The sequence below is a fragment of the Pleurodeles waltl genome, chromosome 3_1 (assembly GCF_031143425.1).
Source record: "Pleurodeles waltl isolate 20211129_DDA chromosome 3_1, aPleWal1.hap1.20221129, whole genome shotgun sequence".
NCBI lineage: Eukaryota > Metazoa > Chordata > Amphibia > Caudata > Salamandridae > Pleurodeles > Pleurodeles waltl.
The window spans coordinates 379850241-379922329 of record NC_090440.1 but is presented as its reverse complement, the minus strand read 5'-3'; positions in this window follow the sequence as shown (position 1 = coordinate 379922329).

Genomic DNA, 72089 nt, shown 5'->3' with positions numbered 1-72089 from the left:
CTGGGGTGGGAGCGGCAAGGTTATCAGGCTCTGTCACTGCAGGAGGTGGGGTGGATTCAGGTGTTCATGGCGGGGACCCTTGAGAATGATAAAATAATCTGCTGAAATGTTATAGGCCTCAAAAGCATGTCTAAATGTTATAGAATATAAGCATATTTAAATGTGGGGGAGTTCAGATAGACCTGTTGCAGGAGACACATCTGACTGCTGAAGAGGGGATGGCTCTACATAAGAGATGGCGGGGCAAACCTTCCATACTGCCTTCTCCGCTTTTGCACAAGGGATTCTTGTGTGGGTATGCTCCTAGTTCCCATTCCAGGTCACATAACAGCTTATAGATACAACAGGGGGCTATGTCTTCATTAGAGGGCGATTGAGCGGCAAGCACCTCATTTTGGTTAATACCTATGCCCCCAGTATGGATCAGGTCCAGTATTTAGACGAGCTTGCATGATTGATGGCCCCTTATATGCCTGGGGTGGTACTGGCTGGGGGAGATTTCAATGGGTGGCAGATCCACTACTGGACCGACCACATCCCCCACTTCTGGGTACCCCAGCGGTCCAGCTTGTAAAAAGATTTCACAACTCGTATCGACAATACAGGTTTATTATTGTATTTATTCCAGAAACAAATTCTGTATATCGATTTGACACTTTGGCCCTCATTTTAACCCTGGTGGTCTTTTGGCCCACATGCACCAGTCATACACGCATTCACTTAGACATACACACATTCATTCACACACTGACATACATGCATTCATTCATTCATGCATACCTCCAGACATACTCACACACATTCTAACACACAATCACACTGACATGCAGACATGCACTCTCTTCACCATTCTTACACACATTCACTCACACACATAAACCCACGCAAACAACACACACAGACGCATTCACACACATACTCAGACATTCATGCACACACTCAGACACACACACACAAAACACCCTCCACCCTGCCACCCCCTCCCTTGTCGGAACCCGACTTTCCTTGGTCGAGGAGGTCTTCCGACAGGGAACAAGAAGGGGCGCTACTACCACCAGCAGTGCTCCACCACCAGAACACTGCAAGGCCATATTACTGGACATAATACGCCTGGCGGCGTTCAACTGGCGTGGGCGGTGCTGGTGGTAGCAGTGTCAGATTACCACCGTCCACCACCATGAGCACTGCCGGATTGCCGCCCTTAATGTGACGGACGTCTTTTAGTGTTCATGATATGGCGGGCGGATGGTTGCCGCAGTGGCGGTATGTTGGCGCCCGTCACCACGGCGGTAGGCGGTAAGTACTGCCAATGTAATAATTAAGGCCTTTATTTTTCTCTTAAGCGAGTTTTCATTTAATTTAATATGTAGGTCAGAAAACACTCAATTTAAAGTGGGGCATACGATGTATCAGACTTTCTACATATTGTATGTGTAAAGCAAATATAAACATTGTCTTTTTGACTCTGTTTCCTGGGAAGAAATCCCAAACATTATTTGTGAGGGAATTTTTATAAATTTTAAATTTGTACGGTCATTAACAATTTTGTATATGCAAAATTCATGCGCCTCTTTTCTTTAAAAATATTTCTCCAGGAACACCTAAGCCAAAACATTTATCATTTATTTGAAGCAATCTTAAATGTGTACCTGTTGAGCATTTTTACTAGTATTATCTTATATACATGTTCTGTTCTTAAACAGTTGGTGGCAGTGTTCCTCTAGTTTTAAAGAAGCTTAGGTTTGTAATAGTATTTGACATGACTGTGCAAATCACCTATTCCATTCTTCTCCCGGAATCTGAGGCAGGCCGTGCAAAAGTATAAACTGGGCTACTGGGTTTATGCCGCAGGAAAGGATCAAATTATGCGACAGGGTTGACTCATTTTTGTGTCAAAAAGAAGCAAAAATGCGGAGTAATGCGACATATTTCGTAACAGTATTATTTTCTTATTTTGCACACAGTTTAACACGGTCTAGGTAAGGTTTCACCTCACATGTACCAGTTGAACACCCAAATACTCAACAAGCAACAGAAAAAGTTTGTCAACTTTGTCAATACCCGCTCCACTGTGTGAGTGCACATGTCGCAGTGTTTTTAGTAAATGTTGATCCATTTGAATGGGATTTTTTTTGTTAATAACTGCAGTTTATGTAGCAGATAGTGGATTATGTGGCAAATTCATAGCTACAGGGAAAACACAGCAGCCGCAAAATTACATAATTCCAGGGGTCCTTAGTATACGTTATCACACAAAATCAGACACAGAATAGAGCAATCAGCATATAAAAGGCAAACATGTTCTAGTAGCTGGTACAGAAGTTTGACATTTTAGGAAGTAACAAACCCACTGCCCATTACTAGATCCCCAGATTCCCTTTTTAATCAAAATCTGGAGTATGCTTCCAAAAAAACAGAAATATACATGGTGCGGTATTAGTGAACTTTGCATTCCGGGGTGTGGCAATGTCTCACTATTTACAGATGACAAATTCTTCTGATCATACTGTTGAAGCAGATATGTTAATTAGAGATTATTAATGAACGTTTATGCGTTTTGATTAACAAGAAAATGGTAGAAAAATAACATAGAGAAATAATGTGCACATTTGAAAAATGTGCCCACGAAGAGAGATTACCAGAATTCATGAATTATACTAAAATTACTAAAAATGCGTGAAATATTGAAAATGTGCAATAACAATGTAGTAATATGTCATATTAAGATGTATAACGTGTGTTTTGCATTATATTGTAGAGCTGACTTAGCCGAAGTTGTGGCCTAGTTTGCCAGGCCTCACGCAGCAGCGGAATAACCATTCACTGCAGAGAAGCAAATGTCTTGAACTGACCCTGAACCACTTGATGTTAATAAAGTCTGCTTAGCTAGAATTTTCTGCAATGTACAACAAATGTTGCAACAAAGACTATGAAGAGCAGGCTAGATGTACTTTCACAGGACTTTAACAATAGAGACACTGACTGGAGAAGAAGATGCAACATTTTTGACACCTGATGAGCTGGATGATGAGGACATTGTACAGTGAACCAATCAACGAATTGAGAACGGCGTAATCTTAGAACTTATAGATTTGTAAAATAAGAATTGTTGGTTAGGGTAATAACTGGTAATTAACTGACCAATTAGGAATTAGGGGGATGGACTGGGCAACCTTAATAAAATGTCATGACAAAGGGCAAATGTGAGAGGCGAGATGTTAGGGGAGAACTGATGCGGATGTTAGATAATCGAGGTTAGGCGTGGACTTTCGAAGAGATTCAAGATTCTGTCATTGGGCTCATGCTCTTGAGAGCCTGATGCATTGCTGATCGATTGATGACCTGAAGACGAAGACTGTCTTTGTTGCTGATCCATTCCGTGGACAGGTAGATATGGCAATGTGACTGATTAACTTTGTGCCTTTCTTTCTAGGTTCCAACTGCGCTGTTTAAATAGTTTTTCCCTTAGCTAGATGTTTTCTAAATTCAATGTTCCAAATTGTTTTCGCATAAAGTCCCACATGCTGATGCTAATCTGGGTTAGGTAGGGTTCCTTTGGGTGACGTTGACAGTGACAAATGATTGACGAACTGATTGATGAACTCTGCTATTAATGTTTGATATATTCATCTTTGTTGGCTTACACTGAAGAATTAGAGTATATGTTTTCTCAAGTCCTGATTACATTATGTTATTGGTGGTCATTAATGAATTAATTTTGAGCTGATTGAATAAAATTTGAATTAACCATATGGATTAGTATTGTAACTAATAGGGTAATAAAAATTGTTAAAACGTATATTGAGTTGTGGTTATTCATGAAATGTTGAAAAACTGACTAATGAAATTTTAGTGGTTATATTGACTATTGATAACATTAGTCACTACATGACTAGGATACTCCATGCAAATCAAAAGGTTAATCGGCCTATACGCGTCCCTTTGTAAGTTTACTTACTAAGGACCAGGCACGCTAGCAATACCTGGGGGAATTTTCTAAGTGCTCTGCAATTACCAGTTCACATGTCGAAATTGGTGCCTTATCACCAATGTTTGCATGCTTTTGTTAAATTCCACAGGGACCTAAATTTGATCAACTTTTGATCACCCAATACTGGCATCAGGTATTAACTATACCCCTGGTATCAGCAACCGAGAGTGCTGTTTCGCCACCTAGAAATAGGACATCCCATATCGGTGGATGTATATCTGTTATCCTCGTCATCATAACAACTTGGCTTTCCTTTACAATTAAAATGTTGTGCAGATTTCTCCATAACACTATTCTAGAGATCATGGGCATAGGAAGACACGAGGTGATAAATGTCTAGCATAATAGTTTCTGCTTAATCTGCACGATGTAGTCATCCATCTTTCACGTAGCAGTTCTTTCTCTGAGATAGGTATCTTATATAAATATTCAATATATAAATATTCATAATGGTGGGCCATTAAACCCCTTAAGTATCTACTTCTGCCCGGCAGCAAGTGGCAAAGAACTCTGCTGTGCCTTCCATATAAAAAATATCACCCAATTCTTCCCCAACTGCCTCACAGTAATAGGACACCCTATGACTGCCATTTTGAGTTTGGTGGAAATTACATTGTTCTTCATTTTGACATGTGGATAATTTGATGTTTCTTGAGATGGTATTCACCCCATGCTCCCCACAACCCCGTGCCAGACAATATGCAGGGGAACACCTCCAATTTGTGCGGCTGTTACGTTGCAGGAGACATTACTGAGCAGAGAGTGGAAGAAACTTGGACTACACTCATGTAAGCCTGCGTCAGTATCTTGAGTTACTTCAAAGGACAAGGATGCAAAATATTGTTCAGTGTATACATACTAATACAATTGATAATATACATTTTAATGGATTTATCCTGAAACCACGACTGAATACGAATTTGTGTTGCAGAGCGATTCTTTAGTGTTGGCTGAGTATAAGGCAGTTTGACTGATGCTATTGCTATGATAACATATAAAGGTTAAAACTCCAATAATCAGGATTCAGAGTGTACCGGAAGAGTCTTTCTTCAATATTTAATTCATAACATATATCCCATATGATTGTGCAATGTGAAAATGCATTTCTTCAAGACCTAATAGTACTTAGCATTACTAATATGGTATGCTTGCAATGAAACGTTTCTCCTTTTGCAAAAATCTGTACTTTGAATCCTTGCACTGATCAGTCGCTCAAATACTGAATCTGCCTTGCAAGAGGGCAGCCACATTTGTTGTGACAACACTGGATATCTGCATTACTGTTTGAAGTCACAACAAAAATCCCTACTAGGCTCAACATTATTTCAATTGAAGCCTCGGTTTAGCATAGGTTTCTGTTCATGGGTGCCATAGCCTCGTTCAAAACAATGCATTTTTTCTAAAGGGCAAACGAAAGTTGCATCATAGCCTTTAACAGTATTTAACTTTCTTTCTACCTACAAGACTCGTTCTTGGGTAGGGTTTGGTGCATTTTGGCTCCCAAAAAATCAGCTCAGTATCCGTACGAATCATGTAATGTGCTTCATCATTTCATAGATTGGTGTCTCCTTTGAATTCTTGGGAATTAATCATCATCTGGCATATTCTTCTGTTTTGGCTGTCATTAAGTGTTGCTGGCCATAAAAGCTAAAGTTTAGAAAGTAGGCATTTCTCTGCTCTATCTGCTCTATGTGCTTTTTAGCCTGACTCCAAACCATATCTGGTCTGTGCTGGTTGACAGCTCCCCTTGTGCATTCCATCCAGATAGCCATAAATGCTGGACACTCAACTACATCTGTATACTGATAGGTACTCCTGGGCAAGAAAAGTGGAGGTGCTCTCATTTACACTTAAAAGGGTAGTGGCCTCAGCCCACACAAAGGACTTATAACCCCCCACAGATCCCCTGGCAGACAAGACTGGCCTAAGAGGGGAACTGGTGCACTTCAAAACCTCTCTCAAAGGTACATTTGGTTTTAAGTACTGGGTCTTTCACCCCATCAGATTAGACAATTCTGAACCTACTATTGTACTCTGTCAGAAGGACTGCTGTGCTATTCATAGGACTTAATTGGACTGCTTTTTTCAAAGGACTGCTTTTCTCCTTGTTGCCCTGCTGCCTGCTGCTTCCTGTCTCTGCTGAAAGGATTCTGCTTTACCACCACAAGTGAACTCCAAAGGCTTGTTAGCTTGCCTCCTGTTCCCAAATCTCAGGGACATCAAAGACTTGAACCAACTGCACCTGGATTATACAAGCTGTGAGTCTGCCCTGCCTTGGAAGTGGGTATAAGGTACTCTTCCTTTGGTGGTGTTCATCGGAACTTCCAGGAAGCAGCACAAATCCTCGCAAATCCTTGCTGCGCAGCTGTCAGCCTCACCAAACTCTACACCTTTCTGGGCAAAGCCCTGCAAATCCTTGCTACACAGTGGCCAGCCCATTGGAACCGATGCACTGCAATGCCAAGCCCTGCAAAGCTTTGCCACACAGCTCCCTAGGAATGACACAAAACAATTACAAACCCTGCAAAACCTCGCTGCACAGCTCCCCGAGATCAACACAAAGTGACACCAAGTCCAGCAAAGCCTAACCGCACAGCTTCTCTGAACTGATGCAGGATGACTTGAAGCCTCCCAAGGCAACACCGTGTAGACCATGCACCAGGATTTAACATACTGTGATCAGCTGGCCCATGTGGGTCCCTGTAGCGGGCTTGTGCTCCATCGTGGTCGGCCTGTACTTGGGACTTAGCCCCAGCCCAGCATGACTAAATAACCACGGTTGTTGCACTGCGCCTCTATGCACTATTTTCACCTAAACCATCAAAATTGCATATATTAGGATCTACGTAATGGACTTTTTTCATTTTCATCTTGTTTTATATATAAAATCATAATCTATTTTTCTAATCTGGTGTGGAGCATTTTTGTGGCGTTTTCACTGTGTTACTGTGTTACTGTATGAGTTATTGCAAAAATACTTTACACTTGGGCTTCTAAGTTAAGCCTGCCTGCTCTGTGCCAAGCTACCGGAGTGTGCATATGGGATAATTAAGGTTCTGTTGTGACTTACCCTGACTAGGACTGTGGTCCCTACTTGGACAGGATGCATACCTCTGCCAAATAGAGACCTAATTTCGAACATTCCTGAACTGGAACATAAGCAACCCAGGACCAGTTCCACACTCATTAAGCCTCATTAGCTGGGCATAGCTCGGTTCGAGTGACACAGTGTGTATAGGACACTTGCCTGTTTGGGCATACCTGTGCCACTTTGGGCATCACACTGAAGTATACAAAAAAGTGATGGGTAAATTGCTTGAGTTAATATCAGCCACTGGCAATTACTCAGGAGTGCATCCCAGTCCAGTATTTTGATGCCTTTCTATCTTGGCGCCATAGCATAAGTCCTACTCTAAAACTACTAACGGTAAACTCCTTCAAACAACTACACTTACCAAACAAATACACCTGCTCCCTATTGTTTTTATTATTTACTGAATATTTGATCTTCTGCTTAACTCAATAAGTAACACAAAACCACAGTGCTTCTAAAGAAAACAATAAATAAAAGAGTAACCTTTGACAAACCACAGAACTGTTACTTCTTATTATTATTAATATAAAACACATAATAAGCAAACTCAAATACATTTTACAAAATGTTACATACTAGAATACAAACAAAATGAATGTATTATTTATTTAATTTATTATTTCACTTAAATCATATCTCAACCTCAAACACAATGTTGTATTAAATATATGTGGTGGACACCACTGTGTAGTTATAGTTAAAACATAGTTACCTTAAGAAATGTGATTTCTAGTTTGGTAACAACGTAGGTGCCATTTGCTGAATTTTTACAAAACTTTCTCACAAAAAGGTTCTGCTCCTTCTTAAAAAAATTCAGGATGATCCATCACGTGGGAGCAGAGAAAAAGGGGTTTCACAAAACTCTTCATTCCCTGTGCCATTTCCAAAGGGAAATATGGACAATGATACAAGAACAACTGAATAGTATTACACCAGATTTGCCAGAAAACTAGCTGTTTACCCCAAAAGAGTGCTTTTGTGATTTGGTGTAAATCAATTCAGCCATTTTAGAGAAACTAAGGTTTAAAAGGTATCTAGGGGCATATTTATACTTTTTGGTGCAAAACTGCACTAACGCAGTTTTGCACCAAAAAGTTTAGTACTGGCTTGCACTATTCCTGAGCACCAGCCGGGCACCATATTTATGGAATGGCGCAAACTGGTGCAAAGGGAAGGCTAGGGTAAAAAATAATGATGTTAGCCACGTGGGGCTGGCGGAATTGAAGAATGGGGGTTTTGCACCAAAAAAATGATATTGTGCTGGTTAGAGTACAAAAAGATGACTCTACCCAGCCTAGCGTCATTTTCTGATGCAAAACAACCCATAACACATGATTCCTGTCTTAGAGAAGACAGGAGTCATGCCCACCACCCCAATGGCCAGCACCGGACACCAGCATCCCCTGGGCATGGCCATTGCACCCTGTGCCATGCATGGGGCCGACCCCAAGTTGGGCACCCGATCGCACTTTAATTTAAACAAAAATTACTTATCTATATTTACCCTACTTACCTGGGATGCCCCCCCCCCATCCTCCAGTGTGCCTCTGGTGTGGGTGGGGGTGTTGTGGGGGCTTGAGGAGGGCGCCTTTGGACCCATTCCATGGTGTTTAACCATGGAAATAGGTCAACAGGTCTCCTAAAGCCTGGTCTGACCCAGGCATTAAATAATGGTGCGAAGTAAGTTTTGCACCATTATTTAGCCCCTCCTCTCACCTGTGCATCATTTTAGCACAGGAAGATAAATGTGGGGCTGTGGGATTAGCACCATTTTTTAGAATGGAACGCCTACCTTGCATCTCATTGAGGCAAGGTAGGTTCACACATCTAAAAAATGGTGGAAACTCCAATATTTTGACGTTAGAAGTGTCTAACATCAAAATATAAATATGGAGTTAGTTTTGCGCCAAATTTGCGTAAAAAAATGATGCAAATTCAGCGCAAATTGACTATAAATATGCCCCTTAGTGCTGTAAGTCTCCCACTTGTGTCCTATGGTGTAAAATGGCCAAAATGAGCATTCTGATTGCTTTGAAATGTGGCTGTCATTACAGGACTTGGGAACTTGTTCCCCAAGTCCTGAAAAATAAGGGAGGATGACCTATAGCCCCTGTAGACAATCCTAGAGAGACCCTTCCTTGTAATAAAAATCCCCCAACATTTTTGGGTCAGTGCGGTCCCTCAGTACTCCCCATTTTGAAAAGAGGCTAATATAGGGTAAGGATGCATGGCTGAGGGCTGGCCAGGCCATTGTTCAGTTACATATAACTGGTGAATTTCAGTGTTTTCACTGGTTTTTAAACTGCCTTTTTTATTATTAGGAGACTTACATATAACTCCACTTTAAGCTTTGTTTTTTTCTGTGATTTTTCTATATATATATATATATATATATATATATATATATATATATATATTCAGGCATTACAATTCGTCCTCTTTTTTGCAGTAGTTCCTCCTCCCATCCTAGAAAGAGATTTGCCAGAACTGAAACAAAACATGCACCTACAGCCGTGTCCACCTTTTCCTTAAACAAGGTATCATTTAAGAGAAAGATATTGTTACACAGACAATAATAAATCAAACACTGGGATATCCTTAAAAGTGACCCTCTTACTAGTGACAAAGTGGGGGAGAGACCACGCATAACATTCAGAAAGGGGCGGAGGTTAAGAGACTCTCCGGTACATAGCGATATTACTCCCACACAGATTCTCAGGGACCACATTTTACAAGGCTTCGTTCCATTCGGGCATTGTAAAGCCTTCAAAAATAGTAAAATGGTACAGAGAGTTTGCCTGCCCCTAAAGAGGGTAAAGAGTGCACAATCAGGCAATTCCTGGTGCGTAGCTCGCAATATGTTCTATATGTACTGCAGTGTCTGTGTAATCTGAGATATGTAGGAAGTTCTACACATGTGGTGAAGAAAAGAGTGATGGAGCACATGACAGCCATCACACAATGATTCCTATTATCCAGTGGCAAGAGATTTTGAGGACAAGCAAGACATGAATAGCTTATTACTCTCCTTCCATGCAGTAGATCAAATACCGCACAGTGTGAGAGGAGGGGATAGAACACTGAAACTAAGAAAGCAGGAATCAGAGTTTATATTGGAGCTAGAAACAAATGGTCCAGGAGGCCTTAGCTCTGAAGAGGAGTTATGTGAACGTTATTATGATGATTGAATTATTCGTTTGCCGTATTGGTCTGTGCAATGGTTCAGGTGCTTGACTTTAGTTTTTTTTCTTAAAGTGTTGCAAAATGTCCTAACATAATGCTCACTATGTTAGAAAGAAAGGAAGGGGGCGTGAGAATGAATAAGGAAGTTTGCAGGATTACCCCTTACCCTTTTTTTTCATCTTCACCAGATAATTGCTTCAATTTGGGGGTCATTGCCATTGCGCCTGTGTATGGATGGAAGAAATAGTGGGAAACTTAATGTACTCAACCCAATGAGAAGCAAGCTCGTTGAGTGGTTCAGAGATATATACATTTGTCTAGCTAGTATCTACTTGTGTTTGGATACCCCCTGGTGCATAGTACACTTGTTGCATACTTATGAATTTTCAATCTAAGGCACATATATTCACATGTGATTATGCAATGGATCTGTAACATTGTGTATAATGGAAAGGAGTATGGTATTCAGCATTAGAACTACATAGACATGATCATTAAGTTTCAGTGAACATGTTCAATGCAATATTTATGAGAATTATCTATGATTTCATATGATGCTGTATAAGTACACCTACGTAGACCATGATGCAATATAAAGGATGCATTTAGTAACAACTGAATGTATTTAGGGCCAAATTATGAGTGTGACAGTTACTAGACAGCCAGACTCACAGTGGTTGTCTGGACCACCGCTCTTGTGGCGGTCTGACTGCCACATTACAACCCTGGTGGTCCGACTGCCAGGGTACCGCCATCTCCGCCGGAATCAGTGATCCAGATGGGCTGACAGCGGGTCCAAGTTGCAATTAGCCAGGGCAGCATTGCACGCAGCGCCGCCCTGCTGATTACAACCTGGTTCTCCGCCAACCTTTTAATGGCAGTTTCACCACCATGAAAAGGCTGATGGAGAACAGGTGCAGGGGCCACAGGCATGGGCAGTGCAGGGGTCCCCCGGCCCAGCACCCTCGTAATGCACACTGTCTGCTGTGCAGACAGTGAGCATTACAAGAGTGTTGAAGTCCCCCGCGGGCAGCAGCATTGCCGCCGGCACGATCAAAATCTGGCAACAATTCTGCCGCCACTTTCCCACTAGGCTGATGGGAGGAAACTTTGGTTTCCACCCGTCAGCCCAGCAGGAAAGTCATAATGGTTCTGGCGGGGAGGTTGCCACTGTAGTGGTGGCCACCCTTTTGGGAGTTTGGCAGACAGGTGTTCCTGTCCACCAAACTCGTAATGAGGGCCTTAGTCTTTTGAGTAATATTAGCACATTATGAGATTAGAATCACACTGGAAATAAATATGCTATAAAAGCGAAGCTCCAAAATGGCAGTTTCTTTAGAGTAATAATCGAAGTAGATGGTTTGTCCATACTTTTATTACTATTTTGATTCTTTCTTGTATTTGGACCATTGCTTATTAAGAAAAAGCTATAATTGTGGTTTCGAATAGGACATTACAAATGGCCGCTGTATTCTTCCTCTATTGTTTACTCACAATAGTCCTTTGTTTATGGCACTGTGTTTGTACTGTTTTAAATGCACTCTGTACCGCAACTTGGTTTGTGGGACTGAGCCCGTTTGGCAGGTGAAAAGAGTAATGAATGAAGTGCAGTAAAGAATGAATTCTTCACCGTATGACCCTGAGTGAGCGTGTTACTTTTATTCTGTTACGAGATATATATATATATATATATAGTGCTATCCACACTGAGCAAAATCTTTAAGCATAGGATTGGCACAGTACCATCCTTGCCGAGCTGTAAAAATGACAAAAGCCAAATACCATCCTAGCCAACCTGGAATAAGTAAAAGCAACCCTTGACACAAGTTTTGCCATCATTATAGCTCTTCTCAGAGGGATAGCTTTGCCCAGACTGAAGGGAGCACCTATTATCAGACAAAACATTCCAGCCTTAGAGTGACACATACATTATGTGCGTAATTGCACTTTTATTTGTAGGGTCCTTGACCCGATCAGCACCTTCGGCCATGTTTAGTGTAAGTGCTATCTTTTGATGCTATCTTGGATAGCGTTCTAGATGCCCTCCCTGGCTCTGTCTTTAGGAAGCCTGGGGACACATGTACGCGAGTCTGCATACTGACTTGTTTGACTGTTGCTGGCTTCTGCGATTGGATGGGCAGCGGTTCTTAAATATGGACTCTGCCTTTTTTTTGGTGTTATCGCTGGATACTGGTTTTTACTTTGCCTGTGTGTCTTAATATTTTTAACCTTTCCCCCTGATCCCAATACCCCTGCTACGGAGCATGTGCACTGCAATAGACTTAGTTCAGATATATTAGTTTCCCCTAAGAGAGATTATGAGATTTTTCATCCAGCACCTTCTATGGACAGGAGGTTTAAATGTGTGCTGATAAATACCTGTTCACTTCCTAAGAACAGGCTGAAGTTTTTCAATTATATGGAAGAACATATGCCAGAGATGGCATTTTTGACAGAAACGTGGGCTGACACCAGTCCATACCCTGTTTTGATCGAGGCTCTGTCAGCTGGATATTTAATTAAGAGACTTGATTGGCCTGGCAAACGGGGAGGTGGACTTGCTGTTGTTTTTTGTAATTATCTGGAGGCATTCTCTGAACCACTTTCGGTGATCAGTTGTAAAGCCATGTTTTTGATGTGCAAATTATTCCACCACTTTTTCTTTCATGGGCTATTGATGTATGGACCACCACTTTCTAAAATAAGGGGCATATTTATACTCCGTTTGCGCCGGAATTGCGTCGTTTTTTTTTACGCAATTTCGACGCAAAACTAACTCCATATTTATACTTTGGCGTTAGACGCGTCTAGCGCCAAAGTCCATGGAGTTTGTGTCATTTTTTAGCGTGGACACCTACTTTGCGTTAATGAGATGCAAGGTAGGCGTTCACGTCTAAAAAATCGACTCCGAGGCATGTGCGTCGGATTTATACTCCCGGGCAAAATTCACGCCCGGGAGTGGGCGGGTCAAAAAAAATGACGTATGGCCGCTTTTGCGCCGTTTTTTAGCGCCTGCAAAAGGCAGGCGTTAAGGGACCTGTGGGCTCTAAAGGAGCCCAGAGGTGCCCTCCCATGCCCCCAGGGACACCCCCTGTCACCCTTGCCCACCCCAGGAGGACACCCAAGGCTGGAGGGACCCATCCCAGGGACATTAAGGTAAGTTCAGGTAAGTGTTTTTTTTTTTTTTTTGTGGCATAGGGGGGCCTGATTTGTGCCCCCCTACATGCCACTATGCTCAATGACCATGCCAATGACAGAAGTCCCCTGGGCATGGCCATTGGGCAAGGGGGCATGACTCCTGTCTTTGCTAAGACAGGAGTCATTTCTATGGGGGTTGGGAGTGAAAAAAAATGGCGCAAATCGGGTTGAGGCAAAAAAATTGCCTCAACCTGACTTGCCCCATTTCTTGACGCCCAAGCCCCATATCCCCCTACGCCGGCGCTGCCTGGTGTACGTCGTTTTTTTCCACGCACACCAGGCAGCGCCGGCGGCTAACGTCGGCTAACGTCATTGATTAAATACGGCGCCCGCATGGTGCTTCAGAATGGCGTTAGCCGGCGCTAATTTTTTTGACGCAAAACTGCGTTAGCGCAGTTTTGCGTCAAAAAGTATAAATATGGCCCTAAGTATTTTAGACAATCTAGTGGCTACACTTGAACCGTTTATGCAAGATGCCTATTTCACCATTTTAGGTGACTTTCATTTTCATTTTGAGAATTTGAATATTAAAGAAACTGAAGCAGTTTTTGATATCTTAAGCTGTTTTAATCTCACTCAATTGGTTAATTCATCCACTCACAAAGGAGGCCATACGTTGGACACTATGGGGGTGATTCCAAGCTTGGCAGGCGGCGGGAGCCGCCTGCCAAGCGGGAACCGCCAGAAGACCGTACCGCGGTCAAAAGACCGCAGCGGTCATTCTGGGTTTCCCACTGGGCTGGCGGGCGACCGCCAAAAGGCCGCCCGCCAGCCCAGCGGGAAACACCCTTCCACGAGGAAGCCGGCTCCGAATGGAGCCGGCGGAGTGGAAGGGGTGCGACGGGTGCAGTAGCACCCGTCGCGAATTTCAGTGTCTGCTAAGCAGACACTGAAATTCTAAGTGGGGCCCTCTTACAGGGGCCCCTGCAGTGCCCATGGAGTGGAAGGGGTGCGGCGGGTGCAGTAGCACCCGTCGCGAATTTCAGTGTCTGCTAAGCAGACACTGAAATTCTAAGTGGGGCCCCCAGGGGCCCCCGACACCCCATACCGCCATCCTGTTCCTGGCGGCCGAAACCGCCAGGAACAGGATGGCGGTATGGGGGTCGGAATCCCCATGGCGGCGCAGCAAGCTGCGCCGCCATGGAGGATTCCCCTGGGCAGCGGAAAGCCGGCGGTACACCGCCGACTTTCCGTTTCTGGCCGCGGCTGTACCGCTGCGGTCAGAATGCCCAAAGGAGCACCGCCAGCCTGTTGGCGGTGCTCCCGCGGACCACGGCCCTGGCGGTTTTTACCGCCAGGGTCGTAATCAGGCCCTATATTTTCTAATATACCAGATTTAAACGTTGATGACATTGTTCCAGTGACTTGGTCAGATCACAAACTGGTTAGCTTTAGTCTTGAAATGTCACATTTTAATAATCAGTTAAACAGGCCCAAACTATTAAAAAAGATTTAATTATGGAACAAAATTTGTATTCCAGATTTGGCAAACACGCTTAAACAGTCCTATTTGTATGTTAAAAAGTATTCTTCTCCTATGGCCAGGATTTATTTTGAATGGCTAGAAGCTGCAGTTGTTAAGCATACCCCAGTAAAACTGGTTAGGAATGGCAGAAGAAGAACCTTTGCCCCTTGTTTTCTCAGGAGTTGGAAGAGTTCAAAAATAAATGTAGAAGACAAGAAAAAGTGTGGAGAAAGGAATACAGAACGGAAGACAAAGTGAAGTATAGAAAGATGTTTCAGGAATACAAAATTTTGTGACCTACTTGCAGCCTACTTTAAAAGCAAACTTGAGGAGATTTTTTGTAAGCTGAAGGTTAAAAACATGAAGGATGGTTCCCCTTTAGATACAAAGTATTGCTCTGAGGTATGCTCCTTAGTCAACCTTCCATTACTCACAGAAGACAGGGTGGAGGAATTAATTGACCAAACCAAATCTGGAGCTCTTTTTGATCCATATCTCTTAACACCCCCGGGGGGGTGGTGATCTCCAGGGCAGCAGGGGGTGCTCATCCCCCATCGCATTGTATTTATTGATGGCCCCAGAGAGGTGGTGATCCCCAGGGCAGCAGGGGATCCCCCACACATTAAAATATTTATAGCCCCCGGGGAGGTGGTGTTCGCAGGGCACTGGGGGGGCTTGCGGCCCCCGCATATTAATTATAAGCCCCAGGGAAGTTGAGGTCCCCGGGGAAGCGGGAGGGGCCATGAAGCCCCCCCCATGCATTTTTCAGCAAATGCCCCTGGGACTTGGCCCACCTGGGGGCTTTATAACATCAAAGCGCAGGAGCCCGCAATTCGTTTTTTTGTTTTTTTCTCAATGGATGCGTGAATAGACTGCGAGCCCGGACATAAAATTAAAGAAAAAATGCTTTTAGCCCTGAGGAGGTACCTTTGGGACCCCACCACCAGAGCTAAGGGGTCAGGGTGTTCGTACACTGGTCCTTTTCTTTATTTTTTACCTTTTTTCTAGGACCTGGCTTCAGCCGAGTCCCAAGATGGCTGACAACACTTCAACAGCTTCCATGTTGAAGTGTTGTCAGCCAATCAGATCTCAGCACAAAATCGCGAGTGGTCACAAATCCTTCGCGTCCTTAAACATACAAATTAGTTTTCCCCTTAATTTCTCAAAAACTACTGTACAGATTTACCCCAAAACTAAAAAGGATTTCCCTCTGGACCAGGAACTACCTTTCTGCCAAATTTGGTGTATTTCCGTCTATTGGTTTGGTGCTATCTCTGTTTAAAATCCCTATGGAAAAATTAATTGGAAAACATGTTTTGGGACTCAATTTTTTTTTACATCTCCCCCTGTGGATGGATCACCCCAAAACTTTTCAGACACCAGCTGACCTGACTGGCAAATTCTTTTGGAAAGTTTTGTGAAGATTCATCAAGTACTGCCAAAGATATTGGAAAGTAAAAAACGTGTTTTATATAAAACCTAGGTCCTAACTATAAGGATAGATAGATAGATAGATAGATAGATAGATAGATAGATAGATAGATAGATAGATAGATAGATAGATAGATAGATAGATAGATAGATAGATAGATAGATAGATCCGCTGCCAATTACCTGGCAGTACCATTGTTGGTGTTTCCATTTCACACCTGAAAATTTACAGCAAACCCCAGATAAACGGAGAATGGCACTCAAGGACATATAAGGTGCATTTATTCTAACAGCATTGGAAACATGGCGCGTTTCGGGTGAGAACCAGCCTTTGTCACAGCATGTATATATATGAAACAAACACATTGCAAGTACACTCACTCAGGGTTAAAATTGGAGTGAAAAAGTGTTTATTGAAAATGCAACTCTGACACGTTTCTGTCTGGCCTTGTTTCTATCACAGATTTAACAGTGAAACACCATAGCAACTGGCTTTAAAAATCCTAAATACTTTATGATCACTTTACTTCTTGATACATATCTTGTTTACATTATAGGGTTCAATACTTTTTCATTTATATTTAATTAATGTAAAAAATATAAGGTTTGAAATATACATAGTTTCTTATGTTGATTGTTTCAATTTTTTTAAACATACACTACATTTTCTGTCTATACTTTTAAACTTGTTTTATATATGTACTGTAGTAACTCCTATTGCACAATTTTCGGTTTAGCTACATAATCTGATTTACGATTTTAACTCCAAGGCCTTTAAATAATAAATTTGGGTAGTGCAGCTTAGTTTATCTAACTTCAAGGCGTACAAACCTTGGGGGAAAACACTCGCAACTGGAGGAGAGCAATTCTAACTAAAAGGCATGTGAGAGCAAATTTAGGCAAGTACAGGTGCACAGTTCTAACGCCAAGATCAACACACATTGGGGCAACAAAGTGAAATGGAAAAAAAGCATATTTTCTTTCTTTCCTTCGTTCTTTCTTTCATTCCACTGTTCTTTCTTTTCTTCTTTTGTGTCACCTTTCCTTCCTTTCTTTCATTCTTTTTTGCTTTCCTTCCATTCCTTCTTACTTTCTTTTCTTCTTCCCAGCATTCTTTTCATATTGCATTGTTTCTTCCCTTCTTGCTTTTTTTCATAAAAGCATGAGGCTGGCTGTCAGTATCAGAACAACTGGCATTTCACTTTTGTATTGGTCAAAAACTTTTGATTTTATTAAAATTATTTGTATGATAGAGCTACTTATGGGGATGTCCAGCCACACTTTATCCATTTGTCTGTGGTTGTGTCATTCACATTTTTATGCAACCCACTCAAGCGTGCATCAAGGGGCAATGGATCAGCCCACTTCACTGTGAGTTATAGCATGCTGCCCTTTCACAGTTATCACATCCACACACAAAGAGGTTCCCTTCAGTGCCAGGGAGTACTATGGTAAAGTGTGCTTTTTGAGACCAAAAAACATTGTTGGCTTTAGTCAATGTCTTTTTAGATCAACACACGCCTGGCAGCTCCCCAAACAATAACTTTTTGTTGTTTAAAACATGAAAAAACAAGAGCTGCCAGAAGGCTGACGGACAATGCCAGATTTATTGGTTTTGCCAATGCCTGTTTTCTCTATTCCAACTACTTCTGTACATTCATATTGTGACCCCAGAGAATGACATTAAACCATCTCAAAGGTTGTTTATGGTGAGCTTAAACATCTATCCAAACAGCTATGTGTATGAATCACAAATAGCAGTCATAACAAAAGATCTAGTAAGCATGGACTTCATAGATAAAGGGAACAAATGAGCTGGCCATTTAAGGACAACCTTTTCTCAGTTGTTAGTCAAGCATTTGGAAGACTGTGTGATTACAAAACACTCTCATATGAACTTATACTAATACCTGGCCCCCATCCGTCACGAGTCCACACGACCATGGGCACCTGCAAATAATTTATTTATTTTATTTTAATTAGACATAAAATATTATTAGTATACAATGTACATTTATGTGAACATTCACATATATTATTAGGAAATGGATGTACATTTATAAAAAATCTTGCAAAGTCAAACAAAAAGTCACATACAAACTGACATTAATCAAGTCTGGCTCCTGAAAGTGTCAGACTTCAGATACAATAGCAAACTCCTTTAACGCTTATCTAAAAATTGCAAGGAAAGGAAAAAGAAAACAAAAGGTAGTTCTAGGTTGACCGATCATTTAAGGAAAACTACCAATAACAAGGATCGACAAAGGTCGCAGTATCTTGCTTGCATTCTGGTTGTATTCCTGTGATATACACAGTAGGGAACAGGGTGATGCAATAACTCCATCTATGCCATTGTAGGAGTTTCTTATGCCATAAAAATATATAGTGCCTGATTATGAGCTTGGCGGATGGGATGACCCGTTCGCCGAACTTCCGATGAGGAGGTTGCCGACATGCTGGCTACCTCCCCATCTGGCCAGTTACAACTTTCCCACTGGGCTGACAGGTGTAAAACAAGGTTTCCGCCTGTCATCCCAGCAGGAAAGTGGCCGCAGCATTTTCACCAGATCGTAATAGAGCCAGCAGCAATGCTTCCGTCTGCAGCCTGCACAGCAGACAGTGAGCATTGCGAGGGTGCTAGCAGAGAGACCCCTGCACTGCGCATGCCAAGTGCGACTTGCATCCACTGTCAACCCGTCGGGATCACTGATCCCGGCAGAGACAGCAGTACTCTGGCCGTCTGTCTACCAGAGTAGTAATGTGGCAGTCGGACTGCCACAGCAGCGGCAGTCCTGACCACCACCACGAGTCTGGCAGTGTAGTGACCGCCAGAATTGTAATCAGGCCCATACTCTTGATGTAAAGCCCTAAGGTCCAATGCTATTGGTAACTAGACCCCAAATATATTTGAGGTCATCGAAGTCACCATCTTCTCATAGGTAGTCATAGGTAATGAGATCTGCCATACATTTTAGGTAATGGAAGTCATCATCTTCTCATAGGTAATCATACGTAATGGGAGACATATAACCAAAATAGTGTAGTCTGAATTGACTTCCTTTCACTGTTTATGATCATAAGAAAACGTCTGGGATGCACACCTTCTTGCACATAATCAATGCCAGACATTCCTAGACTTGTGTCAGGAATTCCAATCTCTGATATGATTAGTATGTAAGTAGTGCCACTTGGCCACTTATTAGGAGAGGTGCTTCACGCATATTATTGCACAAGATTCTCCATAGATTGTCTCACTGCCAAACCACTTTGAAGATGCTACATCTCAACTGCTGCCACTAAAGCTGAGTCCTGGAGGAAGAATGCTACCGCTTCTGTCGATAAAAGCAGCTCTTGCTGTCAACGAGGTATGCAGTGCGTCTCTTCTCCCTATGAAACTCTAGACTGGAGGTTGCTCTACTTTCTATGCTCTATTGGTATAGCTCATAGAAGTAGGCTTTAGGGTCTAAGGTTTTAAATAACATTTTCTTGTTGCTCATAAAGTGCCCTCTTGCTCTTTTTTATGATATCCTATGTAGTTGTTTTAAATGTGCTGAGAAACAGGTTTGCCCTGCTGTAATTATTGCTTTAAGTCAAATATGTCTATTCTTCTTAGTTCATTGTGTGTGCGATATTGTCAATACCAAAACAGGTTTGTTTCTGTTACCACAGTGCTCCTGATCCCCTTACAAAGATAGTGAGTAATTCAAAAGCAATAACCTTACTCCAACAAGATATTGGGTGGAATTCTGCGGTGCTACAGTATCATGCCTTTCACATTCACTGCTAGTGCATTGAACTGAGTTCTACCATGTCATCCATGAATGGTAAAGCAAACGTTTTAGATCTACACCAGAGTGATAGTTTACACCACAATCTGTAGCCAATAGCACAGTGGGTAACCAGGTAATATTTGCGCACCCCCAAAAAGATGGGAGAAATTAGGGTTTGGGAAGAGACATATTGAGCTGTCTGTAGCCAGATTTTAAAACTGTGAGCAGTCCAAGAAAGTAGTCATTTTTTTAACAAAATATGTTTTATGTTTAGACTCACAAAGGCGGGTAAATAAGCCTAGGGAACATCTGAAATGGATATAAAATTGTGTTACTCCAGTCTTCATTCAATCTTGAGACTGAATGATTTTACACCTCTGCAACAATCTTATTTTTCAATAATTCAAAAGAAGGAATTAAAGCTAGTTGAAGATTCATTAAAAAATGGAGTTAGTTAGACCTTTCTATCAATATGGACTCTTACAGAGGAACATGTGCCACTTTTACTATCACCTCAACAAAATTGTGACAGGTAACTCTATGGACATTTTGGCAGGCTCAATCACAAATTTTGTCAGGTAGTCCAGAAATAAAGAATAGTGACAAAGTACAAGTTACCATGCCTCCACTACAAATATAAGAATTGTTTTTGTTTTGTGAAACTAGTGTGATCAAGGTTCTTAAGTATTTTGTGCAGGGGGAATGTTTACTTGGTCTTCTATAGTAACAGTTTTGACTAAAACATGTAGGTGATTGTCTACTGCCAGTTCATGATGAGCAGAATGGCTTTGTTTGTACTTCTCAGCTTGCCACTAGCCTTCAACAGTGTGGAACATGATAATCAGGTGACGTTTGTTGCAGTTGTATAGAAGGCCAAGCCATATACATGTACATGCAATACTGTCTCTTTGAATGTGCAATTCTAGTTGTGTTAATGTATACTTGTGGCTGTGTGGGTACGTGATGGTGCCTGTGTCATTTCTGTTATTACTTAAGTAAGCTTGCAACGTGCCATTTGTGTACCAATTGTTTAATGTGTTTGTAGGTCTTTAACAGAGTGTATGATTTCTTGACCATGTTCTTTCAGTCCCTTTGCACAGTGTTGCGAAATGTCGGCTGTGTAGATATGTGACAGTTGTATGTGTTGCTATTTTATGGTTTTTGTTATTGTTTACTATTGTATGTGTTTGGATGTATGAAGGTAGGTGCATTGACGCATAGGGCCTCATTACGAGTTTGGTGTTACCAGAGCTGCCATTTTGGCAGTGACAGTCACACCACCAACAGGTTGGTGGAGAAGACCGCCATATTATGACCATGGCAGTATTCACAACAGAACATAGCCAAAGCACCGCCAGCACCACTACTGTGTTGTGGCAGCCACAGACAACAGTAGCCAACTGCAAGCTGACGGAGACCATGTTTCCGCTGGGCAGTTTAAAAGGTTGTACACCTCCAAGGTTTCCACCGCGGTTGCTCCACAACGGAAATGGAGGTGGAAACCAACTGACTAAAAGGAGACACTCACCTACAGGAAGCCATACTTGTCCGGACGGGCCATGGAGCTACACGTCTTCCTGCTACTCCTACTCACCCAAGAACACCAGAATCAACACCGAAGACGACGACAGCAAACGTGAGTACACACACTTGCATGTCACTGTTGGAAATTGACAAAGTTTGCACGCTCACACAACATACCAATCGGGAACGGGGGGAAAGGGCAACAAACACACGTAACCTGACATGCACACAGACAGCCACATACGCACATGCATATATACTGTACACACACACTACAGCCATCACACACACGTCAAAAACAAACACTCCCAAAAACACAGCACTGGCACAACACAACAACACACAACACCACAAAACGTCACTACAACACCACAAACGCAATGCCATTAATGCATTTGTAAGCACCCACAATAGACACTACCTATTGACAAATCCTACATAAAACACAACGTACCACCAACAGGGAACAAACACACACAATCACACAACCATACAACGCAGCATTCGACATACCCAGCAAACACACATGACAAGGTATCTGATATACCGTTCACCAAACACACACATACACACAATCAAAGCACACAAAGCCACACAATACTGCAACAAACAAATGTCAACACACACACTACTCATTCCCATACCAACATCATATCCCCAATACACATGGCCATCACACAACACACACCCATCACTGGCAGAAAAATGCACTGCACACAACCACACATGCTGACATGCAAACCAAACAGCACAAGTACCACTTACACACAAATATTCACACACAGACAGTGTCAGCCATTCCCAAATATGCCCTAAGAAAAATGCTGGACAAATAGGTAATGTCAAAACCAACAAATGGTTGGTCCAATGACATCTTAAAAGGGATATAATATAGGAAAATGTCCAAGGCCATAGGCCAGTCCAAATAGAAATAGTTCAACTTGCACCTGATGCACATCTGTGTGCCCAGAACTTGACTCCTGACTACCATGTAACCTCCACAGGTAGGGACTTCAAGGGTGAGGCAGGCACCTCAGGGATTATTGAGGGGAATAAGGGCGGGTCAGGCTTGGGCTTGGGAGGGAGTCCTTTGAGATTGGACTTGGGAGGGGGGTTAGGTCTAGGATTAGGGGAGGGTTGGGTTCTCTTGGGAGGGTAGACTTCTTAGTGGGGGAGGGCCATGGGTACTTGCAGGGAGTAGGGGAGGCCTTAAAGGTGGAAGGGACTCCCCCTTGGTACTCCTCTCACCCTCCGGGCTACTGGGTCCCTTGGTGTTGGTGGTCTCAGCACTCTGGGTCCCATGACCAGCATCTTCCCCACTCGGCTGTGCCCCATCTCCTTCGCCTGCCAATGCTAGTGCACAGAAACAGAGAGAGAGAGAAGGTCATCACATTCTTAACATACACATACATTGCAACATACATAATAGTAACAACACATCTATGTCAAATAAAGCCCCAGGTAAAAACCATTCAGAGCCAACATCATGCCACACCTAGATACTTCCAACATTACCATATGACCACAGTCTCACTCACAACGTAAGCCAACCATTTGACCACTACATCACTGTCCCATCAATTCACCAGTGACTGTAAAGCTTCATGCACAAGATGAGTAGGCTACATCTAAAATCTCTCCCCATACAGATCATCACTATCTATCAACAAATCATTTTAAGGAAATGCAGTTTACTGATATCACAATATCATAACTCCCCCTACTTCACACCTTCTCAGTCCATAACCAGTAGCCATCTTCCATGAAAGTAAACACATCTAACTTCAAATACAACACAGCATGTTGCTTTCCAAACACATGCCTAACTTATCATCCTGCACACGACTTACACAATGTCCAACACCTCAGATGAAGACGCTACACATGGCATACCCAAACAGTGTGCCTCACAAAATGACATAGCATGTAATTGAAACATCTATCTGAAAACTATGAAAAGATTCATAAAGAGTATCTGGACCCACTTATTTAACTAATTGACACATAGACAACTATGGCAATAGGGGCCTACTTAGCACACAGGATACATCCACAGACAACCACAGGGAGAATAGTAAAACCATCAAATATAATGGAAACTAAACAATGTGCATGAAGAGCGCATTGCATTCCACCATACATGCTGATTAGAAACATCTACATGACATCATCTAAACACCTACATCACTAACAACTGCCCAGACATGTGATTCCTTTTACCTTAGTCTAGAACTAACACTTAAACAACTAATCATTAAGGTAACCCTGAGTGACACATACATCTAGAGTCAAGGAAATGTATGACAACATATCCCATAACACCAACATGTGTATGTGAAATGGAACACCTTCTACACCATTGAGTCTGGCAGAAATGAGCAGATCCATTACTAAAACTGTCCAAACAGCCTCAAATCCGCCAAGGTAAGTATGGCAAAGAAGATGTTTCAACATTACAATAGGCACGAAGTATCAATTGACACATGATGTAGGTAGAGAATAGTTTTTTGTTGCAGTCATATAGTTATGGTATTGCCCTATGTAGCATGGACAATATACATGGCCTAAGGTATCAGCAAACTAGCCACTTACCTTCTCAAAATCATCTACATGAGACTAAAAGGTATTAGTACACATGTCAATGTTATGTCTTGAAATGTCAATGTATCATTACCAACATGATTTCCACTATGTAGGATGTACACCCTGATTAAATGTCACCTTTCTCAATACATAAATCTGACCTCCTCAGACCTCATAGGGTTTGCAGTGAGTTTGGCATAGCTAAATCCTGCTAGGGATGACAGCCTCACATGAAGTTTCCATCTATTTCAAGACACAGGATTACTTGGCCCTGTTATACATCAGCCAGACCCAATGATTCACATAGAGCAACAGCCAGTGGAAAAGGACTGGTCAGAGACCAAAGAGCTATACAACTGATCAATTGGGTAAATTGACTTGGGAACACTAGGTGGGTAGGATGACACAGCTGGTTACACATATGCATGGCTGAGCAGAATTGTACATATGTCACAGTCACATCTGCATCGCCACATGCAGGCATACTATTTGGTTGACTTAGGTTATGAACATGTCCCCATACACAACACTATGGCCATATCTATGTTTCTATGTGGCCAACTGAAATACAATGTCTACCTAGGTGACACGTCACCTGTATGACTTACCACATTGTCACAGATGAGATACTTATACACCATACACTGAACTTGCAAAGGCATGTACATGGGTTCAGTCAGTACATACCACCTTGTGGCTGCTGTGCTACCCTCAAACGTCCATCCACCTCAGGGTAGACCAATGCCAAAATGCAGGCCATAAGGGGGGTCAAGGTCCAACGGGCACCCCTCCCTTGTTGGGAGGACATCCCCAGCTGGGCCTCTGCTGTCTTCCAGATCCAGTATCTCAGGTCCTCCCACTGCTTCTTACAATGGGTGGTTTGCCGGCTGCGGACCCCCAGGGTCCGTACTTGCTTGACGATGGCACACCATCAAAAGGAAAAAGTCATGTCCACATGCACCATACCAATAGTAGTGGACAGAACACTTTGGTCAGGGCAAGTAGGCAAACATTTCCATCCTCTCAGCTATCACTCATCTACAAATTAGCATCTGCATGCATTAAAACCTTCACTACTTCACATTTCAGGTATACCATCCTTTACTACACCTTTCACACATTGGTTTTGCATTGGACTCACCTGTTCATCTGGTGCACCATATAGCTGTTTATACAGGGGTAGGACCAACTTCACAAGCTTCTCCAGCTCTTCTGGGGTGGGGGCTGGGGCCCTATCACCTGCAGGACATTGCATGATAGCTCCCAGAGGCAGTGCACAGCAGCTCGGGTAGTGGAGGTCTTGCTGACAACAGTGTCAGGAGTCAAGTGAGCAATACTATAGAAGATGACAGTCACGTCCACCATGTACATGACCGTCACCTCCGACGGACATCTCCATTTGTCCAAGTCCACCAAAGGCAGCAATGTTTTCCAATGGCAATTTCCACAGTGGTTGTGACTTCCTACTGCCATGACGACTTCCGCCAGTGGACTTGGCTCACTTCCACATGTCCAGTACAGTAGGTCAGCTGGCTGTCATTTTAAGCACATTTCATGTATGGAAGAGTTTTAAAATCTGTGTCCTGAACTATCCCCCATATTGTGCAGTATATCTGTAAGTAATGCCTTCATATTTAGTTGTCTATTTGTGCATCTGTGCAGTAAATGGTGAGTAACTGAAGGACATGTGGAGATAGGAATGTACACCTACTCTGAGGTTTCTATGTGCTTTGAAAATGTAGATAATGTGCAATAATATGTGTAAGACATGTCAAGTTGGTGGCACTTACAAACATATTCAGTCACAGATGACTATGTATGTGTGGTTCAATAGTTGGTTTAGGGAATGTGCACCAAGGAAGGTGTCATCAGATTCATAGCTATATGCTGTACTGTAGATGTCAGAGGTTGTAACCGACCTCAACAGCAGATATGTGTAAGTTGTTTATTTAACTTTACATGATGTGTGCATGCTCCATGTCTTATACTACATTTACATCCTTTCACATAGTTACCCTGCCATGAGGAGAGGACCAGTCCACTAGGAGACCTGCATACCATGGAGAAGAGACATTGGCGGTCATTCTGACCCTGGCGGTCTTTGACCGCCAGGGTGGAGGACCGCGGGAGCACCGCCGACAGGCCGGCGGTGCTCCAATGGGGATTCCGACCGCGGCGGTAAAGCCGCGGTCGGACCGGCACCACTGGCGGGCTCCCGCCAGTGTACCGCCGCCCCATTGAATCCTCCACGGCGGCGCAGCTTGCTGCACCGCCGCGAGGATTCCGACCCCCCCTACCGCCATCCAGATCCCGGCGGTCCGACCGCCGGGATCCGGATGGCAGTAGGGGGGGTCGCGGGGCCCCTGGGGGCCCCTGCAGTGCCCATGCCACTGGCATGGGCATTGCAGGGGCCCCCGTAAGAGGGCCCCTACATGTATTTCACTGTCTGCTGCGCAGACAGTGAAATACGCGACGGGTGCAACTGCACCCGTCGCACAGCTTCCACTCCGCCGGCTCGATTCCGAGCCGGCTTCATCGTGGAAGCCTCTTTCCCGCTGGGCTGGCGGGCGGTCTGAAGGCGACCGCCCGCCAGCCCAGCGGGAAAGTCAGAATTACCGCCGCGGTCTTTCGACCGCGGAACGGTAATCTGACGTCGGGACTTTGGCGGGCGGCCTCCGCCGCCCGCCAAGGTCAGAATGAGGGCCATTGTTTCCAGACATATCGGCTGAATCATGATATTATCATGGATCTTTGTGATCAGTTGGACCCAGATCTGATGCCTGCCATTTGCAAATCCCTATAGCATACCTCCCATTGTTCAAGTCTTGTCAGTGCTACACTTCCTGGCAACTTGGTCCTTTCAGAATACAGAGGCCCTACCTGCAGGGATGTCTCAGCTAATGTTCTGTCTGTTTTTGAAGGATGAACTGTGTGCATTGGTAAAACACCTGGACAGCTACATCAGGTTTCCCCGACGTGCGGATTTGGCCTATGTGAATGCAGAGTTTTATGCAATGGAACACATTCCACATGTGTTTGGAGCCATAGATGGAACCCATGTAGCCTTGGTTCCCCCAGTGGCAATGAACAGGTGTATAGGAACAGGAAAAAAGACAACTCCATGAACATTCAGGTGGTGTGTCTGGCAGACCAGTATGTTTCACAAGTCAGTGCTAAGTATCCAGGATCAGTCCATGATTCCTTCATCATGCAGAACAGCAGTGTCCCACTGCTAATGATACGACTCCACACTGAGAGGGCCTGGCTGGTTAGTAAGTGACAATTGAAATGTGTGTTTGCAAATTATGTTTCCTGCCATCACAATACTGCATGTCCCATTATGTGTGTGTTGTTCTACCAATTGTTCACAAGTGACTTTGGATATCCAATTCGTCCTTGGTTGTTGACACCAGTGAAGTACCCAACCGCGCCAAGGGAAATCCACTACAAGGAGTCCCACAGGAGGACAAGGCGTGTCATTGAGCAGACTTTTGGGTTCCTGAAGGCAAGATTTAGGTGCTTGGACATTTCATGAGGAACCCTCCTCTACTCACCCAACATGGTATGTAAAATAATAGTTGCCTGCTGCATGCTTCACAATCTTGCCCTGAGATGACAGATACCATTTATACCAGATGAGGGGGGCACAGAAAACCTGTGGGTTCAAATGCAGATTTGCCAAGTGATGAAAAACTAGAGGACGATGAAGCAGTAGACTCCAGGGCAGATCAGATCAGATCAATCAGTACTTCAACTGACTAAAATGTTTGTGAAGTTGATGTAATGTTGTGATATAATTTTGTAACCTGAAGTTGATGGGTAGCATGTTATCTCCTTTCTTGCATCATCTGTGGGGTTGCAGATAGCTCCAATGCCTATGAGTGAGTTGTGCATGCGGACTGAACATTTGTATTGTGTACAGGACAGAGTGGTCTACAGTATCATGTATTGTGATAGCAAATGCAAAGTCACACTTGTGGACATGACTTCTCTGATTTGTGGAGTGTGTTCTGCTATGACTAATCCCTTTTCTCTTTCAATCACAGATTTGTCTATATCGTGATTGGCACTTCATCGATGGCAAACATCCGACAGTGTCAGAAGCAGATGGGAATTGTAGACAGACATGAGAAGTGGTTGAAACCAGGTACTATTAGTCTTGATTATGGGGAGTGTAACAAACAGTGTTAGAATGTTAAGACACTGGGGTGATAATGTGTTTTTTCCCATCAAGTTCACCGGTAGGGTAGAGGAGGTTGTCAAACAGTGTCATTTGTGTCTGGATATGTGTCTGGCAAATGTGTAACTGTAGGACCATATCCTCTCCAATCAGAATGGCTTCTGTTGTATGTTATCTACCTTGAACCCAGCTGTCAGTGTGTTCCTACTTTGCAGTCCAATGTGCAAGTCACTGTGGACTGACATAGGTGAATGACAAGCCCTCAGGTATGTGACCATTGTAGGTGAAAGGTTCCAGGACTGGGGACACCAGTACTGATCTCTGTCTGTACCATGATATACGAATATGTGGAAGCTGTGGTTTGGGTGTGTGATAAGGTTTTACCAGGTGATACAAAGGACCAATCTGTGTGCCTCCTACCTTATTGATGGACTAACATGAAACTAACTTCTGCATCCTGTGGTTTAGCATTGTGGGACACCTTAGCAAACATACTGATCCTACTCTCAGTCATGCTCTATGGGATGTTTTGCATATCTACTAATGACTGTGTGTAGTTGTACTTTACAACTTTTTTGGACTCTGACCTGTTACTATCCTATTATATTGAGTCTCCTACTGATGGAGTCCACGTTTGATGTCCATAACAAAGGGTGGACAATACAGAGGAACATATTCAGACCAGAGTTGGCATGCATAACCATTGTACATTGGTGATAAATGACACATACACAGGACCTGTGGTTAAGTGTGATTTACTTTGGAAGCAAAAACAACATATGGGACTATTTACATAAACAAAACAAACAGTGGGAGGTTCAGTCATGGTGGTTAGGATTATGAGGGTAGCTGCTACACCATCAGGATGGATACACAAGTCCAGTGTCCTTGCCCCAATGGAAAATGGAGACTGGTTACAGAACAGGGTGCATCTGTGCCACACAAGGGGTACAAGTCAGGAAAGGTTTACTTCCTGGCAGTGGGTTTGGCCCTGGCATCTGCTCCTGCTGGATGTCCACTTTTGTGGGGGGGTTCTTCAGCTACAGAGGGTGGGGTGTCTGAGGCATGTCCGTCCCCTGGCAGGACCTCCATTCCACTAGCAGCCGCAGATGTAGAAGGGCCTGATGTTGCATTGCTAGTGATAGGGGCCAGATGTTGGGTACAAAACCTACTCGTATACATGTCTCTCAGCACCCCTGCATTGGAAGCCAAGTGGGCATTTTGTGCCTGCCTCTGCTGCATGACTTCCTGGCGGTTGCCCAGCATGGTGATAACTTGGCCCATCATGCCTTGGGAACTTTGGTAGGCTCATAAGACTTGGGAGATGGTTTCCTGGTCAGTATTGTCCCTTTGAGACCCCATCCTCTGGCACAAGCATCCCTCCCACATACCCTACCCCCACATGCCTGGGCCCCTTGCACAATGTTCCCACTCCCATTGGTGGTTGGTCCATCATTGTCAGGGGTGGCAAGGTGAGACTCAGGTATCTGTACTGTGGAGTGAACAATGGATTAAACACTCCTTGGGAACCAGGTTTGGGGGTAAATGGTTGCCTGTGATGTTGATGCAACAGGGCTGGGAGGTGTTGATGTGGGCAGGGTGAGGCTGACAGTTGTTAACTGACTAGGTGACCCAGATGTGCCAGGTTCGTCATCAGTGTCCAGACATCCAGGGCTGTTGTACTCACTGGGGCCTTCATCAAGAAGGGTAGTGACAGTCTCTGGTATCCTCACCATGGTTACAATGGCAAGGTTACCTGTGGAAAGAGTGAAAGACAGAGTTCATGTTAAATTGTGGGTATGTTTGCAGTTGTGTGAGAGGCAGACAATACCTTAACATGATCCCCAGCAATGACATTGACAGCTGCTGCACAGAATAACTTAGTACAACATACAGCTCTGTGATTTGAATTCCATACCCCATGTATAGATTGGTTATACTAGGTTGGTACTGTTTGTACTACTGATGGCATCTGATATTGTGTAATAATTGACATGGCTGTACACCTATGTTACCTAGTGAACTGTCTGCATGACAGATGCCACACATAAGAGCTGTCAATGCACATTGGTGTCCTTGTAGGAACACACTATGTGAGTAAGCAATGGACATTGACCTGTAATGGGATATACTGCATGAACATCCACTCAGCTATCTGAATTTCCAAACCACGTGAGTATACTTCTGGCTTGGGCTCCGTAATCTGTGGCTATTTTAACTAGGAAATCAGCTATAGTTGTGTTCTGCTTGGAGTGCTAGTGTGGGTGAGCCATTGCATTGCTGTCATTGCCATGTACTGTCCCACACTAGAACAATCAAGATAATGTAGATAGAAAATTGGTTTAACATGCATGACCTGTAATATTTGGCGCAGTGTCCAGGTTTTGAAAATATTGGGATATTGCATTCTGGAAGTGGAAGTGCTATAATTAGCCAGTACTTCACGTGCCATTTCCAAGGGCTGTGGGGCCAGATGAGTTTGGTGGACATGTGGCATGCCAGAAAGGGGTATTAGGTGATTAGGACAGAGATGTAGTGGGTGGTGTGTTAATTGGGGTGGGTTTAGGTGGTGAGGGAGCATACAGGAATAGACAATTGATTGACATGAATGTTGTGGGTACTTACCAGGCTCCACTCTCCCAGGTATTCCTGTCAGGCACTCAGGATTCAGTATGTCTAAGACCTTCTCCCCCTAAGATGCAAAAGTAGGAGGAGGAGGTATGGGCCCACCGCCAATCTTCAGTACCGCGAGCTGGTGCCTGGATACCATCCCTCTGAGGTTGTTCCAATTCTTCCTGATGTCCTCCCTTGTGCGTGGATAACTGCATACAGAATTTACCCTGTCGACTGTCCTTTGCCACAACTCAATTTTCCTGGCAATAGATGTTTGTTGGACCTGTGCTCCAAACAGGTGTAGCTCTACCCTGACAATTTCCTCTACCATGACCCTCAACTCCTCATCAGTGAAATGTGGGTGTTTTTGTGGGGGCATGGTAGTGGTTGTGAAGACGGTGTGGTTGTGTTTAAAGTGAAAGGGTGCAGAGTTAGGTAAATGGTGAGGTGTAGGTGCTGTGATGTGAGTGGGTGCCGGGTGTTGTGGATTGTGTGTGGTACTAATATGTGTGTTTTGTATGTTGTGCAGGTGTGTAATGTGAGGGTAGTAAAGTGTAAATGGGTGCCTATTATTGCTAATTTGAACCATCTGGCATGTTGGTTGTCTGTGGCTGTGTGTGGCGTTTTGATTGCAAAAGTTGTGGGTTGTGCAGAGGTGTGTTATATAGTCCACTGAGTAGGTGTGTCGGGTATTTGGATGTGTATCAGGTGTGGAGTGTTCAAAGTATCCAATGTGGTGTGGTGTTCTGACTGAAGTGAGTTGAGACTGCCACGGTTCGCACCACCAATGGTTTTCCACCATTGAAGAACCGCTATTGTGATTTGTCAATCATAATCTGATGGGAGCATTTTTGTCGGGCTGACGGTGCTGGTGGTGGGACCGCCTGTTTTCTGTCCTCTAGTGTCCTGGCAGTTTCATAAATTTGCCTGTTTTTTGTGGATTTCACAATGTAAAGTGGTGGTCTTTTGGCGGCCGCCACTGCAGCAGTCTTCCCAAAAGACCACCAAACTCGTAATGAGGCCCATAACGTTGTGTGTAGGTATAGGCTGATAGATGTGTGCCCATTTCATTCTGGTTATTTAGATATATGTTGCTAGATTTAGACTTATGAATGCAACTGTGTGGTTGATGGGTTTATGTGGTCAGGTATAGTGTTTATGGTATAGTGTGTATGGGTGCATAGGATGCAGCTTCTGAAATGATTGATGATGTACGTTGATGACTGTATGATTTTGGCTGTGCAGTCATATGATGATAGATGGATTCAGGCATGATGGCAGTAGGTTAACAATATAAAAGTATATATGATGGTGGAGATTTTAGGGTACATTGGCTTTATGATGGTGACTGTCTTGCCACTTGATATTTGATGAATGTACCTAAATCATTGCATTTGGACATGAACATGTGTGGGTGGTTGTATGCTAGGGTGGGAGTGCAGGCATACACAGATTTGTTTTCTTTTTTGTGTAGTTTTATATAGCACAAACTTGACCCAAAAGTACTAAAGCACTTTACATTACACTGAGTCACATTCAGTTGTGTAGGCACAATGAAATTAAGTAATTTACCCTGAACCACAGGATGTTATGCAGATGCAGAGGCTCGAACCTGGTTCTCCAGTTCCAAAGTCGGCAGCTCTGGACATAACCCCACATCCTGAGAATGTGGTGGTTGGGGTCATTATGGAGTTTTGAAAGTGGGCATATTTCATTGTGGCAGTGCGATTGGTTAGTGTGTGTGGCTGAATGTTGGTGGTTCCAAGGACATATAATGATGAGTGTACTGTCATATATGATATCCGGTTGATATCCATATGTTGGTAGGTGCGTTGCTCTGTGAAGCTGTGTTCACATATCAATAAAGGTCGGGATGGCGCCATAGGTTGTGGTTTTTTTTGGTATATGTTTGCTGTGTAGATGTGCAGTTGTGGGTGTGTTACCATGTGATGTTGGGTGTGTCAATTGATGATGTTTGTGAGCTTGTATTAGTGCAGTTCCTCAGTGTGGCACAGCAGCACTTTAAATCCTGTGCATCACCCATGCAGCCCTTTTAAGTGTCACTGCTCCCTTGCACCGTTCCGTTTGTTCCCCAACTCACCTGCATGCAATGTTTTCGCATGCATCCCTACAGCTCTTGTGTGTGTCTCATATCCGTTGCAGCCAGTATTTGACACCCTGCTCTCCCATGCTGACCCTCTGTGTGCCACTCCACCTGCCCACAATACTCCCCAACGGCCCTACTGTGGACCATTAACCTGCCATCCCGAATGAGAGAGAGAAGGAAAGAAAGAAACAGAGAGAGAGAGAGAGAGATAGAGAGAGAGAGGGAGAGAGTGCATGTGTGCATGTGTGAGCATACAGTATGTGTGTGTGGGCCAGCGCCTGCTTTACTGTTTTCACACCTCATTCTACTCCTATTTTATAGGTAAGTGAGTTGCTTTCTCCATTGTGTGAATTGGTTCTGTTTGGATGAGATAATATATGTTGAAAAAGCTTATTTCTTTGAGCCCTCTATGTCTCTTGGGTTTGATGTTACCATGTAGCTGAAAATAAAGATCTGAGAGCAATGAGTCACCTCATGAATTAGAAAAGCTATTGAATAATTTTTCTTTTAGGTTAAGCTAATGTTCAATGATATTCTTTTCATTTTCTCAAGGAAACGTGCTGCGGTAGTGGAGAATCAATGCACAGCTGGATTCTGCCAATGCAGTTTATAGATAGAAAGGTCAGAATGTGGCTTACCATCTCATTGCCAGTCTGCATGAATCTTAACCTGTGGCTGTATTACATAGATCTCCACACTGACTCCCAGTGAAAGCTACATTATAATTTTGAGATCAGAGTGCTGCAGAGAGTGAGTACCTACCAATATCTTGGGATAACATTCAATACATCCATGATTTTGTTGAATATAATTAAGAATAACCTACACTTAGTTCAGCTAAACATTAATGTCTTAAATTGTTTCAACCATAGTGGTCATACAATACCATTGTTAGACCTGACAGCCTTAGGGTGGTCATCCAACAACTGTTTGCCTGCCTCCCTCCACTTTTCTGACACTGTTTTTGCTGGTTTTATGACTCTGCGCACTTTACCAGTGCTAACCAGTGCTAAAGTGCATATGCTTTCTCCCTTAAAACATGGAAACATTGTTCATACCCAATTGGCATATTTGATTTACTTGTAAGTCCCTAGTAAAGTGCACTACAGGTGCCCAGGGCCTTTGGATTGAATGCTACTAGTGGCCCTGCATCATTGGTTGTGCCACCCACATAAGTAGCCTCTTAACTATGTCTCAGGCCTGCCACTGCAGGGCCTGTGTGTGACGTTTCACTGCCACTTTGACTGGGCATTTAAAAGTACTTGCCAAGCCTTAAACTCCCCTTTTTCTACATATAAGTCACCCCTAAGGTAGGCCCTAGGTAACCCAAAGGGCAGGGTGCTGTGTAGGTAAAAGGCAGGACATATACCTGTGTGTTTTATATGTCCTGGTAGTGGAAAACCCCTAAATTCATTTTCCACTACTGCGAGGCCTGCTCCTTTCATGGGCTAACATTAGGGCTACCCTCATATACTGTTTGAGTGGTAGATTCTGAGCAGAAAGGGGTTAACAGGTCATGTTTAGTATGGCCAGAATGGTAATACAAAATCCTGCTTATTGGTGAGGTTACATTTTAAATTGTTATTTTAGAAATGCCACTTTTAGAAAGTGAGCATTTCTCTCCACTTAAAATCCATCTGTGCCTTACAGCCTGTCTCCAATCCACGCCTGGGATGGGCTGGTTGACAGCTCCCTTGTGCATTTCACCCAGACAACCACAAACACTGGATACTCAGTCACACCTGCACTCATCTGCATACTGAATGGGTCTTCCTGAGCTGGAAGGGTGGAGGGGCCTGACACTTACATTTCAAAGGCTAGTGGCCTGCCCTCGCACAATGGACTGCCAAACCCCCTACTGGGACCCTGGCAGACAAACCTGTACTGAAGGGACCTTGTGCACTTCAAAACCACTCTTTGAAGTCTCCTCCACTTCAAAGACACTTTTGGGTATATAAACAGGGTACCTGACCCCACCAACTCAGACACTTCCTGGGACATACACTCTAAACCAGATCCTGCAACCTGCCAAGAGGAGCTGCCTGGCTGCCCAAAGGACTCACCTGGACTGTTTTTCTGTGAAAGACCGCTGCCTTGCTGTTGCCCTGCTGCCTTTCTGGCCTCCAGCTCTGCTGAGAAGTGCTCTCCAAGGGCTTGGATTGAGCTTGCCTCCTGTTTCTAAAGTCTCAGGGCCAAAAAGACTTCTAATCTTCAAGGAAACTCTTTGTGCAGCAAAAATCAACGCAAAGCCTGCCGGAATTGACGCACAGCCTGCTCTGCAGTGAAAGAATACCTGCATTGCCAAACCAGAATGAAGCAGCCCGGCACCCCGTGTGGAGATCAATGCAGTGCATGTGTTGCAAGAGGAACTCCGACGCACAGCCATACAGGATCGACGCATCACCGAGCCAGAACAACGCAGCCGACTTCTTGCGGGAGGAATCGACGGAGGGCCTGCCGTGCGACAAAAACTCCGAAGCATCGCAACACCAGATCAACGCAGCACCTGTGACTTCGTCCCACACTCCCAGGATTTCCACGTATTGTCCCTTGGCGTCAAAAGACTCCGCATTGCAGTGATGATCCACGACTATGTGCCGAAAATCGATGCAAAGTCCTTGCAGCGTGGGAAGAATCGACACATCATCTGTGAGCCTCAGGAAATCTGATGCACACCTTCTCTTTTCCATGCATCTCTTCCTCTGCGGTCTTTGTGGCTGTAATTTTGACGCATACCAGGTTCTTTGTGCACACAAGAGAAATTCGTTGATTGTTAAAGACTTAAGACTCTTCTTATCATTGCAAGAGTGATATTTCAAATTGCGCTTATCAAATCTTGATGGTTTTGACCTTAATTTAATCAGATAAATATCTTATATTTTTCTAAACCTGTGTGGTGTATTTTTGTGGTGTTTTCACTGTGTTATTGCATGATTTATTGCACATATACCTTACACATTGCCTTCTAAGTTAAACTTCACTGCTCGGTGCCAAGCTACCAGAGGGTGGGCACAGGATAATTTGGATTGTGTGTGGCTTACCCTGACTAGGATTATGGTCCCTACTTGGACAAGGGTGTATACCTCTGCCAACTAGAGTCCCCATTTCTAACAACCATCAAATGTACTTCCATTGTAATTTACTGGCCCTTATGTGGCTCCAGTTCTTAACTTATACAACTGATGAAATGGAAGGCCTGGTACTAGGCATATTGTTTGGTTTTTGCAAGATTACTACTCCCCCCTTGATATGATTATAATTTGGGTTGAACTCAACCTGGGTAATAAAACAATTTTTTACCCTAATGCGGGTATATGCTAATAGTTGTGCAAAACCAGAGATGTTTTCATTCACAAAGAATTATCCGCACATAAAAGAGATTACTCATTTAAATACCATTCCTCTTAACTAGAGTGGCTTCACTAATTAGATTTAATGGTTCTTTTTGTTGATGATACTGCTGGGAAGCCATCTTTAAGAGAGCAAACAAATGAAATTTACATTGCTCAGCAATACACATGTACTCATTTCCTCTAAGAAATATTAATCATGGCTATGCCCATTACGTCAGTGATCCATTTAGTCTGAAACAATATGAAAATACCCCTTCAAGAGTTGGAAATTAATATCAATTTGCTTAAACCACCCTCCATTCCTATGACTTGTTGGAGTCTAGGGAGAGTTGAACTAATCCAAACGACTGCCGAGATTATGCTGTTATAAATTTATTAGAAAATCTTTTACTTTAATGTAAAGCATTATCATAGTTGAGATATGAATCAGTGTCTGTAACAATTGGATTATTTCATATTTGAATGGTTTTAATTTGACTGATATTTTAAAAAACATAATACGATTGTGCTGAATAGTTTGTGACACTACTTTAATCATGTAATTAATATTTTGGAAATGTGGTTCTTACTATGATAAGTGGTGTTGTATTATATGTCTATATGTTTTTTGTCATACAAATTAAAATCAATAAGCGTTTAAAATTCCCTGTCTGGAATTTCATTGACTTCAAGAGTTCCATCCAGTATGATTGTAGACCAAAATTACACAGCAATGCACACTGTGTTTATTATGTTGATCAGTAATCTATGTAATTGCCTGCCAGTAAACCACCTCCCGTTTGTAAAGAGTAGTGGATCCAGCATGGTAAAACCAGTAAAATTACCAATAAAATAACAGTGGTAAAATTTGAATTATACGTCCACCCAGGTGAATATAATTTACATTATGTTTTTCCTCTTGGATTAAATTCCAGGACAGGCAGTAAAAACAGTCCTCTCTGCCCTTTTTGTCACCGTACGAGGTCAGAGAGGAATTTCAATTTGTAATTCCACTCCATCCAGGAATTACTGGCAGGTGGGTGCCTTTTAGGTAACAAAGCTTATTATAGTTTATTGAGAAAGGTTGTTGTAATGGATTTTAACATCTAGCAGCTAGCACATACAATAATCATAAATTTCACATTAGAAGGCACTGGCATCTGTTAGAAATTGGGTCTCTAGGTGGCAGAGGTATGCAGCCTGTCCAAGTAGGGTGCACAGTCCTAGTCAGGATAAGTCAGATAGAGTCTCCAAAAATAACCCGTGCACACCCTCTGGTACCTTGGCACAGGGCAGTGAGGATTAACATGCAGTAAAAGACAGTGAAAACACTGCATACAAATAATCCACACCAAGGTAGAAAAATAGATCTTAATTTAATGAACAATCATGACCAAAATGACAATAATTGAATAAGTAGTAGTAATTATATGATTTTTTATAGATTAAATGTAACTGTAGTGCTTAGAAGCTTAAAGTACCAACCTGGTCACACTAGACTGAGGTAAAGTCTGATGTGCAGGCCAGCCGCCATGTGGCAGGGGCCAGCTACAGGGACCAACCATGTCCTGCTGAAAGAGTAACTTGTATGGAGGGTTGTGTTTACGCTGAGGATCCACGAGGAGCTGAATAGACAATGCAAAGATAATATGTCGGTCCCAGTCCAGGCAGTCAGCAGATGTGTTGTTGTCGAGCTGCGCAGTCATCCATCCTCGAGCAGGGAGCGTGTTGATCCCCTTTGTGATGAAGGCAATGCATCATTGACGAGCCATGCAGCCTATGATGTGAAGGTGTTCCAGCAGGGCTAGTGGTGATGTGCCGATCCAAAGTCGCACAGTCAACAATGCAAAGTCCTCATCCTCAGCAGCGATGCCTCGCCATCAAGGATAGATGGGACAGTTCTGATTGGTGAAGTAACAGTGATGCATGGATTTCTATAGAACACAGCTGCTGAACCCACTTTCAATGCTCCATGACTAAATTGGCACCACTTGGCAGCGTGGGACTCACAGTTTGCAAAGTCCAGAAGCTGTAGCAGGGGTGAATGAAGTCTTTGTTGTCCCTGAAACTTCATAACAGGAGGTACGCCAGCAAGCCCATTCAGTCACTTTGGTTCTGGGGATGTAGAGATGCAGATGCTGTCCTTCTCACTCCTAGGCAAAGAGGGCAGCAGGCAGCAAGTCAGGCACAGTATAGCAGGAGTCTAGCAGAATCCAGCAGAGTTGCAGCAAATTGACATTCCCTGTAGCAGAGTAGTAGTCCTTCTTCCTGGCAGAATGTCTTCAGGTCCGGAAGTGTACTGATTTGGTGGTGTCTGGGTTCCAGTACTTCAAAGGCCTCTCATTGAAGTAGGGGAGATTTAAAAAAAGGCTTATGAAGTGCGCAAAGTCCCTGCCCTTCCATACCTTGCTTTAGACACACTACAGGGGGTTATGCAGCCCTTTATGAGGGCTCAGGACCTTGTCTATTCAGGTGTGTCAGGTCCTCCTTCCCATCCTACCCAGGATGACTCATTAAGATGACTCATTAAGATCTCAATAGCGCATCAGGATGTGGATATCCCATCAGGCACCCCTAACCTTCCATTGCATGTGGCTGTCTAGATGTAATGCACAAGAACTCAGCTGTCACACACACACAAATGTGTATTCAGAGACAGGCAGAGGCACAAAATGGTTAAAGTAAGAACATGCTAACTTTCTAAAAGTAGCATTTTCAGGCTTGCAACTTAAAATCCAACTTTACCATAAGTTGTGATTTTAAATTGTGAGTCCAGAGACACCAAACTCGAAATATCTATCTAGTACAAATTGGAAATTACAATTCTAAAATGGAATATGGCAATCCCAATGTTACCCTTAAAGGAGAGATAGGCCTTGCTTGAATGAAAAACAAATTTAAGAGTTTTTCCCTACCTGGACATGTAAGACTTAAAAGTACATGTCCAACTTTTTAAATACACTGCTCCCTGTCCTTGGGGCTGTCCAAGGTCTACCTTAGGGGTGACTTATATCTATTAAAAAGGAAGGTTTGGGCCGGGCAAGTGAGTTAACTTGCCAGGTCAACATGACTGTTTACATATTGGACACACAGACTCCTCACTGGGAGGCCTGAGGCATGTTAAAAGGGCTAATACAGTGGGGTGGCACAATCAGTGCTACAGGGTCACTAGTAGTATTTAATTTACAGGCCCTGGCACATGTAGTGCACTTTTCTAGGGATTTATAAGTAAATCAAATATGCCAATTGTGGACAACCTAATTGTATCAGGTTTTCAGCAGAGAGCACATGCACTTTAGCAGTGGTTAGCAGTAGTAAAGTGCCAGGGCCCTAAAGCCGCCAAAAACAAATTCAGCAAAAGTGGTAGGAAAAGGCAAAAAGTCTGGGAATGACCCTGCAGAAATGGCCAGGTCCAACAACAGCCATCTGTAATTGGGAGTTAAACCACAGTACTGTTGAGCATGGAATCAAAGAATGGAAACAGGTGTTCATGACATTACAAAATTGACATTAGAACACCCTCATTTCTCTAACACAGGTGTATGTAAATAACAAAATAATCAGCAAAGAACATTGGGCCAGATGTAGCAAAGGTTTGCGACTCACAAACGGGCAGAATCGCAATTTGCGACAGTGCAAAATCGGAAATGGGATGCAAAAAGCCCATTTCCGACTTGCAAAAAGCGATGGGACCCGTTTGCGAGTCGCATCCGTTGCTACCCCATTTTGCGACCCGCAAATACCAAGTCGCAATTTGCGAGTCGCAACCCTTATGCAATTGCAACTCGCAAATTGCGACTAGTCGCAAAAAGGCCATTTTGCATGTCCCATTTACCACTAACTCAGAGCAGGTGGTAACCATTACCAAAGTATAAAAGGAGACCCAGAAGGCATCTGGGTTACACAAGATGGCGGAGATATACCTGATAGCAGTGAGAAGGAGAGTCCACGCAGCCCAGCAGAGGAGGAGGAGGGGCCACAGACAGGAGAAGATATATAGAACAAGGCAGACTCTTTTTCAGCAAACTGAGGATGAGATCTATGACAAATACCGCCTTAGCAGCGCAGCCATCCTAGAATTAATAGATTTACTCAAACCACAGCTAGAGCACCAAACTCTGCGTGGCTGCGCTATCCCTACGCATGTGCAAGTGCTATGCTCACTGCACCTCTTGGCCTCAGGGAGCTATCAGGGGGTCATTGCTGTGGCAGGTGGGGTATCCCAAAGTGCAGTGTCAAGGTTCCTCAGGGCCTTCCTAGATGCCTTAGTCATGCACATGTCCCACTTCATATACTTACCAAGGAATGAGGCAGAAATGAACCGCACCAAGCTGGACTTTTACCGCATTGCCCACTTTCCCCATGTCATAGGGTGTGTAGATGGGACACACATTCAAATATGCCTCCCTGCTAAACAAGAACACATTTTCCGCAACAGAAAGTGTACCCACTCACTCAATATTCAGGTTGTTTGTGACGCCCATTATGTCATCACTGACATTGTAGCTATGTTTCCAGGCAGTACCCATGACTCAAACATTTTTAGGCATAGTGGGATACATCAACGCCTGGAACGTGGGGAATTCGGAGACGGTTACCTCCTAGGTAGAGCCACAGACACTTGCAGACATACACACAGGTCACTGTGCACAACAATCTGGACTTCCTAACAGTGTACTTTTGTGCCCAACAGGTGACAGTGCATATGCTCTCAGGCCTTGGATCATGACTCCGTTTTTAACACCCAGCAATGATTCAGAGAGGCAATACAACAGTGCACATAAGAGGACCAGGAACCTCATTGAGCGCACCTTCGGACTCCTGAAGGCAAGATTCAGATGCCTCCACCGCAGTGGAGGTGCCCTCCAATACACCCCCATTACCGCATTTCAAATTGTGGTCGCATGCGCCATCCTCCACAACATAGCCACCCGACGTGGGCTACCTCTCACCCCTGCAGACCCAGATCGTGATGATGAAGAGCAAGAACAACCACATCGCCATCATGGGGATAGGAGTTTGGCAAATCAAGGCAGACTGAGACGGGAACACAATATTTTGGACGGTACGTGTCAACTCCAACCATACTCACCTATTAACCAAAAACTCCATTTGTTAAGTGGCAAAAAAATAACTGTTTTATTAGTGTATTAAATCAACTATTGTCCATGGGCAGTACAATGCCAACCAGGCATGTGGCACATTAACGTCATGTGCCACATTTAATGGTCCAGGGTGATCTCTAAGACCTTCTGCCCCTCCTGTGTGGTTTCTGGAGTGTTCTGCTGCACCTGTTAGCAATTTTCAAGGTAATCGCAATTTGCGACACCTACTCGCTAATTGCGAGTTCGTTTTTTGCACACTCGCAAAAAGCGACCTCGCAATCTGCGGACTCGCACACTGCGTTGCGAGTCCTGGTGCGAGTCGCTATTTCGGAACGTTTTTTTTCCTTGCATTACAAATTGCGACTCGCATTTTGCGAGTCGCATAAACTCGCAAAATGCGAGTCGCAATTTTTTGTTTTGCTACATCTGGCCCATTATTTTTATTAAACATCTTTACCTGTTACGTAAGTTACATCTTTGGTATAACTTTACAAGGTGTGCTTTACCATCCATTGGTGTCACAGGTGAACTTAGTTCGATGCAGCAGAGATGAATGTGAAAGACAAGTTATAGCCCCACAAAATACTTTTCAACATGTAAGAAGTATTGCTTTTAGGCTTACTAACAATCCTATAAAGGGATCAGGGGCACCATGGAAATGGTAACAAAATGTATTTTGTTATTCACAGAATCACACACACTGCACTTATAAGAATGAACACTTTTAAGTTAAAGTATGTATTTGTACAGAAACAATCTGTTTGTTAGCACATCAACTACACAGAATCTTATAAAAACAGCAACAAGACATGTTATTACTAACAAGAACAAAATGAACATTTCCAGCTTTGCTAAAATGTAATTTAAAATGTTATCTAAACCTTAACACACTAATGTCTACTGCTATGCGCTATACTATGAAAACATGTAAGGCAGAGCAACTTCCAATATAGAGTTTCTTAGAAAGAAGAGATACACTGTATACTTTGTTGACAGCAAACGCAAAGGGCAACCACCCACTGTGGTAGCAGTTTGTTGGTCTTCATCTAAGGCTCTATCAGCTGCAGTCTTCAGGTGAGATGTATTATCCCCTAAGTACGTAGTGCGCTAGCAGTGGGTGAGACCATCTCTGACAGAATCTCAGGTGATAATCTGGACGAAGGACCTCTCCTGACAAGTAGTCAAGTGGCAGTCCTTACAACTTAAATCTTATCAGAAATTGACATTTCTGACTTTCATTTGGGACCGTTTGACACAGATTATGGTATTAAGGTATGAGCCCCAAATGTATTCTTATTAACATTGGCATGGGGAGGAGACATTTGGCACAGATGAATGTCACCTTAGATGTTGTACCTATGTCATTCTTTGAAGAACTTGACAATATCACAATTCCTGGAAAGATAACATCTTGCGACATCTGTGTTAAAAGGCAGACATGATGATGATTCTGCATAATCAGGTCATATTTTGGCTTCCATTAACAAAGATAGATTTGTGGCCTACATGGGATGGAGTCAGACCTTAGGACTTACGTCATATCATTTTACATAATATGAGATAACCTTACAAGCACTACTGCTTGTAAAATAGAATTGCACATTACATTAGTCTATTTTAAAAGGGAGGCTACTCAGCATGTGATCTGTGTTCTAAACGATCAACATTTGTTTAGATAATTTCCATGCTCAACATAAGATTAACATTGCAATAAACACCACAGTAAATCAGTATGACATACTGCGTTACACATGTCTGTCCCGAAGCAAGGGTATTTAATGAATGGTCTATGTCTCAAAAGTTCTACTCATTTAAGCGAGTCTGATTTATTCTGTTGGAACTTCGCTATTCTATTCTGGGCTGCAGTGGTGAGGGATAGCTTAACTACTGGTAGTCTGATTGAGTTCTTATCATCTCAGAAAGTTTCAGTCTCTTCCTCAGTGTTTTCATTCCTTCTAGTGGCTCTCATTTCTGTCACCATAGCCAAGGCCCATTCCGTTAGGCCCCTCCTCTAGGGTGCTTCGGTGGGACCCAGGGTGGCAGGCAGTGGATATCTATTTTGTGCTTTGTCGCTAAATCTATCAAGCACAATATATCCACAGTCCTCATCCGGTTCTGTGCAGTTGGTGGTTCTAGGATTAACTAGTTAACACAGATCTCTCATCTAGTAATAAGTTTTAAATAAAAAGGCCCTTCTGACAGACGACAGAAATACAGTTTTTCAACCACGTATGCCTACAAAAATAATCAGTTAAGGGCTGACCTGTACCTTTATGACAATATTTTCGAAATGTTGCTACTTACTTTGTGCTAAAACGCCTTCAAAGTAGAACAGCTTTCAAACATATGCATGTTGTTTGCTCCTTCTACTCCACACGTTCTGCACATGTGCACTTTGCTTACATGAAATTTCATCCACTTTCTTGGTGTTAGGTAGATTCTGTGCAATGTATAAAAGTGGTTCTTCTTCAAAGGAGCAAAGTTTAGTATAGTATAAAGATATTTCAAAGATACTTATCTTAAACGTGGTTGCTCAGTGTTGGCAAGTATCCTTCCCAGGAAAGTTCCAGGATCTTCCTGTGATCCTCATCCATCTTTACAAGTTCCCAATACCAAGTTGCCACGCCTCCTTATAATTTATGGTTGTGCTCGGGGTATGGAGTTTAGCTAACTAAGGCAAGGTAGTTCAATGATTGAGCCAATTAGCTGTTAGTTGCTGCTGACTTTATAGGAGGTCCCTGATGGCCCCATAATGTTGAAATCTAATTAAGGTGGTTATGGGCCCTTTCCGTGCATAATCAAAACCTGAAAGCAAATGAGAATAAAAAATGAGAAAAAAAGCAATTGCAAATTTGTATCTCTTTTTACCTTATTTTGGGTTGGGGAAAACATCAGGTAGACATTGTAAGACGGAAAGCTCATGGCTGTGAATGGATGCAATTCATCCACCAGTTTCCTCCAGAATTCTGCTAGTACTCTGCAAAATCAGAAAATATGAAGAAGTGTAGCCAATCTCACTTCACACCTCGGCCAGGCAGAACATTTCCCTTGGTATATCTTGTTAATCTTCTGCAGTGTCAGAAAGGCATGATGCAGAAGTGTATTAATTTAAATCTGACATTGCTTGATACTCTTTTTATTTGGGAGCAAGCTACCTCACATTCTATGCCAGTGATGAAGTACTTGTCACTCAGTAAAATACACCCCCCTCTTGCCACTCACACGTCAACATGTCACAGCTTATGATCTTAAAGGTCTGTAAAGACCAAGGCCCTCATTACTAGTGTGGTGGTCTATAGACCGCCACACTCGCGGTGGCAGTCTGGACCACAGCCAATGAGGTGCTCCCACGGCCAAATTACAACCCTGGCAGTCGAACCGCCAGGGAACCTCCAGCTCTGCCAGGATCTTGGATCCCGGCAGTGTGGAGGTGGCAGAGGTCCTGGGGATTACGAACTCGTTCTCTGCCAGCGGTTTCATGGCAAGGCAGGTGGAGAACATGTGCAAGGGGCTAGCGGGGGGCCCCTGCACAGTCCATGCACTTGTCATGAGCAGTGCAGGGGCGTCCCTGGCCAGCACCATCGCAATGTTTACTCTCTGCTTTGGTCCTTGTGGACTCTGCAGACGACAGCCTTCCAGCCAGTTGATTACAAGCCAGAGACAGAGCTGTAGCCTGTTTCCCGCTAGGCCAGTGGGCAGAAACGGAGGTTTCCACCTGCTAGCCCAGCTACCGACCTAGCAGGAAACCTATATTAGCTCCGGTGGGAAGGTCACTGCGTAGGGGGCGGCCACCCTATTGGGAATTTGACGGATGGAGTTTTCCACCCACCAAACTCATAATGGGGCCTCAAATATCAAAGGAGCTAGAAATCGTGAGTCGTCATAGGAAACTAGATACTACCATCTCCCAGGCCAGCCCTATCTGCCATTCAGTGTGTGCATGATAATTCAGAATAGGCTTGCCTCTTATAAGCAGGTCTGCCAGAGTCTTGTTACCCAGGATGCCGTCCATTAATTTTTTTCCCTCATTTTCCATCCTCCCAAAACCATCTTGTTGCATGTTGCAATGGACAGGCCAATAAGTACAACTCTATGCTTGACAATCCCAACCCACCTTTTGAACAGTCCAACTTGAATATGTTTAAGCTTCAGCTCTTTCATTTCACAACCCATATTAGCAAAATCATGAGCTTCTTTACTTCTATGAAGGTAGATTTGCCTGCAGGGCATAGCAAGCTCTGATGGGCATACAACCACTCGGAAGGAAGATTATTTTGGCCACGACTGTTCCATAATGGAGAGCAGCAAGGAGTTCCAGAACCAGAGTGACCCCGTCAGCCCTCTTCAGCACCCTGCTCATATTGTCTTCCTATTGTCTTTCATCTGTGTGCACAAGTAAAGAACATTTTCAATGAATAGCATCCACCCCAACTAATAATGCACTTTCTCACAATATTGCTACAAGCTCATTTAGCCTATCAAAGCATATATTCTTCATGTCTATTTTAAGCCATGCAATACTTTGAAATAATATATTTGGAGGAGGATACAATGTAATATCATAATACCATATTAGTTTATGGTTCAGTCAACAGTTAACAAGTAGGTGAACCCACAGGTCATCCCACAACAGTTATCATTTGTCATTAGATAGGATCCATTTTCAAGCAGTCTGCGATTAGAAGGCTGACAATATAACAAGGTTGACAATGTCCATATGAAGACTTGATTGGAAAGGTAACAGTTCTGTGCAGAGTAATGGAATCGCAGAGGAGTAGGTGTCCTAGATAATTGGTAGGAACATATGGATGTGCTTATGAATGCTGGCTTGTCGCTTGTCTAATAATAGAATTCAAACTGGAGTCTCCACTCATGATGAAGGAAGGCATCCTGTATATTTTCATACCATTTTGATGAGGTGTTTTTTTCACCTTCATACAAATGAAAGGCAGTAAATGACACTGAGATTACTACATATAATAGACAGGTAATATGTGGGTCTTCTGCCACAGAAAATGAGTTAGTTTCTATTTCCTCATTGCTTACAAATAGTGCACGATGCCTCTATATTTACCATTGTTCTTTAGGTTGAGGTCAAATTGCAAGGATCAAAATGGCACTTTTATTTGTAAATGTCCATGGCACTTTGCCACATTTTAACGTTTGTAATGTCCAATTTAATTGTGTTACTGCTCTGAACTGAAGCTGAGCCTATTGTAAGAAACTTAAATCTTTTTTAGAAGATTGAGGGCTGATGAGATTTCAGTGGAGAATGTGTATACTGATTTTGATAATTTTGAAAGCCATTATTTGTGACTATAAACATGATCTGCTTTACCTTTTGGTCAGTTTTCCTAATTCTTTCTGCAGCTCCCCTTCTGAATATACCTGCTCTTCTTTAATAATGGTGTATTTCAAAGTGGAAACAAATAATTTATTATTTTATTAGATGTGGAACCGGGGGGGGGGGATCATCTCATTTGATATCTCTACCCATTTTAAACAGGTTTTCTTTCACAGCTGTTGAACTCAAATTAGTTAACCATCAATGCCATAATTTACCAACACTTCGGGGGTCATTCTAAGTCTGGCGGGCGGCGGAGGCCGCCCGCCAGACTTCCCCCACCAAAATACCGCTCCGCGGTCGAAAGACCGCTGAGGGTATTTTGGGATTTGCCCTGGGCTGGCGGGCGACCGCCAAAAGGCCGCCCGCCAGCCCAGGGCAAATCAACCTTCCCACGAGGACGCCGGCTCAGAATTGAGCCGGCGGAGTGGGAAGGTGCGACGGGTGCAGTGGCACCCGTCGCGTATTTCAGTGTCTGCATAGCAGACACTGAAATACAGAGTGGGGCCCTCTTACGGGGGCCCCTGCAGTGCCCATGCCATTGGCATGGGCACTGCAGGGGCCCCCAGGGGCCCCGCGGCACCCCTACCGCCATCCTGTTCCTGGCGGGAGACCCGCCAGGAACAGGATGGCGGTAGGGGGTGTCAGAATCCCCATGGCGGCGGAGCGGATTCTCATGGGCAGTGGAAAACCGGCGGGAGACCGCCGGTTTTCCAAATCTGACCACGGCCAAAGCGCCACGGTCAGAATGCCCTGCGGGGCACCGCCGGCCTGTCGGCGGTGCTCCCGCCGACCCTGGCCCCGGCGGTCTCAGACCGCCGGGGTCAGAATCAGGGCCTATATGTACATACTGTTAAGGGATCATATAGGCTATACTGGTGATCTAGTCTATTTGCTAAGAGACCAGCAACTTTAGAAAGACACCTGTTAATAAACATATCAGTAGCCATATTGATTGATCAGTGAATACTACCTGAAACCAACAAACTAAATACAGTCAGATTATAATTTATAATGTATAAATACTATTTTGAATCATAATATTCAAATTAGCCTTAGTAATGTTTACTTTCCATTGCCACACTGAAAACCATGTCACATTGACTTGAAGTGGGCAGTGTTTTTAGTTCTTTAGTAGATGCAAACCCAATGCATGTATTCTGGTTGTTTTGTTCAAAATATTATTTCTCTAGGTATTATGCACGTCCTAAATAAACCTCCTGTACCAATAATCTGCCAGAATTTGGTACCCCAAATACTTTTTTCATTCATATTTTCTTTCCAGGATTCAGAACCTTCGACTGCAAGTGTTTCAGTAAGTTGTGCACAGTATTTAAATCTGTGACTGGTAATTAGATTTTTCTGAAGTTTCTCTGTTTGTTTATGACTAATAAAAAACAGACAGGTCTGACCTCTCATGACTATAAAATAAGGGAACCTTTTCTGTAAATGTTGGCAATTATTTATTGGCGGAACCCCAAAATGCTCCAATTGTGTATAAGTATAGCACAACAAGGTCCTTAGTTGCTGGAATGGGTTATGCACTTCTCAGCTGAACTCGGCATAGGACAACTGTCACAGAGTAGTGACAGGATCTGTTGGTCTTCTCCAGAGATACCATGGTGTCAGCGGAGGTTTGCTGAACAGAATCAGCCATATAGTGCTTTGATCTTGATCTATCAACACCTTTCTGTTTTATTTTGAGTCAGGCAATTGCAACAGCATCAATGTTCTACTGTGTCCACCCAATACTCCTCTAGGCAAATTATTTAATGATCGCTGAACCAGGCTATATAACCAGTTAAATCTAACATCCAATGTCCTAGTGATCAAGGCTTGTTTTGGCATGTTCTACAATTCTGTTACTTTCCAGGTGAAAAGGCTACAAATATTGCAAACGTACTGCCAGAGCAGACATATTATCCCTGAACTCCAGACTGGTGAATACAGGGCCATTGTCAACATGAATGGTATAAATTGCTCCATTTCCTACTAGGCACTAAGGGCCAGATGTAGGAAGCCTTTTGCGCCTCGCAAACGGTGAAAAACGCAGTTTGCGAGGCGCAAAAGGCTGAACGCGATACAGAGTCACATTTTGCGAGTCAGTACCGACTCGCAAAATGTGATTCCGACTCGCAAATAGGAAGGGGTGTTCCCTTCCTATTTGTGACCGCATCGCGATGCTGAGTTGCTTTGTGACCACGAAAGAGGTCGCAAACCAACTCGCAGTTACCATCCACTTGAAGTGGATGGTAACTCATTCGCAAAAGGGAAGGGGTCCCCATGGGACCCCTTCCCCTTTGTGAATGCCCACAAAAATATTTTTTTCAGAGCAGGCAGTGGTCCTATGGACCACTGCCTACTCTTAAAAAACCGAAACCAAATGGTTTCGGAATTTTTTCTTTTTGCTGCTCGTTTTCCTTTAAGGAAAACGGGCTGCAAAGAGAAAAAAAAAACTGCTTTATTAAAAAAGCAGTCACGGACATGGGGCCAGATGTAGCAACTGACGAATTTGCGAGTTGCAAAGTGCGAGTCCATGCGACTCGCAATTTGCAACTCGCAAATTCGTATGCAGTACGGTGTCTCAGACACCGACTGCAACTCGCTATGGGGTCGCAATGACCCACCTCATGAATATTCATGAGGTGGGTCGCAAATTGCGGCCCCATAGCGAGTATAGGCACTCGCTAACATGGAGGCCTGCTGACGTCAGCAGACCTCCATGTTCGTGACCTGCTTTTAAATAAAGCAGTTTTTTTTTTTTTAAGTGTAGCCCGTTTTCCTTACAGGAAAACGAGCTGCACTTTAAAAAAAAACGAAACCTTTAGTTTCGGTATTTTTTCAGAGCAGGGAGTGGTCGCTTGGACCACTCCCTGCCCTGAAAAAATATTTTTGGGTCCAGTCACAAACTGGAAGGGGTCCCATGGGGACCCCTTCCAATTTGCGAGTGGGTTACCATCCACTTGAAGTGGATGGTAACTGCGATGCCATTTGCGACCGCATACGCGGTCGCAAATGGTATTGCATCCCACTGCGACTCGCAAATAGGAAGGGAACACCCCTTCCTATTTGCGAGTCGGAAATGCATATTGCGAGTCGGTAACGACTCGCAATATGCATTTCTGCATAGCAAACCCACGTTTGCGACTCGCAAACGGCGATTTTCGCCGTTTGCGACTCGCAAATGGTTTGCTACATCTGGCCCCAGGTCGTCTGCTGTCTCCAGCAGGCCACCATCCCTGTGAGTACCTAGACTAGCTATGGGGTCGCAAACTGCGACCCACCTCATGAATACTCAGGAGGTGGGTCTTTGCGACCCCATAGTGAGTCGCAGAAGGTGTCTGAGACACTTTTCTGCATCTCGGATTGCGAGTTGCAATTTGCGAGTCGCTATGACTCGCAAATTGCAAGTGGCAATCGGATACCTACCTACATCTGGCCCCTAAAAGATGTTTATGACCTCTGGAGCAGTTGCAGTCTTTTGTGGACAAACTCAAAGCAATCTAGAGAAGGAATCAACTGCCATCAGTATATATGTATACTGTTTTACACTCAGGAAAGGTTTTGTCAGAGATTGTAAGCAGAGTCTGCGCTTGTCTGGCAACATAGAGGGTTTTATCTGTTGATAAATAGTGCACTGGTGCACATATTTCTTTGTATTCTTTGGTAAATGCGGCCTCCAATATTGTTGCTGTTTAATTGATACATTAGCATGTATACCAACATGTGCAGATGCCATGCCTTCAGGAGCTACCCACTTTAAATGTAACCTAGCTCACACATTAGGAATATGTCACTCTCCAACTCCAGATATAAAAACCATGGAAGTATTATCTTCATTGAGGATGTAGTAGTATTTGGAAGGGATGGAGTCTTTCTCCTTTCAATGTTTCTTGTATTGCTACTAAGATGCAGTGCTTAATTTGCAAATAAAAAGGTGCCGGTGCCCAAAGCCCTCCTCAAACACGTGGCTGCTGCAATTAAATGTAAGAACATGGAATAGTGAGGCAGCATAATCCTGAAGCCATCTCAGGCCTCTTAATCCATATAAAGCCACTCGCTGTCCCTTCAGCGCACTCTTGCAGCTTTCTACTTTCTCTCTTTGTGACGCCTTTTCGTTTTTCTCTTCATCCGTCTTTCCCATATGTGTCTTTTGCTCGCAGCAAATGCTTGAGGCAGAAGAATAAGCCCCGGCCCTCAAAAATAAGTGCCAGTGCTCAGACAAGCACAAATTAAGCACTGCTAAAATGTCTTCATTGAGTTTGGTCTGAGACAGTGTTACAACAACAACCTTAAAGGTTTGTACTGCTGTTATCACTGCTAAGACTGCTGCACGGTTTTATGGGCAATGGAGTGCTGTATATGGACCACAGAAAACTAATTTCATAAGGTAGCTACCTTTTCTCAGAGTTGCTTCATCCTTATTGATTACTCCTTTGAACTTCTGAATCTGTTTAGGTACCAATGCTTTAAATGTGCATTAAATCATTGGTCACAAATGCTAAGTCCAGCACATTATGGGGGTCATTCTGACCCCGGCGGTCCATGGTTGGCGGGAGCACCGCCAACAGGCTGGCGGTGCCCCGCAGGGCATTCTGACCGCAGCGGTTTGGCCGCGGTCAGAAGAGGAAAACCGGTGGTCTCCCGCTGGTTTTCCGCTGCCCAAAAGAATCCTCCATGGATTCTGACCCCATACCGCCATCCTGTTCCTGGCGGCTCTGCCGCCAGGAACAGGATGGCGGTATGGGGTGTCGTGGGGCCCCTGGGGGCCCCACTTTGAATTTCACTGTCTGCATTGCAGACAGTGAAATTCGCGACGGGTGCAACTGCACCCGTCGCACCTTCCCACTCCGCCGGCTCCATTCAGAGCCGGCGTCCTCGTGGGAAGGTTGTTTTCCACTGGGCTGGCGGGCGGCCTTTTGGCGGTCGCCCGCCAGCCCAGTGGAAAACCCAGAATCACCGCAGCGGTCTTACGACCGCGGTGCGGTATTCTGGAGGGGGGAACTCTGGCGGGCGGCCTCCGCCGCCCGCCAGAGTTAGAATCACCCCCTAAGTGAGGGAACTAACAGATCAGTTTTTGCAAGGTAAATAACAGGATATTTGTTTAAGCAGGTTGAACAGTGAAATCACCTAAAACATCACTGTGCATGTATGGCAACTTGAAGGTGCTCCCTTCAAAAATTCCTTGCACTGCAGTACAAGCCTCAGAGTACTTTTGTTTAATACCAACTGCAGGCAGTGCATGCTCTTATGTACATGTATGAGTAAAACATTCAGGCCCTCATTACAACCTTGGCGGTCGGAGATAAAGTGGTGGTAATACCGCCAACAGGCTGGCGGTAACTACCGCAAAATTATGACCATGGCGGTGAGAACTCAGATAGGCAGCCACTTTACCACACCGACCGGCAGGGTGGAAACAACAGCCACTACGGCAGTAGCCGCCTACAGCCAGGCGGAAGTCAATGTTCCGTCCCCGTACTATGAGACAGGAAACCACCACTTTTTCAGGGGTGGTACCAATGACATCAAAAGGCTGGCGGAAACACTGCACAGAAGGGAAAGGACTCACCTTTGGACACACAGGGAAGAACCACGCCACCATGGAGCCCGAACTGCAAATATTTCCCACGATTATCTATGTCCTGCTTCACCACAAACACCAACAACTGCGAAGACGACCACAGTGAGTACAGCCGCCTAGCACACAGGCGAAGGGGAAGGGAAAAAGAGAGTGACACACACACACACACACAACATCCCCACCCCCAACACTCTACACACAATCAGCTGCAGTAATAAAACATATTTACCCCGTACCCCTGAGGAATAATTCAAGGACAACAGGAATGTGCAAAAGTGAGTGTAATAATAACAACACAGTAGAAATACGAAAATGCAATGTAATGGTATATACATATGAACAGTTCAAGGGACACTGCCAAGTCCTCAATGTGCGTGGGCCACAGGGCCACAGGCCAAAGTCCAAGGCCCCACTTGTCACCTGCACCAACACGGAGAGAACACTGCAGGGGCATCAGTTGGAAAATAGGCAGGCACCTCAGCGGAACAGGGGAAAGGGGGCACCTCAGCCGGCAGATAGAACAACACCACTGGTTCTGGGGGGGGTGCATCATGCCCTGTGCTGGGTCCTGGGGAGTGCAAGGCCACAGTCTCTCAAGTGGGTGACTTGCCCACATGCTCTGGAGGGGGCAACATGCCCTGTGCTCTGTCTTGGGGAGTACAAGGCCACAGTCTCTCAAGTGGGTGACTTGCCCCCATGCTCTGGAGGGGACAACATGCCCTGTACTCTGTCCTGGGGATTGTAAGGCCACAGTCTCACAAGTGGGTGACTTGCCCACATGCTCTGGCTGGGGCAACATTCCCTGTGCTTGATCCTGGGGACTGCAAGGCCACAGTCTCTCAAGTGGGTGACTTGCCCACATGCTCTGGAGGGGACAACATTCCCTGTGCTTCTGATCCTGTGGAGGCCGGGGTTGGTGGGTGTCTTACCCACTGGTTCTGAAGTGGCATTATGCCCTGTGCTCTTGATCTTGGGGAGGCTGGGATTGGTGGGTGTCTTACCCACTGGTTCTGGAGGGGGCATCGTGCCCTGTGCTTCTGATCCTGGGGAGGCTGGGGTTGGTGGGCGCCTTATCAACTGGCTCTGGAGGGGGAATCGTGCCCTGTGCTTCTGATTATGGGGAGTCTTGGCTATGTGGGTGTCTTACCCACTGGTTCTGGAGGGGGCATTGTGCCCTGTGCTTCTGATCCTGGGGAGGCTGGGGTCGGTGGGTGTCTTACCCACTGGTTATGGAGGCGGCATCGTGCCCTGTGCTTTTGATCATGGGGAGTCTTGGCTATGTGGGTGTCTTACCCACTGATTCTGGAGGGGGCATCATGCCTTGTGCTTCTGATCCTGGGGATGCTGGGGTTGGTGGGTGTCTTACCCACTGGTTCTGGAGGGGGCATCGTGCCCTGTACTCTTGATCCTCGGGAGTGAAAGGTCACAGTCTCTCAGCTGGGTGTCATACCCACAGGATTTGCTGGGGGGCAGGCCGCACAGCAGCCCATGGAGGCAGGACTACATACTGTCTGCTGGCGGTGATGACTCAGTGGTGGTGGTGGTGCTGCTGCAGCCGCTGGTGGGGGGAGGCTCCAGCCCATCCCCTGCAGCCTCGGATGGCTGCCCACTGGTGGTGGTGGTGCTGATGCTGCTGGTGGGGGGAAGCTCCAGCCCATCCCCTGTAGCCTCGGACAGCTGCCCACTGGTGGTGGTGGGGGAACCTCCTGCCCGTCCCCTGTAGCCTCAGACAACTGCCCACTGGTGGTGGTGGTGCTGCTGCTGGTTTTGGTTGGTTGAAGCTCCTGACCATCCCCTGCAGTCTTGGACGGTTGCATAACCATGGTTGGTGGTGGGGGCTCCATCTGAGTCCCTGCACCAGGCCCCTTGTCCTTCCTCCTGCTGGTGCTGGCTCCTTGCCCTTCCTGGCAGCAGCTGGGGCAGGCTCCTTTCCCTTCCTGGCAGCAGCTGGGGCCGGCTTCTTCCCCTTCCTGGCAGCAGCTGGGGCTGGCTTCTTACCCTTCCTGGCAGCAGCTGGGGCAGGCTCCTTCCCCTTTCTGGCAGCAGCTGGGACAGGCTCCTTGGTCTTCCGGGCAGAAACTGGGGCAGGCAGCGTTACTTTGAGACTGCCTGGTGCCCTGGATCCTTTCCCACAATGAGTGAGTGTGGAGACTACTGGGCCCGTGGAATGGGTGGCTGAGGTGCTTGCCTGGGTTTTTGCCACCCTGACCAGATGTGAAGGACGGGGCAGAGGGGTAGGGAGGAGGTCGGTGGTGGAGAGGAATAACTTCTTAGGGACATTGGGGTGGGAACAGGGAGAAGGTTTGGGTGTGGAGAAAAAGGGAGTGGTTGTAGGAGGTATCTGTCTGCTGTGTTTGGGTGCAGGTGCATGGGCTGGATGCTATTGTGAGGTGGGTGGCTGTTGGGTGTCTAAGTGCTTGTGATTGTGTACCTTGGGAAGGGGGGTGACAGACACAGTGGGAGAGGACATGGGGGACGTGTGCATGGCTGTTGTGAAGGTCTCTGCCAGTGAGGTGTGTGTTATGCTAGGTGAGGTGGTGATGCTTGTAGTGAATGATGATGTAGTGCATGCAGGTGTGAGTGTAGACGCAACTGAGGAGGAGGTGGAGGAGGATGATGAGGAGGAGGGGGAGACAGTGGAAATTGTGAATGTTGGCATGTCTGCATCTGGATGGTGTTTGTGTGAGTGCCTGTGGGATGATGTGTGGCACTTGTGTTTGCCTGTGCCACTCTTGTGTGTTGTCTTGTGTGCATGCTCGTCTGACTGTGTGCTTGGGATAGGTTGAGGTTGAGGGTAATGGCCTTGGGAAGAGGACGTTGGAGGGGGGAAGGTGGAAACAAGGACAATATGCAAAGAAGGTGAAGTCCCACTTGGAAAATTATTGTTTTTATTGTTATGCCGACAATGCAGGCCCAGTTATACAATCAGTCACTGGTTAACAAAACACGAAGTGCGGTCCAAGTTCCAAACATTATATAGTAACCAAGGAAAAAGGAGAATCAGCCAACACGTGTTTCGCCCCCTCTGGCTATGTATTTGCCGGGGCTTTCTCAAGGCTGAAAATAAACAGAAATAACAGATTGTAGTTCAAGGTTATTCATTTTGAAAGGGTGAGATGTCATTAAGACATCATCAAGAAGGTGAGCTAATAAAAGGAAGTCCCATGCATAAGTCATAAAGAGTGTGCTCAGTCCAAATATAGAATAGTTAGAGCCAAGTATTAAATAGAAAGGAAGTAATACGTAGGTGCTGAATGGTGACTGTGGTCAGACCCTGATGTATTGAGGGTCCAAAGGAGTAAGAAAGCAATCGGTGGCATTACATGAAATTATGGTGAAAAAGAGAAAGCGGTGGGAAGTGGAACAAAAAGTCCGTAATTATCTTCTAAGATCCCAAAAAAGAGTATAGGTTATCAAATTAAAAATATAGGTGCTCGGGTGCAAATAGAGTTAGATTAACATACCACACGCGAAAGAGCAGACATGTATGGATTATAGACTAAAATAGTCCTTTTCTGTAAGGCAACAAATAATCTATCTGTTGGAACATTCATGGTTTGACAAAGGTGTGCTGTACAATTTATATTCAATTAATAGATCAACCTAGTTAGTTCAGGAATAAGAGGAACACATCACAGTATTAATAACCAGTTACATAAGTTGAATTGCACATTATTTTGTACAGTATAAAATAAAAACACCATATGGTTTAGAATACAGAAAAAACATGAACACTATTCGAGATGAGAGGTTCGTCTGTGGAATTTAAACAGAGGTGAAAAGAGAAGAGAAAAGAAAAGTGCGTCATATTGGTTCATTGAATGTAGCATGTTAGCCAAAAACAATAGTTTTGGTGGTTACTGTCAGTCAGTAAACCCTTTAAAATTTTCATGGCACGCTTTCTCCCGCGTAACAGGCGGGGACTCATTCTATGTATGTCGTAGTTCAAATGCGGCAATAGGGTGGTCTCAATATTCAGAAATTAGGTAACGGAGTTACGATTATCAAAAAGGGAACAGCGTTTGCTTAGAAAGGCTATTAAATCTGAGACCCTTACCTCAAAACTGCAAAGTTAGGGTGCCGTGCAAATACGGCCGAAAATCAGAGTGAAGCACGGGGAACAGAACGGGCGCGTCCGCGTCTAGAGTCGCGTTTTAAAAACGCGTATCAAATGAAGTAAAGTAAACAGAAAAGAAGGACTCCCATGTTACGCGCTGGGTAGCGCCATTTTGGTAGAGAAAATACATAAAAGGTTATCATTTCAGTAAGTCAGGAGGATACATAAATACATAAATATAAAGTACATAAATATAAAGATATAAAGAGTTCCGTCTAGTCAAAAACTGATTTAACAAGATCTAGTGTGTGAGCATACAGAAGGTATCACAATAATCCATAGAAGATAAGTGATTACATTTTCGTTACAAACTGGAAAGAACATAGTAGTAATTCAAGAAATTATATTTACATAAAACAAACTAGACTCCACTTTTTGCAAAAGGTCAAAAAATTAGATTTTGCTATAAGGCTTAGAGGACAGTATAATTGCAGGTACTTAAGAAGCGGAAAGGACACAGGATTCCAGATACTTTACGTTAACCAAAAATGCCATTCATAGTCTTTATTGAGCCCATTATTAACAGTATCATGTTTAATAATTAGGCGGCTCTCTTCTTGGCGTAGTCGCAATGGTGTGTTGCCACCTCTGGGGGAAGGGATAATACGTCTTAACCCACAGAAGGTAAAAGTACATTGGTGTTGGTGACACTTGTTAAAATGTTCTACCATCGGCGCATGGATATCAGATTTGTGTATATTCCGAAAATGTTCCTGTATTCGAATTTTTAAGGGCCGTGTCGTACTGCCTATGTAAATCAAATTACAAGGGCACCAAATGGCATATATGACAAAGGTGCTGGAACAGTTAATGAAATCGGTGATCTGATGGGTACAATTGTTGATGTTTACTGTCTTAGATTTGGATAAGCCTAATTTGCAAATGGAGCATTTACTGCAGGTATAAAAACCTGCAGGTTTGGGTGGAAGAAAAGTGGTGGAAACTTTGCGTTGAAAAAATGAAGGACACAGTTTGTTAGGTAGATTCGGTGCCCTCCTGAACCCTATTTGTGGATAGCTAGAGATATATTGGTTGATCGAGGAATTATTCACCAGAAGAAACCAATTTTTTTTAAGTGATTTGCGAATGTGCTTGTTCCCATTGTGGAAGGCCGTAATGAATCGAATGGTCGTGTTCTTGTTGTTTTTCTTGGGTGTATTCAGCAGAGAATTTCGATCCATATTCCTCACTTCCTTCCGGATGGTCTTAAGTGAAGCCTGATTGTATCCCCTAGACACTAATCTCATAGTCATTTCTGAAGATGCTCTGTCATAATCATTTAAATTGGAACAGTTTAGTCTAGCACGTCGGAATTCTCCTTTGGGTATATTTCGGATGGTGCTAGCCGAATGACAGCTAGTAGCATGAAGGATCGAATTGGCAGATGTCATTTTGCGAAAGAACTTTGTCATAAGTTTGTTATCCTCAACATAAATCAAAAGATCTAAGTATTCAATGGAAGAATTGGAAATTTGATATGTTATTTCAATCTCCCAGGGATTAAGTGTTAAGGACTGAATACATTTTTGGAGATGAGTCTCTGAGCCTTGCCAAATAAGCAAAATATCGTCTATGTATCGTCCCCAAAAGATAATATGTTTGATGAATTGATCGGAACGGTCTGACCAGAGCCAATGGTTTTCAACAGCTCCCATCAGGATGCAAGCATAGGGTGGAGCAAATTTTGCTCCCATCGCAGTTCCTTGGAGCTGTAGATAATAGTTGCCGTCAAAAAGAAAATAGTTGTTTTGCAAACTAAATTTAAGAAAATCCAAGATCATTGCATTACGTGTCAGATATTGAACTGATCTGGTAGACAAGGCTTTACTTACTGCTGTTAGCCCATCAGTGTGTTTAATAGAAGTGTAAAGACTGACAATATCAATAGTTGCAAGAAAAAAATCTGATTGCCACTCAATATTTTGTAGCTTTTGTAGGATGTCTTTGGTATCTCGCACATATGATGACAGATTCGTCATGAAGGGTTGGAGCTCTTGATCAATGAGGGATCCCAGTCTGGAACATATGGAGTTAACTCCAGAAATGATAGGTCTGCCTTTCGGAGGATGGCCTGCTTTATGAATTTTAGGTAGAAGATACAGGGTCGAACAATGGGGTATTGAAGAAAAAGGGCAGTCTTTTCGAAACCAGAGAGAGTTTGGCAAGAGTGCCAATATTCCAATCGTTCAGACAGTTTCTGTTGTATTTCTGATGTCGGGTTATAAGAGAGTTTCCTGTAGCATGTCTTGTCTTGGAGCTGACGATAGGCTTCAGTAAGATAATCATCAGTGTTTAGAATAACAATATTGCCTCCTTTGTCTGCCTCCTTGATAATTATATTGTTGTTATACCTCAACTGTTTTAATGCCTTGGTGTGATCACCATGAGTGTTAGTAGGTAAGTATTTTCATTGATCACAGTAGCGTTTGAATTCCTGATCAAGATCATGAAGAACTGCCATAGAAAATAAATCAATAGAATTTCCCGCTGGAAGCATGGGGGTAAATGTAGATTGTGAACGGAGATCCGAAGGGAAGTATTGGTTAGTATTAAGATTAAGTTCTTGAGCTAGGGAATGTAGAGTGGATTCTGGTTCAGTGGTATTAGAGAGGTTACACAGAACAGAAATATCAGACAGATCTTGAATTGTAATGTCCTGTGAGTGCCCTGTGGGAAGAGATGAGGTAAGGGGTGTAGGTGAAGAAGCAAAAAAAGACTTGAGTTTCAAGTGTCGAGTAAACTTAAAGAGGTCAATTTTAGTTTGAGTAATATCCCAGGTATTAGTAGGACAAAAGGACAGACCGTGGTTAAGGAGAGATTGATCTGTGGAGGATAGTTCGTGATTGGAAAGATTCACAATTAGGTTGTCTGAGTTTAAGGTTGAACCGTTTTGCTTCGAGCTCTGGTTTGTATGCCCGAGGTATTTGGAGTAGCTGGAGTAGCTGGAGTAATATCGGGTGGTTTGGCTCTTGTGTCTTTTAGAGTTCCCAGGCGATGGCGTCTTGCCTCTTCTAAAAAATTAACTTGTGGTCTAGTCAGGGTACAGGTTGCAGAATCGTCTATTGATTCAACCTCAGATGAGGGAGGAGTTTCATGATTGGTTGGTGTGTCTAGAGAAAGATTTGAATCCTTAATATTGTCGTATTTTCTGCTAAAGGTGTATACTCTCCCATGTTGGTAATCAAAAAGGTCTCTTCTGAATTTGCGATTTTTTCGTTGTATTATATCTTCCTCATATCGGTCTATAACACTGTTAAGAATAGCATAATTTTTAGTGGTAATTTCTCCCCAATTGGCTTCTTCGATGCGTTGGGTTAGATTATCAACTTCCTTGCGATGTTTGTCATATTCTTCCTCGGAGATTTCAATTAATTGGTTAATCATGTTAATTGATGCCATTTTCAGATTGGTTTCCCATTTCTGTAGGTGTTCCTGAGATGTGGTGTCCATGGGTGGAAAGATCAGGATACGAAGGCCTCGTGGTATGCAATCATTTTCTAGGTATTTTTTCAGTGAAGCTATTTCCCACCACTTAGATGTTTCCTTCTTCAATGATTTTTCCAAAGCCAGAAATGTGCTTGTGGCCGACAATAAATTGGGAGAGGAGAGGTGGGAGGTGCCCACCCCTGTAGTATTGAAGACTTGTTGTAACTTGTGATCACTTGTTCGCGTCTATTGGTATGAAAGGACATCTTTTTTCAGAGATTTAGGGCTTATTACAGGATATAGTAGTGGAACATGACGTTGAAAACAGCAGCTCCAAAAAATGAAGGGCCCTAGAACCACTAGTATCCTGTATAGATGCCTGTTTTGTGGAGTAGGGGACTTAACCAGAGGACAGGGACCCACGTCCTCTAAGTCAAAACAGTATGCAAAGAAGGTGAAGTCCCACTTGGAAAATTATTGTTTTTATTGTTATGCCGACAATGCAGGCCCAGTTATACAATCAGTCACTGGTTAACAAAACACAAAGTGCGGTCCAAGGTCCAAACATTATATAGTAACCAAGGAAAAAGGAGAATCAGCCAACACGTGTTTCGCCCCCTCTGGCTATGTATTTGCCGGGGCTTTCTCAAGGCTGAAAATAAACAGAAATAACAGATTGTAGTTCAAGGTTATTCATTTTGAAAGGGTGAGATGTCATTAAGACATCATCAAGAAGGTGAGCTAATAAAAGGAAGTCCCATGCATAAGTCATAAAGAGTGTGCTCAGTCCAAATATAGAATAGTTAGAGCCAAGTATTAAATAAAAAGGAAGTAATACGTAGGTGCTGAATGGTGACTGTGGTCAGACCCTGATGTATTGAGGGTCCAAAGGAGTAAGAAAGCAATCGGTGACATTACATGAAATTATGGTGAAAAAGAGAAATCGGTGGGAAGTGGAACAAAAAGTCCGTAATTATCTTCTAAGATCCCAAAAAAGAGTATAGGTTATCAAATAAAAAATATAGGTGCTCGGGTGCAAATAGAGTTAGATTAACATACCACACGCGAAAGAGCAGACATGTATGGATTATAGACTAAAATAGTCCTTTTCTGTAAGGCAACAAATAATCTATCTGTTGGAACATTCATGGTTTGACAAAGGTGTGCTGTACAATTTATATTCAATTAATAGATCAACCTAGTTAGTTCAGGAATAAGAGGAACACATCACAGTATTAATAACCAGTTACATAAGTTGAATTGCACATTATTTTGTACAGTATAAAATAAAAACACCATATGGTTTAGAATACAGAAAAAACATTAACACTATTCGAGATGAGAGGTTCGTCTGTGGAATTTAAACAGAGGTGAAAAGAGAAGAGAAAAGAAAAGTGCGTCATATTGGTTCATTGAATGTAGCATGTTAGCCAAAAACAATAGTATTAGGTGGTTACTGTCAGTCAGTAAACCCTTTAAAATTTTCATGGCACGCTTTCTCCCGCGTAACAGGCGGGGACTCATTCTATGTATGTCGTAGTTCAGATGCGGCAATAGGGTGGTCTCAATATTCAGAAATTAGGTAACGGAGTTACGATTATCAAAAAGGGAACAGCGTTCGCTTAGAAAGGCTATTAAATCTGAGACCCTTACCTCAAAACTGCAAAGTTAGGGTGCCGTGCAAATACGGCCGAAAATCAGAGTGAAGCACGGGGAACAGAACGGGCGCATCCGCGTCTAGAGTCGCGTTTTAAAAACGCGTATCAAATGAAGTAAAGTAAACAGAAAAGAAGGACTCCCATGTTACGCGCTGGGTAGCGCCATTTTGGTAGAGAAAAGACATAAAAGGTTATCATTTCAGTAAGTCAGGAGGATACATAAATACATAAATATAAAGTACATAAATATAAAGATATAAAGAGTTCCGTCTAGTCAAAAACTGATTTAACAAGATCTAGTGTGTGAGCATACAGAAGGTATCACAATAATCCATAGAAGATAAGTGATTACATTTTCGTTACAAACTGGAAAGAACATAGTAGTAATTCAAGAAATTATATTTACATAAAACAAACTAGACTCCACTTTTTGCAAAAGGTCAAAAAATTAGATTTTGCTATAAGGCTTAGAGGACAGTATAATTGCAGGTACTTAAGAAGCGGAAAGGACACAGGATTCCAGATACTTTACGTTAACCAAAAATGCCATTCATAGTCTTTATTGAGCCCATTATTAACAGTATCATGTTTAATAATTAGGCGGCTCTCTTCTTGGCGTAGTCGCAATGGTGTGTTGCCACCTCTGGGGGAAGGGATAATACGTCTTAACCCACAGAAGGTAAAAGTACATTGGTGTTGGTGACACTTGTTAAAATGTTCTACCATCGGCGCCTGGATATCAGATTTGTGTATATTCCGAAAATGTTCCTGTATTCGAATTTTTAAGTGGTTCTAGGGCCCTTCCATTTTTGGAGCTGCTGTTTGGAAACAAGGACAATGGCTGTCATCAGAGAGGAGGCCAGAGCCTGGATTGATCTCTGTTGGACTGCCAAGCCAGTGTGAATGCCCTCTAGGACTGCATTAGTCTGTTGCATCTGGGCTGTCAGCCCCTGGATGGCATTCACAATGGTTGATTGCCCTACAGAGATGGATCACAGGAGGTCAATAGCCTCCTCACTCAGGGCAGCAGGGCTAACTGGGGCAGGGCCTGAGGTGCCTGGGGCGATGGAGATGCCCACCCTCCTTGGTGAGCACTCACCGCAAACTCGCTGAGGGGCTGCTGGGAGGGCGGTGCTGGTACGGGGTGCCGGCTGTACCTGTAGCTGGGGTGGATACAGAGGTGTCTGCCACTACCAGGGAGCTTCCATCGGAGGAGGTATCTGTGTCAGAACTGTCCCCTCCTGTCTCCGCCGTGGTGCTCTCCTCGCCCTCTGTCCCACTGGTGCCCTCAGGGTAGGTGGACTCTACTTCCTGGGTCCTGTGGGATGCAGTTCCCTCAGTCGCCGGTGCCTCTGCTCCTCCGCCAGATGATGCTAATGCACATAAGGACAGGGTGGCAAAACAAAAAGGGGAGGAAGTGACAAAGGATACACTGCGTCAATGGCTGCACCAAAACCACTGTTGGCGTACACACCACCCTCAAACACAGGGAAGAGCCCTACGCACTGTGCATTGCACTACAGGTTATAATGCTAGCCACCAAGGCATGGGGAGGTGCACATGCCGCCAAATGCAGCACACCTGGGACGCACACAGCCCTGACCAGTTGTGACTGCCTACCAGCTAGGTTGTAGGTCCCTGGCCAACAAGGGACCTAGGCCCTCATTACAACCCTGGCTGTCGGTGTTAAAGCGGCGGTAATACCGCCAACAGGCCGGCGGAAAAAAAATTGAATCACGACCATGGCGGAAACCGCCAACATAGACAGCCACTTTAACACTCCGACCGCCACAGCGGTACAAACAAACAGCACGACGGTAACCGCCAACAGACAGGCGGAAGACAAGGTAACACCGACCCTATCACAGCCCGGCAATTCGCCACCTTTTCTGGGGCAGAACCAATGCGAATAAAAACACGGCGGAAACAGTACACAGAAGGGAAAATCACTCACCTCTCCACACCCCATGAGGAACCAGGATGCCAAGGCGCCAGAACTGCAGATCCTGCCGGCGATGGTCTTCCTGCTCCTCTGTCAGGAGCTCCAACAACGGCGTCGACGACCACAGTGTGTACTGCACCTACAACACAGGGGAGGGTGGAGGGAAAAGAGAGTGACACACACGCAACACGCAACACGCAACACCCCCACCCTCACCCACAACACCATACTCACAATACATGCTGCAACATTACATTTATACCCCCCACCCCCCTTGAATAACGCAAGGACAAAAGGAAATGATTTGAACGGTTGTAATTAAAAAAAATCCAGTAGTCAAAATTCCAAATCCAGTATATACAATTATGTACACCAAAACACAAGTCCGGATAGTGCACCAATAAATGTCCGTGGACCACTGGGCCCAAAATGCATGGGCGAGGCCCATACTAGATACCTGACTCCAAACGGAGAGAACACTGCTGGGATATCAGACCAAAAATATACAGGCACCTCAGGGGGAGGGGAGGCACCTCAGCCTGATGAACGCACAACACCACTGCTCCACGAGGGGGCTCCATTCCCATTGATGTATTCCGGGGAGTGCAAAGCCACAGTCTCAAGTGGGTGGGTTGACCACTGCTTTATCCTGGGGAGTGAAAAGCCACCGTCTTTCAAGTCTCTCAAGTGGGTGGGTTGCCCACTGCTTTATCCTGGGGAGTGCAAAGCCACAGTCTCTCAAGTCTCTCAAGTGGGTGGGTTGCCCACTTCTTTACCCTGGGGAGTGCAAAGCCACAGTCTCTAAAGTCTCTCAAGTGGGTGGATTGCCCACTGCTTTATCCTGGGGAGTACAAAGCCACAGTCTCTCAAGTCTTTTCAGTGGGTGGGTTGCCCACTGCTTCATCCTGGGGAGTGCAAAGCCACAGTCTCTCAAGTCTCTTCAGTGGGTGGGTTGCCCACTGCTTCATCCTGGGGAGTGCAAAGCCACAGTCTCTCAAGTCTTTTCAGTGGGTGGGTTGCCCACTGCTTTATCCTGGGGAGTGCAAAGCCACAGTCTCTTAAGTCTTTTCAGTGGGTGGGTTGCCCACTGCTTTATCCTGGGGAGTGCAAAGCCACAGTCTCTCAAGTGGATAACAGTCTCCACTGGTTCTGAGGGGGCTTTGTGCCCAGAGTGCTTCATCTTGCAAAGGACAGAGGTAGTGGATGTATCTGTCCACTGGTTCTGGAGGGGGCTTTGTGCCCAGAGTGCTGCAGGGCTGACTGAGGCAGGGCCTGAGGTGCCTGGGGCGAAGGAGATGCCCACCCTCCTTGGTGAGCGGGCACGGGACACACGCTTAGGGGCTGCTGGGAGGGCGGTGCTGGTAGGGGGGGTGGCGGCTGTACCTGTTGATGCGGAGGGCACAGAGGGGCCCGCCACCGCAAGGGAGCTCCCATCAAAGGAGGAGTCGCTGTCACTGCTGTCACCTCATGTCCCCGCCATGGAGCTCACCTCGGCCTCCGTCCCACTGGTGGCTTCTGACTCCGTTGTTATGCCCTCCAGAGCAAAGTGTGATGCAGCTCCCTCCTGCTCCGGTGCCACTGCTCCTCCGCCTGATGATGCTATTGCACACAAGAACAGGGAGACCACAAAAAAGGGGGTGGGGACAGAAGAAAGACATATTCAGTGCATGCAACACCACTACCGTTGGCAGACACTACAGACACAGCAGCCTTCTGCACTACGCCAGGCACTTTTTGTTCCTAGATTATTCACATGCCCATGGGGTACAAGGCCTAAGCCCGATTGCTGCACACATCACATGAAAGTCACAGGAGCCTGACTAGGTGTAGATGGCACTAACCACTAGTGGGGTTGGGGTTCCACTGAACCTGCCTCTCAAGGGACCTTGCCTACCACGCTCGCCCTGGCCTAGGGGAATCCACTGCCCACCTCCCCAACCCAGACACCTTGTGTTGCACGCAGAGTCAGATGAATGTGACTGTACTCACCCCCTTGTGGCTGCTGTGATGCCCTCAAGTGCCCATCCAACTCCAGATACGCCACCGCCAGGATCCGGAACATCAGGGGGGTAATGGAGTGACGGGCACCCCTCCCACGTTGGGAGGCCATCCCCAGCTGGGCCTCTTGCTCCAGCGGCGAATGTCCACCCATCTTCTATGGCAGTGGGTGCTCCGTTTGTGGTGGACCCCCAGGGTCCGGACGTCCTTGGCGATGGCACGCCAAATATCCTTCTTCTGGTGGACGCGGTCCTAAAGGAATAGTACAGGGGAAAAGGAAGATCTTTACCCGTCCGGACCGTCATACTCATTGGCCCACGTTCCCTCCCTTGCCCTGACGCACATACACTCACCATCCGTGCATGCAGGCCTCAGTCCCCCCATGTATCTTTCATCCACAGCACTCCAAACAGGCATTGCCCATGCAGCATGCTCACAGTGTACTCACCTGTGTTTCTGTTGGACCGTACAGTTGTGTGTACTGGGGGAGGACCCCATCCACTAATTTCTCCAATTCCTCCGAAGTGAAGGCAGGGGCCCTTTTCCCAGACACATGAGCCATCGTCGCTTCCAGACTGAGGTCACAGCAGCACTTGCAGAGTAGGTCCTCTCCTGTTGAAGGTCAGGTATCAAGTGAGCAAACAGACAGAAAATGGTGGTCACGTCCGCGGCGGTGCGTACCGTCACCACCGGCGTACATCGTCATTGGCTCCTTGGACCCATAGGGTCCAATGTTAACCAATGCAGGATTGCGCCGCCTTCGACCGACTACCGCGGCGGTGTACAACGCCAGCGCAGTTACCTCACATCCCCTTGTCCCACCTTACAGGTCAGGCAGCAGCCATTTCCGCGGGCCACATGGCATTAATAATAACTGCGTCACACCTATCTAGGCCTTGCATACACACAGTAACAGGCACATTGCAGTTTAATAAATGTGTGCAAATGACATTTTGTGATACCTCAGTGTAGGCTGACTCTCTGCTCGCTGTGTGCCCAGTTGGAGCCAGACCTGATGTCAGTTATCCGCCATCCCACAGGGATCCCCCCTCTAGTGCAGGTCCTGTCAGTACTCCATTTCCAGGCAAGTGGGTCTTTTCAACCAACAGTGGCCATTGCATCAGGGATGTCCCAGACAATGTTCTCTAACGTGCTGTCCAGAGTGTTGTCTGCCCTGCTGAAATACATGTGCAGCTACATCGTTTTCCCTCAGCTGGAGGATTTGCCTAAAGTGAAAGGTGACTTTCATGCCATGGGACATATCCCCAACATCATAGGTGCCATTGATGGGACACATGTGGCCTTGGTACCCCCAGGCAGGAGTGAACAGGTGTACAGAAACCGGAAAAGCTATCATTCGATGAATGTGCAAATGGTGTGTTTGGCCGACCAGTATATCTCCCATGTGAATGCCAAATTTCCTGGCTCAGTGCATGATGCTTACATTCTGAGGAATAGCAGCATCCCTTATGTGATGGGGCAACTCCAGAGGCACCATGTGTGGCTAATAGGTGAGGACAAGGACCCTATGTAGTGTGAATAGGTGTCGGGGTATGGGGTTGTCCCTACGGGTTAGTGTGTGTCTAACAGTTGTCCCTCGAAATTTGCAGGTAACTCTGGGTACCCCAACCTGTCATGGCTACTGACCCCAGTGAGAAATCCCAGGACAAGGGCAGAGGAACGCTACAATGAGGCAGATGAGCGAACTAGGTCGGTGATCGAACGGACGTTCGGCCTACTGAAGGCCAGGTTCCGGTGCCTCCATATGACAGGTGGTTCTCTCTACTACTCACCAAAGAAGGTGTGCCAGATCATCGTGGCCTGCTGTATGCTGCACAACCTGGCTTTGCGACGACAGGTGCCTTTTCTGCAGGAGGATGGTCCAGCTGGAGGTCTTGTGGCAGCTGTGGAGCCTGTGGACAGTGAAGAAGAGGAGGCAGAAGAAGAGGATATCGACAACAGAAACAACGTTATCCAGTAATACTTCCAGTGAGACACAGGTAAGAAGATGTCACTGCCTCACACATCTCATACTATTGTTTGAGCTATCAGAAGTCTGCCATTCACCCAGTGTATGGACCCTGACTTGTCACTTTGACTTTCCATTTAACAGATGTGGTTCCCACTTTGTGCCCTCTGCTATATTTCCTCCGGACCTACAGCTGTGTTTCATCGGTATGTGGACAATTAAATTGACATTGCTATATTCCATAGTTATTGCAATTACACATTAGTGAAAGCACAGACTGACTCCAGATTGTTTTGTGAATGATGTGTGTTTATTTCTGTGCAAATAAGTGGAGGGGGTTGTAAAATGGGCAGGGGTGATGGTGGAGGAATGTCCATGGCAGAGTCCAGTCTATTTGTTTCACAGGTGCATTGTCCAGAGGGGCATAGGAAGTGGAGCAAGGGCAGTTGAAGGATGGACAGGGTGACAAAGTGGGACAGAAGGGTGACATTCAGGGGGTCTCATTTCCTGGTGGGGGTCTTGGCAATGCTCTTTGTCTTGTTCCTGGATCTCATGGACCGTTTACGGGATGGCTCTCCATCTGCAGGGGGTAGGGTTCTTGTGTCGTGGTCCTGTGGCAGTGCCTCCTGTCCACTAGCACCGGCGGAGGGCTGTTCATCATCCAGGCTAGTGTCAGGGGCCCCTTGTTGTGCCACAGTGTCCCTCCTGGTGTTGACAAGGTCCTTCAGCACCCCTACAATGGTGACCAGGGTGGTGTTAATGGACTTCAGTTCCTCCCTTATCCCCAGATAGTGTTCCTCCAGCAGCCGCTGGGTCTCCTGAAAGTTGTCTAGTATCGTTGCCATCATCTCCTGGGAATGATGGTACGCTCCCATGATGTTGAAGAGGGCCTCTTGGAGGGTGGGTTCCCTGGGCCTGTCCTCCCCCTGTCGCACAGCTGTCCTCCCAGTCCCCTGTTTTCCTGTCCTCTGTCCCCTGTCCTGTCCTCTGTCCCCTGAACCGTGTGCCCACTGCCACTGCCCCCAGGTCCCAGATTTTCTTGGGGTGGTGGGTTTGCCTGGGTTCCCTGTAGTGGTGGACACACTGCTGCTTGATGTGTCCAGGGGACAGAGGGATGGGCCCGCTGGGTGGGTACTGTGCTGGTGTTTCCTGATGGGGGGAGGCTCTGTGGTGGCTTGTGCCAGTGTCAGGGGAACCGACTGTCCCAAGGTCCCAGATGGGCCAGGCTGGCCATCTTGATCCAGTTGTGCAGAGATGCTGTCATTACTGTGGGCCTGTTCTGTGGGGGGACTGGATATGCCTGGAACCTCCTTTCCGGTGACGTTGGGTAGGGGTCCTGCAGGGGTGTAAAGGCATTGCATCTGTGTGTGCCATTGTGTGCAATGGGTGAGTGACCCTGTACTCCAGTGCTTGCATTCTTGTCTAGGTCCTTGTGTGATATTTGGTTTGGGGTCTGTGTGGGTATCTGTAGTGGACATGCTTTGGTGATGGGTGTCCCTGCTATGGTGTTGCATGCAGGGCTTGGTGTTGGGATGGATGGGTTGTGATTGTGGGACATATGTGAGGTGTTTGAGTAATGGGGTGAGGGTGAGGGTGGGGGTATGTGATGGCGTACAGGTGGGGTGGGGGATATAATGGTTAAGAGTTGACTTACCAGAGTCTATTCCTCCTGCTACTCCTGCGAGGCCCTCAGGAAGCAGTATTGACAAGACTTGCTCTTCCCATGTTGTTAGAAGTGGGGGAGGAGGTGGGAGTCCACCGCCAGTCCTCTGTACTGCAATCTGGTGTCTTGAGACTACGGAACGCACCTTCCCCCGTAGGTCGTTCCACCTCTTCCTGATGTCGTCCCGTGTTCTTGGATGCTGTCCCACTGCGTTGACCCTGTCGACGATTCTGCGCCATAGCTCCATCTTCCTAGCAATGGAGGTGTGCTGCACCTGTGATCCGAATAGCTGTGGCTCTACCCGGACGATTTCCTCCACCATGACCCTGAGCTCCTCCTCAGAGAACCTGTGGTGTTGTTGTGGTGCCATGATGTAGTGTGGGTGATGTGTGAGGTGGTGTCTGTTGTGATGTGTTGTTCTTTGTTGTTTGAGGTGCGTGGATGTTGTGTGAGTGATGATGTTGTGTGCCTGTGGATGCTGATGTTGTTTCTGGTTGTGTCTCTCTCTGGCCTTCTTTCCGAATTTTTGGTAGTAAGGGTTTGTGGGTGATGTGGGTGTGTGTTTTATATTGGATTGGGTGTGTGGGAGTGGTGTGTGTATGTGTATCAGGTGTGTGTATTTCGATTTGTCCAATGTGGTTGTGTTTTGTAAATGTGTGTGTATTTTGAGCGCGGCGGTGTGTACCGCCAATGGATTACCGCGGTTGAAAGACTGCCGAGTGGATTCGTGGGTCGTGATAGTGTGGGCGTATTCCTGTTGGCGTGACGGTGGAGGTTTTGTTTATCACTGACCTTTGGTGTGGCGGACTTGTGTGGGTGTCTGTATTATGGTGGATTCCAAGCTGTGGGTCGTAATAGCTGTAGCGGAATTCCGCCGCCGCAGCGGTGTGTTGGCGGTCTTCTGCTCAGCGGTAAGCGGCATTTACCGCCAATGTTGTAATGAGGGCCCTACTCCGCAATGTCAGGCCTGGCCTAGGGGGCACCCACTGACACACGCCCCCCACCCAGGTACCCCCCTACCATGCTTATGTTGTAATGATGGGCACAGTAATCACCCCCTTGTGGCTGATGTAATGCCCTCAAAGCCCATCCAGCTCTGGGTAGGCCACTGTCAGTATGAGGGCCATCAGGGGGTCAAGGTTCGATGGGCACCCCTTCCTCGTTGGGAGGCCATCCCCAGCTGTGCCTCTGCGTCTTCCGTGCCCAGTGTCTCAGGTCCTCCCACCATTTCTGATAGTGGGTGCTCCCCCTGCCGTAGACCCATCAGGGTCCGCACGTCTTTGGCGACGGCACGCTACATACCCTTCTTTTGATGGGCGCTGCCCTGCAGAGAAATACACACAGGAAATGGTATCAGTCAGACCGTCCTGCCTGTTACACTTATGGCCCACCATACAACTTCACATCACCATTTGCACACACATGGCCCAGCACATAAGCTGCACACCGCCCAGGGGACATCCATTTTCAAAGGGTGTTTATTCAAGTGCCAAGAAGAAGAGGGGCAAGTGCATTGGGATGGGGTGATGACGGAGGAAAGTCCAGGGTATTGTTCCAGTCTATTTGGTGCACAGGTGAATTGTCCAAGTGGACATAGGAAGAGGAGCAATGGCAATTCAAGGTGGACAGGGTGACAGAGTGGGACACAAGGGTGACAATCAGGAGAGTCTCATTTCCTGGCAGGGGTCTTGGCAATAGTCTTTGGCATCTGCCTGGATCGCAGGGAACGTTTGCGGGGCAGTTCACCTTCTGCAGGGGGAGGGGTGCTGGTGGCTTGTTGGTCCTGTGGTGGGGCCTCCTGTCCATTAGTGGCAGCGGAGGTGGAAGACAGTTCAGAAGTCTGGCTAGTGGCAGGGGCCCACTTTTTGTGAGGCTGCCTCCCTCATAATGTTGGCCATGTCTGCCAGCAACCCTGCTATGGAGATCAGGGTGGTGTTGGTGATCTGCAAGTCCTCCCTGGTCCCCTGGTACTCTCCCCCCCCCTGCAGCCGCCTGCTCTCCTGCATGTTGTCCAGGATCTGGCCCAGCGCATCCTGGGAATGTTCGTAGGCTCCCAGGATCTCTGCAAGTGCCTCCTGGAGAGTCGGTTCCCTGGGCCTGTCCTCCCCCTGGCACACTGCACTCCTCCCAGTTTCCCTGTTGTCCTGTGCCTCTGTCCCCTAAACCGTGTTCCCACTGCCACTGACCCCAGGTCCCTGATTGTCTTGGGTATGAGGTTTGCCCTGGGGTCCCTGTAGTAGTGGACACACTGCTGATTGACGTGTCCTGGGGACAGAGGTATGGGTATGCTTGGTGGGTGCTGTGGTGGTGTTTCCAGATGGGGGAGGCTCTGTGGCGGTGTGCGATTGTGGCAGGGTAACTGACTGCTCCTCCCATGTCCTTAGTTGTGGAGGAGGAGGTAGGGGTCCACCGACAGTCCTCTGTACAGCTAGTTGGTGTCTTACTGCAATGGCACGTACCTTCCCCTGTCCCTTGTTCTGGGATACTGTCCCACGGCACTGACTTTATCCTCAATCCTCCGCCATAGCTCCATCTTCCTAGCAATGGATATCTGTTGCACCTGTGCTCGAAATAGCTGTGGCTCTACCCTGATGATCTCCTCCACCATGACCCTTAGCTCCTCCTCTGAGAACCGGGGGTGTCTTTGTGGTGCCATGGGTGTTGTGTGAGTTGTGAAGGTGAGGGTGTGTAGGGTGATGTGTTGGGGTGTGTGATGTGGGATGCGTGGGTGGTGCATAGGTGTAGGTTGTGTGTGGCTCTGGTTTTGTCTGTAGTAGTGGTGTCTGTCTCGTGCCAATTGTTTGTATTCATA